This window comes from Delphinapterus leucas, chromosome 16 (genome assembly GCF_059928025.1).
Source record: "Delphinapterus leucas isolate spDelLeu-1000000601 "Yukka" chromosome 16, BTC_Dleu_Yukka2, whole genome shotgun sequence".
NCBI lineage: Eukaryota > Metazoa > Chordata > Mammalia > Artiodactyla > Monodontidae > Delphinapterus > Delphinapterus leucas.
Genome location: NC_143144.1, coordinates 24,947,209 through 25,007,442, shown reverse-complemented (window position 1 = coordinate 25,007,442; position 60,234 = coordinate 24,947,209). Strand labels below are relative to the sequence as shown.

The following is a 60,234-nucleotide window of genomic DNA, read 5'->3' as shown; positions in this document are numbered from 1 at the left end:
GAGAGAGGCCTTGGCACCCTTCTTTTGCCCCCGGTCTTTCTTACTGCAATTAGTGATACATATGTTTTATTGTTGTTTAGTATTTTTTCCTAGACTATTACCTGGAGGAAAACAGAAACCATGCCTGCATTGCATTTTACAACCCCTCACTCCTACCCCTCACGCCCAGCACAATGCCAGGCATGGAGTAGGTGCTCAACTGGGTTTGCATTTTTGTTTATATGTGTGAAGGCAGGAGGCTGGTGATCCGTCCGAGATCGCACAGCCAGTGCCGGGGCCCGCGCTCTAAAGGCTGGAAAGGCGTCCGGCAAGGGAGCCGGAACGAACTTTGAGCAGAGTCCGAGGGGCCGGGTTAGCGCGGGCGTCCTCGACAGTAGCGGTCGAGTGCTCACGGTTGGGGCGATTGGCTTCCCGGGCCGGCGGCGCGGGCGGGCCGGAGGCTGCAGTTCCCCGGGGCGCCGCTGGGGGCATAGCCGAGGCTGGAGGGCAGACGCGCCGAGGCTGGAGAGCAGACGCGCCGAGTCACGCCGGCAAGGGAGGGGCCTCGGGCCCGACGGCGACCACGGGAGCTGCTGACAGGAGCGGGGGCCGGAACGGGAGCCGGAACTGGAGCCGGAACGGCGGGAGGCCGCTGGCAGGTGAGGGGCGCGTCGGGCGAGCTCTGCGGGACCCCCGCGCCTGCAGGGCCCCAAGAAGCCGAAACAGCGTCCGGGGCCGGGGAGGAGAGGGCGGTCGTCTAGGACAGTGGTCCCGAACCTTTTTGGCACGAGGGACCGGTTTCGTGGAAAAAAACTTTTCCACGGACGCCGGGGGCGGGGTGTGGGTGGGAGGGGAACGGTTCAGGCGGTAATGCGAGCGATAGGGGGGATGCAGAGCGGCAGATGAAGCTTTGCTCGCTCGCTCGCCCGCCGCTCACCTCCTGCTGTGCGGCCCGGTTCCTAACAGGCCGAGGACTGGTATAGGTCCGCGCCCCCAACCCCTGGTCTAGGATGAGGGACTCAGGCCTGCACCAACCCAGGTCCCTCAAAACTCAACGGGGAGCTTTGCTCCCAGTGAGGACGGCGCAAACTCGCCTCCTCCGCGTCCGCTCCCCGCCCCCCAAATCCCTGCTAAGTCTTCCTAAGTAAGACAAACCCCCCCGTCACCCCCCCCCCCCAAATCCCGGGAGGGCTCCGAGGGTCGCCGCTGGGCGGTGGAAGCTGCTGCGGGGCGGACGGAAGCCCGTGTCACAGGCAGGAGGAAAGCCTCAGTGTCCAGGAGGAAAATGCCTGGGGTTACCCAGTGCCCATAGGCTCCAGGGTGCACTGGGAGGTCCTGCTTCTCCACGGAGCCCCAGCTTCCACGGGGGCACTAAGGCCAGAGGTGGCCCAACTAACTCTGGTGGGGCCGGAGGTTGGGGGGAAGCCCAGGACTCCTGATCCACCGGGAGCTGCTTTTAGTGCCTGATGTTGGGCGCTTTTCTTTCAACAGCACCCACTAAACACACCCTGCCTTTCCCCTTTGATTAAACTTCCTTTGACCCTTGGTTGTACCGTGAGGGTGGGGAGGGGAGAGGTGCTTAGGAGCTGATGGTCCCACCGGAGGACAGGCACAGGGCAGAAGGTCAGACATAGTTTGTGAAGGGGCTTCCAAGTTTGTGAAGGGGCTTCCAAGTTTGTGAAGGGGCTTTCAGGTGTCCCGGCTCTGCACCTTGTGTTCAAAGGCCAACATGTAAAATATGTAAATATATAAATTATCAAGGAGGCCTGCTTGGGTGTGTGTATGTGCCCCAAGCTTTCAGAGCCCTCCAAGGAAGACCGTCTGTAACCCTGCATCTGGAAGGTCCATTTCACAGGAGAAGACTGAGGCCCAGCTGGGCGGGGCCTTGCTCGGGACTACCCAGCAGTTAGGGAGGAGCTGGGTAGAGGGGGTGTGCTCCAGGGCCAGTCTGATCTTTGTGTCTGGTGGTGAAAAGAGGAAGCCAGGGTCCAGGCACAGATCATGGGGATGTTAAGGGAACCACCAAGTGACTGGCTCCCAGGAGACTCTACAAGTTGTGTGGCCTAGGCTTCAGCACCGGAGCCTGTATGACACCCGCATGAGCCCGTCTGCCCAGAAGTGCCCTCTCCTGAGGGCATGAAAGGACAGCCCTCTTCAGACTTTGAGCCTCTTTCAGAAATTGGTCTTTTTGGGTTTTGTTCACCATGTGTTCCCTGGGGGACTGGCCTTGGAGTGCCCACTCTCAGCCTGGTCCCTGGGGTCCAGTGAGGGAGGCTGCCCACCACTCTGCCTTCGCCGGGTTGGAGAGATATATTCATGGTGCTTCAAGTCACACTGTAGGCCCTCTCATCCAGGATGGCCACTCTGGACATGGCTGTGGAAATCTACCTTGGGAGCCACTGGTGAGCGCTCTAAAGCTCGGTGTTTTATTTGTAATCTCTATGAAACAATTCTGGGACGACATCTTTGCTTTGATCAGAGCCCACATGGTTCCGCTGTGTGTCTTCTGAGGCATGACCGCCCCACAGCTTTGGCCTAAATATAACTTCCTTGTTTTTCAGTAGATTCCTAAAAGCCCTTTGTCTGTATTATTAGAGAAGAATCCCCCTGGGATCAGGCTGGGTGTCCTTGGCAGAGAAAACAGGATTTACTGAGAAAATTTGAGTGTAGACCATACTGTGTGTGTGTTGGGGGAGGGGCAAAGGCAAAATTACTTGTGAGTTGCTGGACAGTTAGGAATTGTTTTCTTGGACCTGTTTTTTTTAATAAATTTTATTTATTTATTTTTGGCTGCATTGTGTCTTCGTTGCTGTGCACAGGCTTCCGCTAGTTGTGGCAAGTGGGGGCTACTCTTCGCAGCAGTGCGCGGGCTTCTCACTGCGGTGGCTTCTCTTGTTGTGGAGCACAGGCTCTAGGCGCGCGGGCTTCAGTAGTTGTGGCACGTGGGCTCAGTAGTTGTGGCTCATGGGCTGTAGAGCACAGGCTCAGTACTTGTGGCGCACGGGCTTAGTTGATCCGCGGCATGTGGGATCTTCCAGGACCAGGGCTCGAACCCGTGTCCCCTGCATTGGCAGGCGGATTCTTAACCACTACACCACCAGGAAAGTCCCCTTGGACCTGCTTTTATGCTAATATTCCTGCATCTGGGAAGATTCAGTTAAGATTCTCTGTGCTCATTCTCTTGCCTTGATGGTCAGTAAAATCAGATGGTAGGTTTGCAGTTCCTCAAAAAGTAAAATCTAGAGTTACCATAGGACCCAGCAATTTCACTCCCAGGTATAAACTTAAGAGAATTTTTTGTTCACACAAAAAGTTGTACACAGATATTCATAGCAGCCTTATTCATATCAGCCAAAAGGTGGAAACAAGCCAAATGTCCATCAACTGACAAATGGATAAACAAAATGTGGTATCTCCATACAATGGAATATTACTCAGCCATAAAAAGGAATGAAATACTGTTATAAGTTACAGCTTGAATGAATCTTGAAAATATTGCACTAAGTGAAAGAAGCCAGACACAAAAGGTATGGAATAGGCAAATCTATAGCGACAGAAAGATTAGTGGTTGTCAGGGCCTGGAGGGAGGAGGGAATGAGGAGTGAATGCTAATGGATGTGGGGTCTTTTAAGGGAGGGGGTGATGAAAATGTTCTGGTATTAGATTGTGGTGATGGTTGCACAACTTTATGAATGTACTAGAAACCACCGAGTTGTACACTCTGAGGTAGTGAATTTTATAATATATGAAAAAAGATCTCAATTTAAAACATTAGCTTGTAGGAAGCCAGCTCTGTCTTTAAAGCTTTATTATTTCATTTAAAAACATTCAAACGGTACAAAAAAGGGGGGGGAAAGCTCAAAGAAGAAAGTAAAAACATCGTCTGGCAACCGCTATTAGCATTTTGGTTTAGAGCGCAGATCTGGCCAGACTGTTGAGGATTGACCGGGGCAAGTTAGTGAAATTCTTTCCAAAATGAGGAGGAAACCCCACCTGTTCAACGCAAAGACATTGATAAAAGCGCAGTGGATGCTCACTGTTGTCATCATGACTTGTATGTGTGTATATGTAGCTAGGTGCCTGGGTCTGATGGCCCACAATGGAGATTAGGCCCTACGTGACTTTCTATTATCTGACTTTTTGATGGACAAGCTTTTTTTTTCCCTAAGACTTTATGTTTTTAGAGTAGTCTTAGGTTCACAGCAAAATTGGGTGGAAGGCACAGAAATTTCCTATATGCCTCCTGCCCTGACACGTGCATAGCCTCTTCCATTATCGACATCACTCACCAGAGTGGTGTTTGTTACTGAACCTACATTGGCATAATCACCCACAGACCATAGCTTACATTACGTTTCACTCTTGGTCTTGTGCAGTCTGTGGGTGCGGATGAATCGTGGACAAACTTTTCATGTAAAAAATCTTGCACTGTAAAATTGAATGTCTCCAGAATATTCCATTGTATGGGTGTGTAATAGTGTATCCTCTAATCTCCCGTTGGTGGAGGTTTCCACTGATTGATGGAGTTGCCCACTGACTGAGGCTGTTTGCCCAGCACTGCTGCTACATTAGGTCATATAATTCAACATCATGAGTTGCACGCTTGCTTTTTGAGCGCCTGCTGGGTGTGTGGCTAGGAGTGCTGGTCCATGGCTTAAGCCGATGACTTAGGTGTCTGGTGAAGTAGGTCATGGCCGAGCAGAGGGGAGTCTAGCTGTCCTCGGGTCCAGGTGAGAATTGGCATTGGAAGAGCCAAGGGAGAGGCGGGTGTCCAAGAGTGTTGGGCAAGGGAGGCTGCCGAGGAGAAAGGGTGGAATGGGCTGGAGTGCCACCAGGCCCCCATTCCCCAAGTGGGTGTGTCAGAGGTTAGTGGAGGAGAGAGAACAGATTTCAGGAGAGGCCTCAGTCGGCTTGTGGTGTAAAAGCGCCTGCCCTCCCTGGCCCAGCTATGGCAGCCCCTCCTGGGCCTGGGTGTGCCCTCAGGCCCCAGACTCTGCACTGGAACTCTAAAGAATCGATTCACCTTTACTGAGGGCTGTGCCTAGTTGGGTGAGGCCAGGGTTTGTCCTTTGGGAAGCCAGTTAATGATCCTGGGGGGCTGGGGGAGCAGGGGTTCAACTCCTTTGGCTAACCCACTGCCCATAAGGCCTGTGCTGGGCTCACTGGGCTTTCTTCCTTGCGAGGGCCCCAGGGCAGCATGTAGGCCCAGACACTGCCCTAGCATGACAGGCCCTCTGTATGTGCTGTCCCCTGTCCCCTGCCCTCCTAGCTTCCCCACCTTGTTCCCTGAACCCCTCCCACCCCCTCCCTTCCTGCCACTGGACTTCTTGGCCTAAGCTGTTCCCTCTGTGAAGAAGGCCCCTGGCCCCAGCTGCTTTTCAGGGCTCCACCTTGAGCTTCCCTGGGTGGTCCATGGTGGACCCCTCTCCCCAACAAGCTGGGTAGCCTCTCTCAGGCCTGTGCCCCGCCAGCTTGGAAGCAGAGCTCTCTGGGTGTTTCTCTGACCTCTTCGCTGGCTGCTGGCCCCAAGGGCAAGCTGGCACAGAGGGGGCCGTGTTGAAGGGGCAGGTGAAATGCACCCCTTCCATAGCTTGCCTGACTGCCTGCCACATTCCCAGGCCCTGCTCAGCTCCTGGTGTCCGCTCCTGTCCCTGGCTGGTCCCCGGGCCCCTCTTGGGTCCTGGCCTAGGTGGCAGATTCAGCCTGATGAACATTCACAGGGCCAGCTCTGGACCACCTACTGAGGGCCTGGAACAGTGAAGGTGACACTGCCTGCTGGGGGACTTGTTTTGGTCCCAGCCCTAGGATGCACAAGCCTCAATGCATTGGGGACCATTTAGCCAATGAGAAACAAAGTTAAATCCCCTCCAATCTCCTATGCCAGATCTACCCTCCCTCACCCAGGTTTTCACTTCCCCAGAGGAGACATTAGACTGTGTGCATTTGAATCCCAATGACAACAGTGTCTGGAGGTCCAGCCGTAAGCCGCCCCCATAAGTGTGGGAAGATCTGGGGACCATCTTGGGGGTCACCATGTCTTGGAAACCTATTGTGCAAGGACATTACAGGGGGTAAATGGAGGCCCAGAGAGGGGAGGGGTTGTGCCCTAGACTACACACCTGATGGAGGACAGAGTGGTGACCTTCCAGCTGCCTGCAGTGCTGTCCGAGATGTGGGCTGGAATGTTCTTCCCCATTGAGACAGCTTGCTGTCTGTCCGCTTCCTCCCTCCTTGCCGTGCTCACATGTGAGTGTGAGCTTGGTGCACACTTGGCCCTCCATCCTCTGCAGATACTCTCTTCGATTGCAGGTTCCCTTTCCTCGACATCAAGCAGGACCTTGCGCCCCCTGCCCCTCTCACTGGAGCCCACGTGATGAGCGCTTCTCCATCCTGTTTCTCACCAGCAGACTTCCCTTTTGGTCCTTAACCAGCACTGTTCCTTCTCCCAGCAGAGATTTCTCCCTGCCCGCTTCCTCCTGGGGGGTGTCACCCACCAGTCGCAGTGTACGTCCTCTGTTCCAGGAATGCTCAGGGGACCACCTGCCCACAGCAGGCCCCTCCTCCCCACCGCACTGTCATGGCCTTAGTCCCATCGCATCCTGTTTTGCAGGCTGATTGTCATAACTGGCTAAGTGATCTCCTCAGACCTGGGGCTGAAGCTGGTGACGTGTGAGCTGGGTGGAATCTGGTCTCAGTGTTTGCTTACTGGTGTGCTTAAATAATTTTGTTTAGTTCTTTTAATGTGGGCTGTACTTAGCAATTCCCCAGAGGTGTACCCACCATTTCTGGTTACTGTGCACCTGCCCAGCTTCCCACAGCTACATCATCCACCTGGCCCTTTGAGTTTGAAACCCTGCCTTTACAAGGGCTGAGACCATATCTGTCTGTCTGTCTCTCTGACCATGGCATCCATAGCACAGAACATGTCAAAGAGCAGGAGGTCCATTAATTTATACTGTTGAGTGAACAAATATATTTACGAGTGAAAAAGAGTGCAAAAACAGTTGTTTAACGTGTGCAAAAACAATAATCATGATTGTAGGTGCACAGAATATCTCTGGAAGGATTCATGTAAACTTGGTAACAGTAGATGCCTTGGAGAAGGGAACTGGGTGGTTGAGGGGATGAGGTGGAATTAGGATACTCCTTATTCCTTTGGAATTTAATTCAAATTTTACAAAAAATGGAATTTCATAAAAGATGATTACATACTTTTAAAAGATCAAGTCTTGGCATTTGAGGCCATTCTTGATATGGACCCACCTCTGCCCACCCAGCCCTCGAGCCCCCTGAATCTGATGTGGTCTCTCCTCCTACCCCAGCAGCACCTGGTCCGAGATGGGGTCCCAGGTCTCGATGGACGTGGGAGCCGTGCATGTGGTGATCGTGGGCGGGGGCTTTGGCGGCATCGCGGCCGCCAGCCAACTGCAGGTGCTGAACATCCCCTTCGTGCTGGTGGACATGAAGGACTCCTTCCACCACAACGTGGCAGCCCTCCGGGCCTCCGTGGAGAGTGGTAATGGTCTCTTCTCTGGGGCTTTCTTTGTGACCGTGGTCTTGTCACCACTGTGGATCACAGGGTGGTTTTCTCCCTTTAGGGCAAGGTGCCTAAATGCCACCATTAGACAAATTCCGGGGAATCTTAAGGTCCCTGGCCTTAAGCAGCTACCATACCAAGGCCCCAGAAGTCAGAGCGAGAGCTTCTCCGAGGACCTGGGGCCCAGACTGGCGCTTTAGGGGGTAGTGGGTACCCAGGGGCTGTTTAACCAAGGGGCCCCTGTTGGCATGCAGCTCTGGAAATGTTCTGAGTTATTCTGGCCTCCTGTGGGCAGCCCAGTTTTACACTGTGACCTCCTCTCTGTCCGTTCCCCAGGGTTTGCCAAAAAGACATTCATTTCCTACTCGGTGACCTTCAAGGAAAACTTCCGGCAGGGCCTGGTGGTTGAGATAGACCTGAAGAATCAGACGGTGCTGCTGGAGGACGGCGAGGTGAACCCAGCGGGGGCTGGCCATCCTCAGTTGGCTTCAGGGGGCCCCTGAGATGTGGCTGCTGGTGGGAGGACACCTGGGCCCGTCTCCTTAGGGGCAAGGGCCCCCCGTGCCCTCCTGGTGCCTGGCAGATAGCAGATGCCTCCTGAGCAAAGGCTGGGCCCCAGCAGCCACAGGAGAGCGGTGCAGAGCCTTCCCTGTATGCCGGGCACTGTTTTAAGCCTCACATGATCTCCTTTAACGCCCACTGTGACCCCGTGAGGGAGGTGGAGTAGCCTCGGTGCACCCAGAGGTTAAGAGGCTTGCCCAAGACCCCACAGCTGGAGAGACTCAGCCAGGATTTGGACCCAGGCAGCTTTGCCCCAGAGCCCTCACTCTGAAAGCCAGGGTCCGAGCCCAGGGGCCCCCTCACTGTCTGGAATCAAAGGGTAGGCACCACAATCCCACATCGCCCGGGGGGGCAGAGGTTTTCTTCCCGAAGTTTGTGTCCCTCAGCCCTGGGGTAAGCACAGTGCCTGTTGTATCCTTGTGGGACCAGAGCTCCGTCAGCAGGCTGCCAGCAGCCCACCCACCATGCTGAGGGTACCCTCCAGCCTGGCCCTCTACTCTAGTCAGAGCTAAGGGGGGACTGTACAAAGGGGCTTCAATTCCTGTCCTCAATGAGTGTGGTTTAGTGTGACTAAATCAGTCTTACTTGAATCAATTTTGAGGCTGTAGAATCTCCAGTTGGCAAGATTACTGAGAACGTCCTTATCCTGTGGCTTTGGGTCCATGAGGGCATCTCAGGCCTCCACGGGAGTAGTGGGGCCTGAATGGGATACAGACCCTCCAGTCCCCCTCCCATCAGAGCAGCTCTGGGTTTGTCAGTTTTATATATTTAGGCTCCAAACAGGATATCCGCTCCCCCCCGCCACTTTGTTTTTGCTGGCCAGGATAAGGGGAAATTTTTTCTAAAATAATGGTAATAATAGGGAGATTCTAAACTAACTCCACACTGGAAGCTGGAATCCTGCTTATTCCCCACGAGCCGTTTCCTGTTGCCTGCTCACCTTCCCCGCTGCTGTGGGGAGCTCTCCCCTCCCGTCCTGTTTCATGGTGGGCGGTCCAGCAGGCGGTAAGCTCTGCTTCCTTGGGTATTTCCTGGGTTCTAGCACCATCCCTTGGTCTAACCAGTGATGGTTTTGCTCCCCCGCAGGAGGCCTCTCCCCCTTGGTGCTGCTTGCCTGGTGGAGCCTGGGGTTGGATGCAGGAGCCCAGGTCTGCCCTCACCATTCTTTTCCCTTGCCCCTCCCAGGCCCTGTCCTTCACATATCTCATCCTGGCCACAGGCAGCACTGGGCTCTTCCCAGGCAAGTTTAACCAGGTGTCCAGCCAGCAGATGGCCATCCAGGCCTATGAGGACATGGTGACGCAGGTGAGCTGCCTGCTGCCTGGCGGCAGGACAGTGAGGGCAGAGCCGGGGGTGGGGGGCCCTGGGAGAGTGGGACAGCTGTGGGGATGCCCGGGGCTGCAGCAAGGAGCCCCCAGGGCTGCAGTGGCTCTGTAGAGATGGAGAGTTACCAGGAAGAGGCTCCTGGGAGGAGACCTTTGGACCTGCTCGTGTAGCGATTGGCTCCTGTTTGCACGGGGCTTGTGTTTATATTATAGAGCGGGCTTGGATCCATGCTGTCAGTCACTTCTCACGGGGATCTGGAGAGGTGGGTGGAATGGGTCTGTCCCCACTGAACAGATGAGGTGTGGGGACCCAGAGAAGGTCCTACAGCTGTGTGACCAAGGCCAGGTCTTTCCCTCTCTGCACAGCTGCTGAGAGGCCTGGGGAACCTCTGGCACAGTCATGAGCAGACGTAAGAGTGGAGGTTAGGAACCCGACCTGGAACTCAGGCAGATCCGGGTCACCTGCAAGCTGGGCAGGTAGTGAGAGTTGAGTGAGAAATGCAGGGAGACACCCAGCAAGAGCACATTTGGACCCTGAACTTGGAAAAGGTTCTCTACGCTCCTTTGGCCAAGGAACCCACTCCCCAGGCGGACCCCGAGGCAGGGCAGATTTGAGAGCGCACCTTAACATTTCCTCCTCCTCCAGGTCCAGTGTGCACAGTCCATCGTGGTGATCGGAGGAGGCTCTGCGGGAGTGGAGATGGCAGCAGAGATTAAAACAGAGTACCCTGAGAAAGAGGTGGGCCAGTGGCCTTGGCCGTGAACTCTCGGAGGCGGGCTTCTTTTTTGTCTGACGAACATCAGAATTTGCTCAGGGCCTGGGAGGGGAGCCCCGTTACCATAAAGTGGGAGCGTGCGTTTCCTGTCTCCTGCTCTCTGCACTGCGGGACCCCCTAAAGTCCCATTCTGCTGGGAATTTTACCTGGAGAGCCAGGGTGCATCCTAGTTCAGTGAAGGGTTCTGCCCTCTGGGCCAACCCGGAGGACCACGCCCTGGGGGGATACAGTATGAAAGGTTAACTCCCGCGTCCCCTGCAGTAATGTGGCCTTTGCAATAGAAACGTAGACTTTTGATGACCTCTTTTTGCTAACAACCAGCTTGATCAAAGGCACCCTCATCGGTGTCTTGTCTGGAGCAAGCACAGCCTTTTGGTCTTTAAGGGACAGTAGCCCTTGCCCTAGACAGCACATAGGGGGACCCCGAAGTGTACACCTCACAGCCCATGCTGGGGCAGGACTGGCCAGCACTGCCTCTTTTTAGTGATAAAGGGATGGAGACCCTGCCGGCATCCTGGAGAGAAAGGAAGCAGGCTGTGAAGGCTCAGCCTAGGGCTCAGGGATGATGGGCAGTTATGGGTCCGTGAGGCAAGAGCCTGCCTGCAGCTGATGCCAGATCAGCTTCTGGGAGCCACGTGGAGCCTGTGTCTGGTTCTTTTTCCCTAGGGAAAGGCAGGTTGGTTTTGAAAAGTAAGATAAATATGGGCTAATTTAATTCTATGGCTATTCTCTGACAAATTATTGGAAATTATTATGGGTGGTTCATGTAGAAGTTTATTAATTTTGATTTATGGGGTAAGGACTGGTCTGAAGTAGTAAATAACTCAGTATAATTCCCAAATGTTTATAACTAATAGACAAATAAGAGTAATAGTAGCCACCCTTTATTAAAGAGTCACTATGTGCTGAGTTACGTGCTTTACACTTACTTTCTCGTTTCATCATTACAATATTCCTGAGTAGGACTGTGATCCATCTTACTGGGTCTTCAGGAGGTGACTGAGTGGGTATCTGAGATGGGATTTCAACCCAGGCAGTCTGATTTCAAAGCTCAAGCTTGGAACATCACTGCGGGCTCCCTCGCACTTCACTGCTGACCCAGACAGCAAGTAGACGTGCCTGGAAGCACCAGTTTTAGAACCAGCCTTAATGTAAATGTCAGCCTGATTTACAGTTAGAATGTCGATGGCTTATATATAGACTGTATAAGTGCCCAAGGATGCTTGAAAATAATTTTCCACGTGGCCCTCGGTGAGGTGTGTGTTGTGAAGCATTGGCACGTCGGAAAAAATCCTACCCTGGGAGATGTGGGCTCCAGCCCACTCACCATTAACTGGTTCTAGCAGTGGGCAAAGTACTTCTCTGGGCCCTCCGTTTCCTCACCTGTGAACTGGGAGTTGGGGAGGAGGTGGGAGAGACAGGCTGATGTGTTTTCAAGCCTCTTTGTGTGAGCAGGAGACTCAGTGGCTCCTTCTCTGCCCTGTGGTTGTTTGTCCCCAGGTCACTCTCATTCACTCCCGAATGGCCCTCGCAGACAAGGAGCTCCTGCCCTGTGTCCGGCAGGAAGTGAAGGAGATCCTGCTCCGGAAAGGCGTGCAGCTGCTGCTGAGTACGTGTCAGGCCCCTCCTGCCCTGCCCCTCTCCCTGGCCTGCTGAGACTTGGCTGAGGCTTGGTCCCGGCTCACAGCCTGAGCGTGGCTGCGCTCAACCCCAGGCTCTCTGTGTCCTGAGGTGGGGCTGCAGAGCCTGTTTAGCCTTGTCGTCCAGCTGGAGGTGTGTCCGTCCCCAGGCAGGGCAGAGGCCCCGGTACTTACGGGATTTTCCTGTCATGAAGGCAGCACTGTCCTGGCTGTTGCTTTGGATACAGTACAGGTGGTACCCATTTGTTGAATGGTTTAAAAAGTCATGTAAAAGGGACTTCCCTGGCGGTCCAGTGGTTAAGACTCTGTGCTTCCAACGCAGGGGGTGCGAGTTCGATTCCTGGTCAGGGAACTAAGATTCTACATCTACATGCTGTGTGGTGAGGCCAAAAAAAAAAAAAAAAATCATATAAAAGATTTGACCTGAATTATGATATCTCTTTAGTGGAGAGAATAGGTGTTTTGGGTTTGTATTTTGAGGCTGGTGGAGAGCGTGGCTTCTGTCCAGAGCAGAAGGGAAGAGACCTACCCAGCATGTTAGAGTGGGGCTCTCTCCCGGGGGTGTGACCCCCGCCCCCCAGTTCACGGGCCCGACACTCTCACTTTTTGCAGGGCGGGCGAGGTGTCTGCTCTCTGAGAGCCCTCCCGGCTCCTGGGCTCCGCAGAAGTGGCTGTGCAGCCCTCTGCCCGCCTGCACTTCCAGGCAGTGAGGAGAGTGGGCCGGCCCTGGACTTCCCTTGCTTACCCCTGTCGGTGGTGAGCCCAGAGGGCTCATCTTTCCTGGTTAGGAGTGGACATTCAGGGAGGCGTGGTTGAGGTCTTCCTCAAACAGCTTTTCCCAGAACCTCTTGGGAAACTCGGCCTCACTTCCCCAAATTGCTTCTTGGAACTTGCTTTCCATCGGATCCCTTGGGGCCAAATGTCCAGATTGTGCTTCTTGGGGTGGCAGAGCGGACCGGTCTCCAGCCCCCAGGCCAGCCCTGGCTTGGGCCCCCGCCTCGGTGGCGTGCCTGCCCTCTGCCAGCCTCCTGGTCACGGGCCTCCCCTGACAGGTGAGCGGGTGAGCAACCTGGAGGCGCTGCCTCTCAACAAGCATCGCGAGCACATCACGGTGCAGACGGACAAAGGCACGGAGGTGGCCGCCAACCTGGTGATCGCCTGCAGCGGTATCAAGATTAACAGTTTGGCCTACCGCAGCGCGTTTGGTAAGTGGGAGGCCGGGCCGTGACCCCCTCCCCAGGCTGCCTCCTCCCCCTCCAGCCCCCGAGAAGGCCCTGCAGGCCTCTCCCCCGAGGAACTGGCACTCCACCCTCCCACCCCCAGCCCCAGTCTCAACAGCTCATTTGGTCTCTTCAAACTTTAAATTTAGGTTCAGGGCCACTCTTGCTGGGCTTTCCTCAGCTGTGTTGATGGTAATTGAGGCCAGGGTGGCCAAAGTGACCAGAATCTTCCAAAATCGGATCCCACCCCCTAGTGGTGAGAGATGGGGACAGGTTTCAGAAGGAAGAAAAAGATCTATTTTTCTGTTACTTTCCTTGGAACACCAATGCAGAGGAAATTCCAGGGTCAGGCCTTTCTCTGTTCACAGGTGTGCTGCTCTCCCCAAACCCTGACCCAGACGTTTGCCACTTGAGCTTGGAAACGATCATGGGGAGAGGGGGGTAATGAGGCCTCCGTTCGTAAAGCTGAATATAGACCTATTGAGCTAACTGGAGGTGGGGGGAGCTGGACCCATGGCTCCATCTGTGAGCTGGAGGCTCAGTGGCTCCTTCTCAGGCCCCGAGGTGGCCATGTCCCCAGGTCCCCATCATTTACTCCCAGATACCTTTCCTGGACAAGAAGCTCCTGCTGTGTGTCTGGCAGGAAAGAATTATCCAATCCCAGAAGGAAGCTAGTCCAGGCCATGTGTGGGGCTGGGATCGAGGGCTTATAATATACAGAGATCCCAGGACTTAACACCTAATGGTCCTAATGGTATGTTTTCAAAGGTAAATTATTTTAAGTCCCTTAAAAAGAAAAGTTTATCATCTATTAAAGCCCTGCATTTATTTAAAAAAATCTGATCCACATTCAAAAGGAAATCCAAGACTGGGCTAGGTTGTAACTTAATCATCATAAGTGAATCATTGTTAATCGTGGTAACTTACAAAGAGTCATGTGTGTTATATGAAATGACACTTGCTGGTCTTTCTGACCAGTTTCCACCCCAAAATAGTAACCTCGCCTTTGCAGGAAGAGTTCTGAGGGGGGGACTTCAGGCAGAAGTAAACCAGACAGGAGGTTTGCCTCTTGAGGATGTGCCTTTGGAGGGTAGCTGGACTGGCACCACAGCCCATCCTCACTGTGTTCCGGTGGCCACTTCTTGAGGCAGCTCAGGATCTTGGTTTCAGGCTGGTTTTCTCGCAGGTGATCAGCTGGCCAGCGACGGCGCTCTGAGAGTGAACGAGTACCTCCAGGTGGAGGGCTACAGCCACATCTACGCCATCGGTGACTGCGCCGATGTGAGGGAGCCCAAGATGGCCTATCACGCCAGCCTCCACGCCAGTGTCGCCGTGGCCAACATCGTCAACTCCATGAAACAGAGGCCCCTCAAAGCCTACAAGCCAGGTCAGGAAGCTCCCCACGCGGCACAGTTTTAAGAGAGTCGGGGTTAGAAACGGTGAAGCCTTTGTGGGCTTTACGATGCCTGACCGCTAGAACACACTCTCAAAGCTGGGGACAGAAACCTCGCCCAGAGCTCTAGGAAAGTATGTCAGGGACTTGCGCACGTTCCTGAAGGCCTTACGCATTTCCCTGCCCTGACACTGAAGGCCCCGGGAAGGGTCTGTGCCCTGGGAGCTGCAGGCCCATGGATGGTGAGCAGGATTCTAGTTTAGCGCACGGCTCTGCTTCACAGGTTCGCTGACGTTCCTCCTGGCCATGGGGAGAAATGACGGCGTGGGCCAGATCAGTGGCTTCTACGTGGGGCGGCTCATGGTTCGGCTGGCCAAGAGCCGGGACCTGTTGGTCTCCACGAGCTGGAAAACCATGCGGCAGTCTCCACCCTGATGGGGAGGCTGGGCGGGAGATAGGTACTGTCACCGCCCGGCGATCAGATTTCTTGACAAATGGTACCCGCTTGACAAATGCCAAAGGGCAAAAGCTCTTTTCCTGGAGTAAGATGTCGGTGATGTACTGACCAGAAACACAACTTAGACAAAACCAAAAACTGGGAGAGAGAGAGAGGGATATTGGTGTTAAAAGAAAAAGACACCCTTAAAGGAGTCTTTCTGTTTCAAAGGTCTGCTGGCTGAATGGTTCACTTGGTCCTGGGGAGGGCACAGCCCACCTTCTCTACCCCAGCCTCCTCTTGGGTGTGTGTGTGTGTGTGTGTGTGTGTGTGTGTGTGTGCGCGCGCGCGTGCACATGGTGTGTGGCATTCAGAGCTCTCAGAGTATGGGCGAGAGCTCAGTATCCTGGTGGCAGGAAGGGTCTCCCTGTCTGTAAGGGCAGGAAGGAGGGCCTGCACAAGGAGACCAGCTAAGGAAGGGGGACTGGGGTGGAGAGATGGCCTACATCCCAACCTCTCCCATCACATTAGGAGGTGGGGAAGCCTATAACATCCTGCAATACTCAGGTTGTTAATAGGAGCTTAATTTTAAACTGTTAGTCCCTACCATCTTTAATCTTCATGAATCTTTCTATATTTCTATTTTTAGATCCTGATTATATACCATAGGTTGTATTTTAAAAGCGTTAGATAAAATTTCCCTCCTGGTGAGTCCATCCTAATGGAGAGTGAGTTTTTTTATAAAGCTAACGGGTTAAGACAGAAACCTGGCCTGCCAGCTGCTGGGGGTGTTTAAAGAAAGACAGCCAAGCTAGCGTGACCGTCGGGTGGGTCGCCATCCTGCTAACATTCAGGGAGCAGAGGGGGTTTCAGTAGGTGAACCCCTGCATGCTTCCAGGCTACTGTCTTAGGCAAATTTGTAAGTGACAAAACTCCAGCCAATGCTGGGGCAGGGGTACCCTGTGGGAACCTTTGTAGTTCTGTGCTTCTTGTTTCTTGGTCAACCCCAATGTCACTTATCTGGAGGTGTAGCCATGTGGCAATAATGCCTGCCACCAATTATGTTAAGGTATAAAAATGACTCCTCTGTTTGGGAGAGGACTTCTAATCAGGATAAACCTATTTTGGACCACATAGGCAAGATCTCTAAGGCAGAAGTTGTTGATGAGTTCATCTGAATAAATTCAGGCCCTGCCCCAGCCCACCCTACCCCTCCCTGCCCACTTTTTTTTTTTTTTGCAGTATGCGGGCCTCTCACTGTTGTGGCCTCTCTTGTTGCGGAGCACAGGCTCCGGACGCGCAGGCTCAGCGGCCATCGCTCACGGGCCCAGCCGCTCCGCGGCATGTGGGATCTTCCCAGACCGGGGCACGAACCCATGTCCCCTGTATCAGCAGGCGGACTCTCAACCACTGCGCCACCAGGGAAGCCCCCTGCCCACTTTTAATGGTAACCTCTGGGTACTTGGCTGGAATTCTTAGGATACCACCCTCACGAGGGTTCTTGGTCTGTCCTGTGTGGGCTGTGGCCCAGGTGTGTTCCATTTTGTTGCCCAGGCCTAAGTGAGACTGTGCCTTTGTCCCAAAGGATGGCCACCCCAGGGAGGCTTCACCCAGTCCTCCATTCCCGTGGACCACAGCCAACCAGGCTCCCCTTCTGGAAGTGGGACCTGTTGCCTGAGAAACACAAGCCATTCCGTGCCGTCTGACCTGGGGCCTAGCATGGTGGGAGTCTCAGCTCCATAGTGATAGGCCTGGTTCTATTTATAACATTCTTAAGTTTCCACCCATAGGGACACAGTTCTCCAGACTGAGCAAGATGTTACAATAAAAGAGTATGTTGTAAGAAAGACACTGGATCTTTTATTTTTTTTCCTTTCATTTTCTTTTTCTTTAAAAAAAACAAAACAAAACAAAAGCCTGAAGCAAAATCTTTCTAGGAGTAGTTACAGATATTATAGGGGTAAGGGTAGGGGCACTAAAACAGAAAGAAAAGCACCAGTAAGATGCCTTTCTAATTTTCTTCTCTCCATCACTGAATACAGACAGCCAACAAAGCCCAAGTCACTTCTTTGCCCTCTTCCCTTGCAAAAAAGGAGAAACAGAAGATTTTAAGAATTTTGAAAGGATTTTGTGTATGTGAGTGTGTAAAAGTCAATGCTATAAATCTAAAACGAAGTCTGTTTTTTTAAAAAAGTTCTAAAACAAGAAGAAGAAAACACATGGAAAGAAACCCCTGGTGGAGACCTGGTTAATTACAGACTGAGGCTCTTTTTAACGAGAATATAAAATGCAGAGGGCTCTTCCCGTGGGCAGGACCTGCTCCCGCAGCCTCTGCCACCCACTTCCCTTTCAGCTGCCCTCCGCTCCCCTGCCGTCACCCTTCCTCTCTCCTTTTAAAAGATAAAACCCCGCTCCTGTGACTTTGATCCTCCTGATTCCGGATGGTGAACGTGGTGGCCACCAGTGGGCACGGGGCGGCTACTTGGCATCAAGCTTGGCCATCTCCTGCACATAGATGCCGATGCTCTCGCTGTCGAAGAGCAGGAAGTAGACGTTCTTCAGTGAGGATGCGCTCGAGTCGTCGAAGTGGGCCGAGATGGCTTTGAGGGTCACCTGGGCTGCCGTCTGTTTGGGGAAGCAGTTTCTGTGCCAAAGGAAGAAAAGAGCTGATGTCACTTTGGTCCTGGGGCCCATGGAGTAACTCTGCCCTCAGCCCGGGGTAGGGGCAATGTGGTTCCTTCTCATCTTGGCACCAGGTCCTTGTTCCTATCTCTCGGGGTCTCACCGTGTGCAGGCTGGTCCACGCATGATCCCCTTTCACCTCAGAAGAGGGACAGCCCAGGAGGGGGACAGACAGGGCACACTGTCCCCACTTCACATATGCCACACTGGCTCAGAGTGGCACAATGGTTTTAGGGCTGGCTGGTGAGCGGTGGCCTGTGTTTGAATCTATGTGGCCTGACTCAAGTCCAGCTGAGCTTTAAAAACTACCAACTCAGCTAACACAACATTGTTACTCAACTATACTCCAATATAAAATAAAAGTTAAAAACAAACAAAAAAAACCCTACCAACTCAGCATTTTAAAAAGCCAATATAGGGCTTCCCTGGTGGCGCAGTGGTTGAGAGTCCGCCTGCCTATGCAGGGGACACGGGTTCGTGCCCCGGTCTGGGAAGATCCCACATGCCGCGGAGCGGCTGGGCCCGTGAGCCATGGCCGCTGAGCCTGCGCGTCCGGAGCCTGTGCTCCGCAACGGGAGAGGCCACAGCAGTGAGAGGCCCACGTACCGCAAAAAGGAAGGAAAAAGAAAAAAAAGAAGAAAAAGCCAATATAGGGAATTCCTGGCGTTCCAGTGGTTAGGACTGCATACTTTCACTGCCGAGGGCGTGGGTTCAATCCCTGGTCAGGGAACTAAGATCCCATAAGCCTCGCAGCACGGCAAAAAAAAAAAAAAAAAAGGCAATATAGGTTTTATTAGTTGCCTCAAAACTGGTTTACATGCTGAACAGATTGTTTATTAAAGGGCAATAATGTATGCTCAAAAGTACGTCTTCATTAATTCCTGTTTCATGCATTTCGTGTTCCTCTCGCTAACCTGTGTGGACGTGCCAATGTCATTTGAGCAGTGACGATTCTGGGCAGGGCCCCAAAAGCCCCAGGATGCCATGGTGGAGCTGTGCGCCAGGGACGCAGCCATTGTGACACCCCTGGTCATTTGGGGTCAGCCACCAAGCCCCTTGGGCGGGTCCAGGATTGGCCTGCCTAATAAGAATTCTTCTCACTCAGCTGCCCCGTCCCAAGCCCGGAACATCTCGGCAGGTGGGCCCAGCTATGCAAAGAATTCAACTCGCAGTGCCTCCGGGCCAGGCTGTGGAGACCCAGCGCTGCCTGCTCAGGTTGAGATAGGATTACGGCAGGAAGCTAGGCCTCATTCCTTCCTTCTTCGCCTTCCTGTGACTCGGCTGTAACAGAATGTCTTCAGAGTGTAAATCATATCTGCGCTACAGAGGGGCTTCTCAGGAGAAAGGGTGTTCAAAATTAAAGCAATAACTCACATTGGCTGTGAGCGTGAGGGGAGAGGCCCTGCTACACGTGAGGGCAGACAGCCTCATTATTTACCTGAAATACTGCTCCCATGCCCAGTCGGGGTCTGTGGCAATTAGAGCAATCATTTCTCCAACCCCTAAAAGCAGGCCCTTGCTGAGAGCCTTTCACTTCTCCAGCCTCAGCCTCGAGGCTCTCCCAGCCCCAGAGCAGCACCGGAATCCCCTGGGGATTCTGCGATTGGCATCCTAACCCCGTGGGCTCTCCGCTGCTGGTCTGTGGACCACACTTGGAGGAGCAAGTGCCTTTGAGCCTGGTGTTTCGGATCCAGTGCTCTAGACTGGGATAGCTGGCAGGAACGTGGCTCTCGGAAGGCTCTCAGAAGAGAACTCTGCATCCTGTTCCTCCCAGAATGGGATTTCTCCCTGCATTTTTTTTTTTTTTTTTTGCGGTACGCGGGCCTCTCACTACTGTGGCCTCTCCCGCTGCGGAGCACAGGCTCCGGACGCGCAGGCTCAGCGGCTATGGCTCACGGGCCCAGCCGCTCCGCGGCATGTGGGATCTTCCCGGACCGGGGCACGAACCCGTGTCTCCTGCATCGGCAGGCGGACTCTCAACCACTGCACCACCAGGGAAGCCCTCTCCCTGCATTTTGAAGGATGGAAACTGCGTCTCTTGCTCTATCGCCTGGTCAACGTGCTTGGCTGTGCTGGCAGCCCTTGGTCACGTCCTCTGGGATGGCCAGACTGGATGTGACCAAGTCGGGGAGCAGCTGGTCCCCAGTGAGAAGGCTGGACAAGCGGACCCAGCAACCTTGCCACCCCCCTGGAGGAGAACATCTTACCTGCCGCTGGGGAAGGGCGGGAATGCCACCGACTTCAGCTTCTTGTCCTCTGCTGCCGACAGGCAGTTTTTGATGGTCTCTTCAAGCTGTTCTTCACATTTGTCGGAGCCCCACTGAGGGATGTGACAGTGGATGACGAATTTGGCTGCAAGTCCGCTGGACTGGCTGACGGCGGCTGGGACACGACAGAGAAATGCCGCAGGTTATTTCCTACGTCTTCACCTTAAGCCAGGGGGTTAGGCTCAATCGCCTGTGTCCCTCTTAGGAGAGTAGGAGCCGATCAGAATTGCTTTTGACAGTTGGCACAAGCTTTGGGTAAACACACTGAAAGCTGATGTGACAGCATGTCACACACTCTCACATGGTCTGCCTCCTGGCCACAGGTTAGGTGACTCCTAATCAAAGGTACACAGTGGAATCGTCTCCGATCCCTGGAAATTGTGAATGTTTCCTTACATGGCAAAAGGGTCTTTGCTGGTGTGATTAAGTGAAGGATTGTGAGATGAGAAGTTTACCCTGGACTCTCCAGTTGAGCCCTAAGTGTAATCACACAGGTCCTAATAAGAGGGAGGCAGGGAAGTCAAAGGTAGGAGAAGGCGCTGTGATGAAGGAACAGGGGTTGGAGTGATGCATCCAGGAGCCAAGGAATGCAGGAGCCTAGAAGCCAGAACAGGCAAGGGACAGCTGCTCTGAGAAGGAACCAGCCCTGCCAGCACCTCGATTTTGGCTTCTTAAGACTCATTGTGGGGAATTCCCTGGCGGTCCAGTGGTTAGGACTGCTCCGAGGGCGTGGGTTCAATCCCTGGTCGGGGAACTAAGGTCCTGCAAGCTGCACAGCGTGGCCAAAACAAACAGACAAGAAAACTGCCTAAAAAAATAAAGGTTATAAAAAAAAAAGACTCATTGTGGACTTCTGACTCCAGAACGCTAAGACAGGACACTTGTGTTGTTTGTTGCTACCAAGTTTGTGCTAATTTGTTAGAGCAGCGATTGGAAACCAATGCAACGGCTTTTTAAAAATGGACAAGCCCTCCCCTCTTGCCCCGTCTGAGATCCTGACTTGGTAGGTCTGATGCAGGCCTTGCGCTTGGTGATTTGAGGACCCTCCATAAATTTAGAACCGATCTACTGGATTGTATGCATCCTCAGACAGGGACTGCCCTTTTGATCATCTCTATATACCTGAGGAGCCTACAGGGAGCAAGTGTTCACAGCGGGTTGTGAAATTGGATTATACCTGCCTTGTCTCATAATTTCAGTTCATACTCCCTACTTTTATTTTTCACCACCCTCTCAAACCTATTTCCCATCAGTGACAGAGCTGATAACGAGGAACACCCGGGAAGTCCCTGTGGCCGTTGATCCCTGGAGAAGGGGCTGGGCCTGATCCACTGGCCACTCTGACCCCACATGCTGCTTGCCCCTAAGCTGCCCACCTTGTGGAGCTGGGGCTCTGTGCCGCTCAAGGAGCCGGGTGTAGCAAAGGTCCCCAACCCTCCCGCAGTGGCCAGGGTCTGGGAGCCTGGGGGAGTTCGGGCAGGCTGTGGCCGCTACGGGCTGTGTTTGTAACAAATGTGTGTGTGTCTGTTTTAGGGCAGTGTGTGGGGTTGGTTTGAAAGACTTATTTGAAATATATGATGCCCACCCAGCATGTGAGCCGTGTTTCCTAGCGACGCCCACAGTGCTGGAGAGGCTGTGACTGCACATGCCAGGGCTGGTGGAGACAGATGCAAGGGGCGTCCCCCGCCTGTCAGCTACGGCTGTGAATGCCTCGCCTTCCCAGTGCCCAGCTGGCGCCAACCATCTGATTAGTGAATGAGTGAGTGAAGGAATCAGTCAATATAAATACTGAGGAGGCAGTGGGCATGACTGGTTGACTCTATGACCTTGTACATTTGCACACCAGAAACGGAACGTCCCTGTCGGCCTTGTAGTCCAAGGGAACCCAGTACCCTGGGGATGGGCCCTTCCTGCTTGGGGCAAATTCCCTGAGGCCCTTACTCTTCTCATGTGCTGGAGAGATTCCAGCTCTTTACACACCGGGTAATGATCATGTTACCAGCTGAATGGTATTCTTTTTTTTTTTTTTTAATATTTATTTGTTTATTTGGCTGTGCCGGGTCTTAGTTGTGGCACGTGGGATCTAGTTCCCTGACCAGGGATCGAACCCGGACCCCATGCATTGGGAGTGTGGAGTCCTACCTACTGGACCACCAGGGAAGCCCTTGAATGGTATTCTTTTTAATGTTAAAGTCAGTTTATTTTTTTTAATAAACTTATTTATTTTATTTTTGGCTGCATTGGGTCTTCGTTGCTGCGCGTGGGCTTTCTCTAGTTGCGGTGAGCAGGGGCTACTCTTCCTTGCCGTGCGCAGGCTTCTCATTGAAGTGGCTTCTTTTGTTGCAGAGCACGGGCTCTAGGCGCATGGGCTTCAGGAGTTGTGGCACGTGGGCTCAGTAGCTGTGGCTCACGGGCTCTAGAGGGCAGGCTCAGTAGTTGTGGCGCATGGGCTTAGTTGCTTCGTGGCACGTGGGATCTTCCTGGACCAGGGCTTGAACCCGTGTCCCCTGTATTGGCAGGCAGATTCTTAACCACTGCGCCACCAGGGAAGCCCTAAAGTCATTTTAAATAAGAGGAATATACCACTAACGGCAATGTTAAGTCAAACATTTAATCAGGAAAAAAATGGCACGCCTTCTCATCCTTCTGACGCCCGCTATGTACACTAGATTTTGAAGGTAGTCCATGATAGCACGTCAGCCTAAAACAAAGTATTTCCATGGCAACTGGAAATGGAAACATTGGCTTGTAGTTGTAAGAATTTATAGTGTTCTTTACAGGTGCCAAGGTCAAGGTCAAGTGATCTCGGGGCTTGGGACACTGATATTTGGTAGAAGCATCTGCCAATACTCTTTATGTGGTGTGATGTCACCTGGTGAGGACCATGCTCTGAGGATGGCAGTGCAGCTGCAAAGGGCCTCCAGAGCCTTTCCTCAGGCGAGCCCACCTTCTCAGGGTCACCACAGCGAAGGGGACTGCAGGGTGGCCCCTTGTCTGGCTGGGAAGCTGCTGCTGCTAATCCTTGGTCTCCGCGACACTGTGCTTTTCCTCCTGTCTCAGGTTCCTGCAACAGCCCCTCTTCCCCCTGCCCGCCGAGGCCCGGTGCTCTTCTCTCTGCTGCCCGACGTGCTTGGCCCTGGCTTTTAAACAGCCATCTGCAAACCATTTTTGTCCTCAGTTTTCACCAGCTGCTTACCAGTGACATTGCTGGTGCCCCAGGTCCAACCTGTGCCCAAGAAAATCATCATTCACTCCCGAAGCCTGATTCCCCTTTCTCCACCTCTGTCGCCGGCACCACCTGTCGGTTTCCTCTGACTTGTCTCATTCCAGGCCCATCTGCTTCATTTCTACCGCCACCTCCCACCCCTGTCCCATCCACCTTCCTGGCTGGAATCAGGATGCATTTTACAATGGCTGTGGGCTTGGACTGAGATGAGTTCTTCCAGAGGGAAGTTGCATTTACTTCTATGTCACCTGGGGACCCTACCATACCCAGGTCATGTCCCACTAACTTTCCTGATTGAAGTTTTTGGGCCGCAGTGGATTCGGCTGCAAATCCACAGGAGTACCAGCTTGTGGTTCAAGTTCCCTAGTGAGGTTTTTTGTCCCCCTCTGTCCACCCAATGCCAAGGTCAAGACAGGTACTTGGGGCTTCCCTGGTGGCACAGTGGTTAAGAATCCACCTGCCAATGCAGGGGACATGGGTTCAAGCCCTGGTCCAGGAAGATCCCACATGCCACGGAGCAACTAAGCCCGTGCGCCACAGCTACTGAGCCTGCGCTCTAGAGCATGCGAGCCACAACTACTGAAGCCCGCGTGCCTAGAGCCCATGCTCTGCAACAAGAGAAGCCACCGCAATGAGAAGCCTGCGCACAGCAAGGAAGAGTAGCCCCTGCTCGCCGCAACTAGAGAAAGCGTGCGCCCAGCAATGAAGACCTAACACAGCCAAAAATAAGTAAGTAAATTTATTAAGAAAAAAAAAGGTACTTGCTGCCCTTTCTGCGTGGTAGTTCATGTCTTGCTAGCTCTTAAACTGAATGTGTCCTGGCTTTGTGTGGGGTCTCCTACTGGACACTCCATCTTGGAAATTTATTCTTTCTTACAATAAGGGCATATCTTACAACGGATGGTGTTTTGAAATTAAATGAAATATGGTGTTAGACCCTGATGAACTGTCTCCCCTTTTACAGATTCACCCTCACCAATCCCTTCTTCCCAGGGAGCTACCACTGTTTGGCCCCAGGGCCATGGATACTTAGAGCTGACAGATATGCCCCGATTTCTTAGCTCCTGCTTGTTTCCTACAGCCCTCTCCTTCCTTCTGGATTCACTTCTGTTTCTCCCAGTGAGGCCTCTGTGGTCCTTTCAGCAAGAGTCTGAGGGCTTCTGACTCTCAATTTTTGCATGTCTGTAATTCTGCATCTTTCACCCTCCCTGTTGAATAATAACAAAGTAATACATGGACTTCTTAGTTGACAGTTTTTCCCCTCAGTGCTTTGAAGATACTTCTTTTCTGTCTCCAAGCATCCTGTGTTGCTGATGAGAAGTCGGCTGTCAGGAGAACCGTTTTTACAAACACTCTGCCTTTCGTTGGGTTGCTTTTCAGGTTTCTCTTGATTTTTCAACTTTAGAGATGTCACCAAGATGGGCCAGGTTTTGTTTGGTTTTTTTGGGTTTGTTTTTGGTTTAGCCACACCACGTGGCTTTCAGGATCTTTCTCAGGATTGAGCTCGGGCCCTCGGCAGTGACAGCGTGGAGTCCTAACCACTGGACGGCCAGGGAATTCCTGATGGGCCAGGATTTGGATTTATTTTGATTTCATATACTCAGTGTTTTCAACCTGAGGACTCGTGGGTTTAATTCTGGAAAATTCTCAGCCATGATCTTTTTTGTTTGTTTTTAAATTGAGGGATGGTTGATTTACAACATGTTAGTTTCTGGTGTGCAACGTAGTGCTTCAAAATTTTTATAGGTTACACTTCATTTAAAGTTATTATAAAATATTGGCTACATTGGTGTATTCCCTGTGTTGTACAATATATCCTTGTAGCTTATTTATTTCACACATAGTAGTTTGTATCTCTTCATCTTTTCACATGTTGCCTCTCTACCTCCTATTTTCTGCCTCTGGAACTGTTTAGAAGTGTGTTGGAGGCTCTCACTCTATGTAGAGAAGCTATTTTTCTCTCCTTCCCACCCCATCAGGCAGTTTGCGAGACCCCCGCAGTTAGGATCCTGTCCTACAAGGATGATTCAGGGCTCTGTCTCATGGTCATATAGGGGAGGCGGTAGATCCAGACACTGAGCTAGTGGGCCACGTGGCCCTGGGCCTGGGCGAGGGGCTCTCTGCTCCCTTCTGCTACTCTAGAAAACAGAGTTCACACGAGCCATAGCCCTGGGTGGCGGTCAGAGCCTTGGCTTCCTGTAAGAGCTTGGGAGTTGCATCCAGCCCTTGCTTTGAGCAGCGAGCCTGGCTCTGGTCCCCTCCAAGCATGAGGTGACTCCGTTCCCATCAGCAGGTAAGAGTTGACCTCCTGATGGCTCTGCATGTTACCAGACCTGGAGCCCAGCCCGCAGCTTCCACGTCCCCCTGCTGCTGCTGCCTGCAGCTCTTCTCTGTCCACATGGATGTTTATTTATTTATTTACTTTGCCACGCCGTGCGGCACATGGGATTTTAGTTCCTTGACCCAGGACCGAACCCGTGCTCCCTGCATTGGGAGTGTGGAATCTTAACCACTGGACCGCCAGGGAAGTCCTGGATATTTATTTTATATTTCAGTGTGGCTCTGTCTTAAAATTTTAAAAAGGAAATTCTATCTATCATCGTATGGGGAGTGGTATGTGCAGACTGTAAAGTGCAGACTCATGTTCTGTCTTGACCGGAAGCCCCATTACTTTTCTAACTATCAAATCTGATCATCACATTCCCCAGCTCCTACTCTCATCTGTATAGGGTCAAATCCAGACCCTTAGCACAGCCCAAGGGCAAGGCTCATCTCTGGCCGCTATTCCTCTCTTTCTCCCTGCTGCTCCTGACTGAGCCTTCTCACACACAGGTCTTATATCCTCCCTGGCGCCTCCCCAAGTCCCCCAAGCAGAGAGCATGGCTCCCTCTCTGTGCCCCACTTGTGTGTCTGTTTCTCCTCCTCGACTGTCCAGTGCTTGAGGGCAGGAGTGGGTTTTATTTGTCTTTGGAGCCCCAGCACCAGGGCAGCACTTGGCACTGACTAGATGGTCCCTGGAGGTGGGCGGGGACACGGATCTGAAGTTGGGCCCGCCTGTCAAAAAATTACCCAATATTCTTGAAAATAAGCGTTCAAACAAAAACCTGTGCACAAATGTTCAGAGCAGCTCTATTCACAAGAGCCAAAGGTGGAAACAACCCAAATGATGAATGGATAAACAAATGGAATAGTATTCAGTCATAGAAAGGAATGAAGTGCTGATACACGGTACAACATGGATGAACCTTGAAAACATTTTAAGTGAAAGAAGCCAGACACAGAAGATCACATATTTATACGATTCCACTTACATGAAACATCCAGAAGAGGCAAATCCATCAAAACAGAAGGCGGACTGGTGGTTGCCAGGGGTTGGGGGAGGGACGATGTGACTACTTGATGGGTGTGGGGTTTCCACAGAAGGTGATAAAAAGTTCTGGGACTAGATAGTGGTGATGGAGAACAGCACTGAGTGTACCCAATGCCACCACATTGTACAATGTTTGAAGGTTACAGTGGTAAATTTTGTCATGTGTATTTTCCACACACACACAAAGTTGCCCAATTGCTCTAGACCATTTTGGGGTGAGCTGGGATGCAAATTGGCTTGAACTATCCAGACACTTTATAGTCCCCAAAGTGTACGAAATGATCTACGCAGGCCTGCTCAAATTATCTGAGAGATGCTAAAATAGCTTCTTGATTGGTTATGGCCTCTTTTGCTCTGCAAACTGAATGTCCGTGAAGCATGTCATGCTGGAGGGGAAGGTGGTGAGGCTGTGCAGGGAACATGGCCTGATTCCACACTTACCTTCAGCTACTTCCAAAGGGCCCTGGGACTTGCGAAGCTCCTTTACTGTTTCCAAGAACTCTTTCCCCCCAGCCTTTTCCAAGGCCTTACCTGTGAAGGAAACAATGGAAATCCATTGTGCTTGCTCTTTTCAGTCATTAATTACACTGACAGAGTTTTACTAGGTCTTAAAAAAATTGCTGAGAAAGTAGGAATCAAACTTTGCAATTGAAATCCTGTTTACCAGTGGTCACTGGTGACAGGGGTCCCTGGGCTTCTGTCCAGTGGGACTTAGATTTTAGCAAACTCTTTTGTTTTAAAGAATTATTTAATATTTTATTTTATTTTATATTGCTTCTAATGTATCATAGGAGTTACTTCCCCAAAATGTTAATCACAGCTGGATTGATATTGCTAGTATCTGATACTAGCAATACTAGTATCAGATAAAATAGACTTTAAAATAAAGACTGTCACAAGAGATACGGAGGGACACAACATAATGATCAAAGGATCAATCCAAGAAGAAGATATAACAATTATAAATGTTTATGCACCCAACATAGGAGCACCTCAATACATAAGGCAAATGCTAACAACCATGAAAGGAGAAATCAACAGTAACACAGTAATAGTAGGGGACTTTAACACCCCACTTATACCAATGTACAGAGCATCCAAACAGAAAATAAATAAACACAAGCTTTAAATGACACAACAGACCAGATAGATTTAATTGATATTTATAGGACATTCCAACCAAAAGTGGCAGAATACACTGTCTTCTCAAGTGCACATGGAACATTCTCCAGGATAGATCACATCTTGGGTCACAAATCAAGCCTTGGAAAATTTAAGAAAATTGAAATCGTATCAAGCATCTTTTCTGAACACAATGCTATGAGACTGGAAATCAATTACAGGAAAAAAAATGTAAAAAACACAAATACATGGAGGCTAAATAGTGTACTGCTAAATAACCAAGAGATCACTGAAGAAATCAAAGAAAAAATAACAAAATACATAGAAACAAATGACAATGAAAGCATGACAACACAAAACCTATGGGACACAGCAAAAGCAGTTCTAAGAGGGAAGTTTATAGCCATTCAATCTCACCTCAAGAAACAAGAAAAATCTCAAATAAATAGTCTAACCTTACACCTAAAGCAACTAGAGAAAGAAGAACAAAGAAAACCCAAAGTCAGTAGAAGGAAAGAAATCATAAAGGTCAGAGCAGAAATAAATGAGATAGAAACAAAGAAAACAATAGCAAAGGTCAATAAAACTAAAAGCTGGTTCTTTGAGAAGATAAACAAAATTGATAAACACTTAGCCAGACTCATCAAGAATAAAAGGGAGAGGACGCAAATCAATAAATTTAGAAATGAAAAAGGAGAAATCACAACTGACACTGCAGAAATACAAAGGATTATAAGAGACTACTACAAACAACTAGATGCCAATAAAATGGACAACCATGAAGAAATGGACAAATTCTTGGAAAGGTACAATTTTCCAAAACTGAACCAGGAAGAATTAGAAAATATAAACAGACCTATCACAAGTAACGAAATTGAAACCATAATTAAAAATCTTCCAACAAACAAAAGTCCAGGACCAGATGGCTTCACAAGCAAATTCTATCAAACATTTAGAGAAGAGCTAACACTGATCCTTCTCACACTACCAAAAAATTGCAGAGGGAGAAACACTCCCAAATTCATACTACGAAGCCACCATCACCCTGATACCAAAACCAGAAAAAGATATCACAAAAAAAAGAAAATTATAGACCAATATCACTGATGAACATAGATGCAAAAATCCTGAACAAAATACTAGCAAACAGAATCCAACAGCACATTAAAGGGATCATACACCATGATCAAATGGGATTTATCCCAGGGATGCAAGGATTCTTCAATATACGCAAATCAATCAATGTGATACACCACAATAACAGATTAAGGAATAAAAACCATATGATCATCTCAATAGATGCAGAAAAAGCTTTTGACAAAATTCAACACCCACTTATGATAAAACCTTTCCAGAAAATGGGCATAGAGGGAACCTAACTCAACATATAAATGTATATGACAAACCCAACAGCAAGCATCATACTCAAGGGTGAAAAACTGAAAGCTTTTCCACTAAGATCAGGAACAAGACAAGGATGTCCACTCTCGCCACTCTTATTCAACATAGTCTGGAAGTCCTAGCCACAGCAATCAGAGAAGAAAAAGAAATAAAAGGAATACAAATTGGAAAAGAAGAAGTAAAACTGTCACTGTTTGCCGATGACATGACACTATACATAGAAAATCCTAAAGATGACACCAGAAAACTACTAGAACTAATCAAGGAATTTGGTAAGGTTGCAGGATACAAAATTAATGCACAGAAATCTCTGGCATTCCTATACACCACCAATGAAAAATCAGAAAGAGAAATTAAGGAAACACTCACATTTACCACTGCAACAAAAAGAATAAAATACCTAGGAATAAACCTGCATAAGGAGGCGAAAGACTTGTACTCAGAAAACTATAAAACACTGATGAAAGAAATCAAAGATGACATAAACAGATGGAGAAATATACCATGTTCTTGGATTGGAAGAATCCACATTGTGAAAATGACTATACTACCCAAAGCAATCTACAGGTTCAATGCAATCCCTATCAAACTACCAATGCATTCTTCACAGAATCAGAACAAAAAATTTTACAATTCTTTTTTTTTTTTTCGGTATGCGGGCCTCTCACTGTTGTGGCCTCTCCCATTGCGGAGCACAGGCTCTGGACGCGCAGGCTCAGCGGCCATGGCTCACAGGCCCAGCCGCTCCGCGGCATGTGGGATCTTCCCGGACCGGGGAACGAACCTGTGTCCCCTGCATTGGCAGGCGGACTCTCAACCACTGTGCCACCAGGGGAGCCCTACAATTCTTATGGAAACACAAAAGACCCCGAATAGCCAAAGCAATCTTGAGAAAGAAAAACAGAGCTGGAGGAATCAGGCTCCCCAACTTCAAACTATACCACAAAGCTACAGCAATCAAGACAATATGGTACTGGCACAAAAACAGACATAGAGATCAATGGTACAGGATAGAATGCCCAGAGATAAACTCGTGCGCGTGTGGGCACCTAATTTATGACAAAGGAGGCAAGGACATACAATGAAGAAAAGACAGCCTCTTCAATAAATGGTGTTGGGAAAACTGGACAGCTACATGTAAAAGAATGAAATTAGAACACTACCTAACACCACAAAAATAAACTCCAAATGGATTAAAGATTTAAATGTAAGACCAGACACTATAAAACTCTTAGAGAAAAACATAGGAAAAACACTCTTTGACATAAACCACAGCAAGATCTTTTTTGACCCACCCCCTAGAGTAATGGAAATGAAAACAAAAATAAACAAATGGGAGTTAATTAAACTTAAAAGCTTTTGCACAGCAAAGGAAACCATAAGCAAGACAAAAAGACAACCCTCAGAATGGGAGAAAATATTTGCAAATGAAACAACAGACAAAGGATTAATCTCCAAAATATATAAACAGCTCATGGAGCTCAATATCAAAAAAAACAAATAATCCAGTTAAAAAATGGGTGGAAGACCTAAATAGACATTTCACCAAGGAGGACATACAAATGGCCAAGAGGCACATGAAAAGATGCTCAACATCACTAATTATTAGAGAAATGCAAATCAAAACCACAATGAGGTATCACCTCACGCCGGTCAGAATGGCCATTATCAAAAAATCTAGAAACAGTAAATGCTGGAAAGGGTGTGGTGAAAAGGCAACCCTCCTGCACTGTTGGTGGGAATGTAAATTGATATAGCCACTATGGAAAACAGTATGGAGTTTCCTTAAAAAACTAAAAATAGAACTACCATATGACCCAGAAATCCCACTACCGGGCATATACCCTGAGAAGACCATAATTCAAAGAGAGTCATGTACCACAGGTTCATTGCAGCACTATTTACAATAGCAAGGACATGGAAGCAACCTAAATGTCCATCGACAGAAGAATGGATAAAGAAGATGTGGCACATATATACAATGGAATATTACTGAGCCACAAAAGGAAATGAAATTGAGTTATTTGTAGTGAGGTGGATAGACCTAGAGTTTGTCATACAGAGTGAAGTAAGTCAGAAAGAGAAAAACAAATACCGTATGCTAATGCATATATATGGAATCTAAAAAAAAAAAAAAGGTACTGATGAACCTAGTTGCAGGGCAGGAATAAAGAGGTAGACATAGAGAATGGACTTGATGACATGGGGTGGGAGGGCAAAGCTGAGGCGAAGTGAGAGTAGCATCGACATATATACACTACCGAATGTAGAATAGTTGGCTGGTGGGAAGCAGCAGCATAGCACAGGGAGATCGGCTTTGTGCTTTGTGATGACCTAGAGGGGTGGGATAGGGAGGATGGGAGGGAGGGTTAAGAGGGAGGGGATATGGGGACGTATGTATGCATATGGCTGATTCTCTTTGTTGTGCAACAGAAACTAACACAGTATTGTGAAGCAATTATACTCTAATAAAGATCTATTTAGAAAAAAATGACCCAAAAAGACAACAATAGAAAAGAAGCTTCAGAAGTTTGCAAAGAGGGAATTCCCTGGCAGTCCGGTTGTTAGGACTTGGCGCTTTCACTGCCAGGGCCTGGGTTCAATCCCAGGTCGGGGAACTAAGATCCTATAAGCTGCACAGCATGGCCAAAAAAAAAAAAAAAGTTTGCAAAGAAAGCAAAGGTATTTATAACTTTAAGGTTAGGGTTAGATAAATAAGATTTTCATTTTCCTTAACTTATGTCTTTATTTCTTAACTTGATATTTAATTTAGAATTAGAAGTCTCTACTGAAGAGGAAATTGATACTGGAGATATAAAAGATGGATCCCTCTTGAAAGCAAAAAGGAAGCATAAGAAAAAACATAAGGAGAGGCATAAAATGGGAGAAGAGGTTATACCATTGTGAGTACTATCAAAGGCCATCAGCAGTGCTAGTTATATTGTTGGCAATTGACATATTCCATGGAAACTCGTTAAAGGACCCTTTTAGGGGGTGATCTGGCCATAAGGCAGTCTCATGACATGAACCCTAAAGTGATCTTTTCAAAAAATTGAGGCTCTGGTGTTCTGATCTCTGGGTTCGGTACCCATGTAGTACTGATTAAATTCAGTGTCTTGATTTGATGGCAGCACTCCACACTGAGGGGGGATCTCACAGACGCTGCAGTCTGCCTCTTGTCACCAGCTCCTAAGCCGGGTCCCAGAGCCACCCTTGGGGATGCAGCCACCACCCTGTTGCTGCGGGGTGGGGAGCAGGCCCCAGGTGACAGATGGCTTAGCAGGAACCTCTGAGTGGAGAGCTCTGGGGTTCTGTTCCCATCTCACCACCACCTATGCGTTATAAGTCCCTGGGGCCGAAGGACAGACACAGACCCGGGGCAGCCTGGAATGTTGTTCCCCCAACTTGGGCCTTGGTTTCCAGTGGAAAATGCAGAGCTTTGCAAGGCTAATCTCTAAGGACATTTCTGCTGGGAAATCCCTCGAGTTTTTGATGGTAGGACAATTCTCTACGCCATATTTCAGGGTTGTGCTTCTAGAGAGGCCAAGTGGAACCCCCAGGAGATGGCAGGACTCCACCTCCAGCGCAACAGGAGCCCCACTTATGCGCACCAGGGGATCCTCATGCCCCTGAGACGACATGTGGGTGTTTTGTCCAGACCAGGATGACTGCTGCTCTTGGGTGGGAGAGGAGGTATTTCCCCTCATGCATTTTCATCTTCAAATGACTTCGGTGAACTGGGTGTCTGGGGCAAGTGTCAGCTCTCTCTCTCTTTGTGGTTATTATTATTAGTTGCTGCAATTATTCAGGTGATGATTATTACTGTTATTATTATTCAGTTCAGAGGCTTCCCTAGAGGCTGAGTGAGGGGGCTTCCCCACTCCACACTCAGACACTGAAGTATATTTGGAGGGGCACAGTACGATGTGCAGATCACTTAGGAAAAATACTGATTCCAGCAATCACTCTCCACTGAGGCCGGGGTGGAGGGGTTTCTCCATTCACGTGCTTGGGTTTCAATGACACAATTTGGTTATGGTGATCGCAGGCTATGGCAAGTGCCTCTAAGTCTCCTTTCTGTCCCTCAGACCCCTGGCCAGTTTCCATCTGCTGGGTCACAGAAGCCTGGAGAAGGCCAAGTAGCTGAAGCTGGTAGCCAAGTTCACTGTGAGAAGCAGGGCAAACAGGTCTAGGCTGCTGTGCTCTGCTTTCAGAGGTCAAATGGGACCATGTAAAAACCAAGGTGAGCCCACCCTCTTCCCTGAAGACATTTAGGAATAAAGTAGCCTGTAGAGTTGATGAGGGGACTTCCCCTGTGTGGAAGCCTCCAGTGAAGAAGTGAAGAAGGAATTAGAATATCTAGGATTAGAATATCTCCCCTTTGCAACCCCTAACGAATGGACAGAACTAGAGAAGGAGCATCGTGAGAGAGTGGGGCTCCTCCTGATGGGAGAACGTTCCATCACTGCCCAAGTAGTCTTGCTAAAAGTATTTGAACCTGAATCTAATTAAGCCTCTGGATCCAACTACCAACTTATAAGAAAAGCAGAGAAGAAACATGTTTAATGATACTAGGAGGATGGAATCAACAAAATTCAGACTGTGGGAAACCCTACAGGACAAATGGTCCAGCTTCTTCAACAAATAAATTGCTAAGAAAAAAAGAGAGAGACAAAGGGGGATCCAATGGGTTATAAGCGACTTATCAACCAATTGTAACGTGTGAACTTATTGGAGCCTGAATCAAATAAACAAATTTAAAATAATTGACATTTATGATGCAGTTGGAATTTGAACACTGGATATTTGAAGATATTAATTTAATTTTTTTTAGTTGTGATAGTGGTCTTGTGATAATGGTATGTTGTAAAAAAAAATAGCCCTTGTCATTCTGAACTATTCACAGGTAAAGTAATATGTGTGGGGGATGTGGGCGGGGGTAGAGCTGAACCGAACTTGGTCATGGGTAGATGATGATTGCAATGGGGTGTGTAGGGTTTCATTACACTCTTCTGCTATTTTTGTGTAGGCTTGAACTTTTCTGTAATAACTTATAATGTCTTAAAAAAATAAATCAGGGCCTTATCTGCATGGGGAGATTGGTTTGGGCGACAGTAGTGGAGAACGGAATCATGATGGGAGGGACCCCTTCTAACGACTCTGCAACCATGAAGGAGACTATCATTTATCAAATGCTTATGAGCCTGACACTGTGCTAAGCTCCCTCTTTGTATTATGTTATTTAATCTTCATAGCACTTCTATGAGACACGTACTATTGTTATCCTCACACGTGAGGAAACTGAGGTTCAGAGAGGTTAAGAAAACTGCCTATAGTCACACAACCAAATCCAGGGCATAGACCCACACTGGCTCCAGAACCTCCACTGAGGCTGGGATCTGACCTCGAGTTTTTACTTCAATGCCAGTGTTTTTCCTATCCTACCATCGCCCACCCTTTAAAAAATAGAAATATATTTATAGTTTTCCTGATATAAAAATGCATATACTATAGAAATGATAAAGAAGGTAAAGCTTTAAAAGATAAACTTGTTTTGTTTGAGAGAAGCTAGAACACACTTCAAAACAGAGCTCAAGATTAAGGGCACGAGGGGGAGTCTTTCCACACAGAGGGAGTTGAGGGCAGTTGGTAGGGCCTGGGCTGGGTTTGAAGAGTAGAAGAATTTTCACCATCTGTTTGTGTGCCAGAGAAATCCTCTTTCTCTGTAATATTGTTTTTTGTTTGTTTGTTTGTTTGTTGTTTTTGTTTTCCCCCACCCGGTGCTATCTTATTTCCTTTTCAGCAAAGCAAGTGGCCTCTGATGCCAAGGGGGAAACACAGGTGAGCCTGGCAGCCACCATCCAGGGCTGAGCTGCTAGCATTGGCCCCAAATCACCTACCTCAGAAGCAAGCCCTGTATCCCAGGGACAAAACCCTTTCTTTGCCCATTTCTGTTTTGTAAAAATCGGTGAGATGGTGACTAAATGGTCTTATTATTATTTCTAGTGCCTGGAAGCTTAGCCTCCAGGTTCCTCCACCTAGCCTAGTAACAGATCCCTCCACCACTCGCGGGACAGGTGGCAATCCACTGGTGAAAGAACTCAGAGTATAGCCTTACAGACCACCTAACTTTTTCCAGATGTCCATTTCCTTTTTACCAATGGTGTTCCCAGTATTTCAGCTTAAAATATATGTAGAGGTTTACCCAAAACATGTACAACAATATTTAGAGTAGCACCACTCATTACAGCCCAAGTTGGAAACTGCCCCAGTGCCATCAATGGTACAATGGATCAACAAACTGTGTTATATTCCTACAGTGGAATACTGTACAGTAAAGAAAATGAACTGCAACCACACTCAACAACATGGGTTGATTTCACAAAGTTAAGCAAAAGGAGACAGACACAAAAGGAGACATACTGCATGATTTCATTTATATAAAATCAGAAACAGATGACACCCCTCTATGCTGTTAGAAGACAGGATAGTGGTGGGGACTTCCCTGGTGGTCCAGTGGTTAAGACTTGGTGCTTCCACTGCAGGGGCACGGGTTCGATCCGTGGTCAGGGAACTAAGATCCCACACGCCTCGAGGCGCAGCCAAAAATTAAAAAAACGGAAGACAGGATAGTGGTTACCCTTGGAGAGAATGGTGACCGGGACAAGGGATGAGAGGCCTTGTGGGGTGCTGGTAAGGTTCTGCTGTTTCATGATCAAGGTGCTGGTCCCAGTTTTGTTCGCTTGGAGAAAAATTCATCAAGCTGTGCATTAATGATCTGTTTGTGTATAATACTTCAATAAAAATGTCAAAAATATCTGCAAACCTCAAACAAAATTAGTTTTTCTCTAGTAATGCTGTTCAATTACACACGAAGGCGGAGCTTGATTGACACGGTCCGCCAAGCAGGGGCCATCCAGCTGACAATGACCGACTTCACGAGAACTTGCCAGAACCGTAGCTATTCTATGGCACCTCTCCCGAAATCTCAGAACCTTACCTATATCTTCCTTGAGGTCAATTTCAGCTGTGGTTGGGTGGACGATGCCCTCCACTCTCATGGAGCCAATATGGCTGATGTCACTCTGGGTCAAGGACAGCTGCATTGGGAAGAGAAGATGCAGAGGGTGGGCGAGATCAAGGCCTATGGAAAATCTTCATGTTTTACTCACATCTGTTCATTCTCTCAATTGCTTGTGTCAACAGGAAGGGCTGTGCGTGGAGCAACCATCTGACGTTTCCAAGGTGTGTGGTTTTCAACAGGCTCTTTGGAGCTCAGTGGATTTGATGTTCACCCTGAGGCTAGCAGTAAATCTGCCTCCCCTTTTGGGGGCAGGACCGGGACCTCCCCTCCTTTTCTTTTCCCTATAGCTTATGCCTTCGTTTCCCATCCGGGTGGCCTTGGTGTTCGATATCGTAATTCTCTGAGTAGCTCCTGCAAGAAGCTACTCGGTTCCCTGCATTCTCTCCAGAGCAGCACAGACCTGTGGAGGCAGGGATGTAAAGCCAACCACTTTGCTGGAGAGAAGTGAGGGGCTCTGGGATTCTGACCTCTATGTCTGGCACCCTTGACTTTTGGGACCACCCTCTTGGGGCTATGCTTGTGAAATGCTGCCCCATGTGCCCAGAGCTGAGCAGAATGGGAGCCATTTTCCATTGTCTCCCCATGTGAGCTAGAACTTCTTGCTCCCCTAGATAAGGGAGAGAAAGCGAATCATCACGTAACCACAGATAGCCCCTGGAGTGGACATAAATTCCACCTCTTTGCTTCCCTGCTTTCATCAGTGATGAATTAGGAACCCGCCACGTTTATGCTCTTCTCAAAACATGCTCTTCCCAATTGCTTCAACAGAGGTTCGTACTACTGTCAGGCTGCAAACATTCGCTACCCGATATGATTAACTGACTGTTTCCGCGGGTATCACATTGCAGCCCCAGTTGACTTGGTAGATAAATTGTCTGTTATGCTTATGGGAATGAATTATTTGCATGTCTGCCTGGGCTGCTGTTGTGCTGCTGAAGACTTTTCAAATGTATAACCTTGTTTGTTTTCTTTCTGCAGCCTAGAAAGGCAAGCAGACTGAATTATTAGCAAATAATTCATTTCTAACACCAGCGATATTCAGGGAACATATCTTTGTATTTTCCTTCTTTGATAAATTACATCACACCATGTAAAGCAGGCCTCCCAAAGCCTGGTTGAGAAAGTTAGCTATGGATTTTTTTTTGGTGAGCAAGAGATATCTGGGGCATGGAGACCAGAAAGATCCACTCTGGGTACCTCTGGCTGACCAGTGTCAGCATGAACAATTGTCAGCACTAAAGAGCTTGTTTGTCCTCACGATGCAGACATTGCCGTAGCTCTTTAGTTTAAAAATGAATAATTCAAGACCATAGAGTGAAAGTCATATTAGGGAAGGAAGGGATGAAGGAGGCTTCACTGCTTGTAAACAGTAGGTTATAAAAATGCAATAGTGTTTTATGACGGCACATTACAATTCTCTTTATTACCTTCTGCCCTAGAACAAGGCTTTTAGAAGACAGGATGGTGAATCCATCCCCGGGCCCATCTTCAGAGGTGGAATTTGAAGTTCCTTCTTTATCGCTGTCCTTTGGTTTGGACTGTTGGTAGAAATCAGAAGGACACATCAGAAATAATCCAGAAAAAGCCCAAAGTGGCTTTGAAGTCTTTCCCATGGTTACCACCAAGTTGGATATGAACGGAAGTGGTCAGATGTTAGGTTCTGTTGTTTTCAACAGAGGGAAGCAAGGGACCGCAATATGGGGAAAACAAAAGGATACTGCAAAAATCAGGTGTATTAAGGGGTTCGCATGTACCCATAGTCTTTGCTCAAACCTGGACACAGGTATGTTATTCTTGTTCTTTTTAACGCCTACAGCTTCTGATAATAAGCCAAGTGGGGTCATTCATAGCGCACTGCTCAACTTCCCTTCTCTCCAGGATTCCCCTGGGGCACAGCGGCCGAGAAATGAACTCTTATACCATCTTTTTTGCCAACATGGAGGTCTGGGGAATGAAAAGTTGACAACCCCCAAAGCAGCGCTGTCCAACAGAACTTCATTCCCTATTGGACATGTTCTATCTTTGTGCTGCTCCGCGTTGTTGAGCACGTGAAATGTGGCTGGTGCAACCAAGGAACTGAATTTGATTTCATTTTCAGTAATTTAAATTCAAATTTAAATAGCCACACGTGGCTAGCAGTTGCCGTACTGGGCAGCATATGAAAGTATTACTCCACAAATGGCACCTCTGAGCTATAGCTACTTATCCAAAACACCTGAAATGCCATTGGCTGAACTCAGGCGACCCTCTGTGGGAAGCTAAAGGTGTGTCAGTATGCCACATGGGGAGAGGTGGAAAGTAGAGTTCCAGATCAGCTCTCTCACTTGAGATTTTGGTGAGGTCAGTGGAGGGGATCTGGAAACATGAAAACCACCTATATGTGGGGTTTGGAAAACTCTAGTGGACCCTGCATGATGATCTGAGCTCCTCTCAAAGGCCTTTTTTTTTTTGCGGTACGCGGGCCTCTTACTGTTGTGGCCTCTCCCGTCGCGGAGCACAGGCTCCGGACACGCAGGCCCAGTGGCCATGGCTCACGGGCCCAGCCACGAATCTTCCCGGACCGGGGCACGAACCCGTGTCCCCTGCATCGGCAGGCGGACTCTCAACCACTGCGCCACCAGGGAAGCCCAGCCCTTTATTCTTTTTCACACACATTCCTATCATTTTCTCCCAGCACCAAGCTGAGGCGGGTCCCCAGTCCGTCGGGGATGCTGGCCACGCCCTTCTCTTTGGATGGTTCAACTTTCCTCCCGTTCTGTGAGTCCTGAGTTCACAGACGCCACTGGGCTCACCTTTTTGGACGTCCGTGGTTTGGCAGCCTTCGATTTCTTGCCCCCCTTCTTGCCCGACGTGGCCTTCCTTCCTCTTTTCTCTGGGGGAGGGGAGAGGATAGTTTCTGACTTGCCTTTGGTCCCTCGTTTTTTGGCCAGCAGTTCAGGGTGAATTCTGGGCAGGACGCCTCCGCTGGCGATGGTCACTCCTTTTAGCAGCTGAAGAGAGAGAGAAGGCGTGAGCTCAGACAGCAAAGAGCTCGTTGGTTCTGGATTTAATACGGTTCTAACTGTTGGCAAAACAAGCGTTAAATCTGGTCTCTGCTTTCCAAAGAAACTGCATAATACACGATTTAACTGGTTGTCCCTGCCTCACGGGTAGGGCTTTTCTCTGTAGGTAACAAGGCATCCCGAGATCTTGTACAGAAAGCAAAACAAGCAAAGCAAAATGAAAGCGTATAGAGGCTGAAATCAGGGATGTTGCCCAGAGCTTGGAGATTCCAGACATAACCGAGGATAAAGAGCTTCAGACGTGGGAGCACAGCTTGACAAAGTGAGGTTCAAAGGTTAATGCAAGGGCTAGACTCAGTTAACAACAGGCCCCACTCCTTTGATCATGCATTCCATCAGTAAAATATGTTTGACCACACACCTCCCAACTGATATGTGTTTACTTTAACTAATCAACATGAACTACCACACTAATACATTCTGCACATTCTATAGCAGCGCTACTCCAAATGTGGTCTGCAACCAAGGCTGGTCCACAAGCTATTAGTTACCTGTCTGTGACAAAGAGAGTACAGAAATCATGAGGAAGGGTCTAGTAAGTTGACAGAGTTTTTGCATACCTGTTGGATCTAGTAACAAAAAATTGTAGCTGGTAGTTTGTTTTTTTAATTTTTCTAGTAATTATTTTTTATTGTATTTTTGGAAATTATCAGCCCATGTTGGATTGGAAATAAGAACTGATTCTTAACCACAGACAGTTAACATTATAAAATACACATAAATTAAAATTCTCATACTATTTACCTGCTACCTTGCACATCTTTGGCGGGGGGCATGGGGGTGGGAATTCACTCGATTTTGGAGTCAGCTCTAAAATATAAAGCGTTAGTTTTGATATATGAAGAAGGACGCTTCTGCCCTCATCAGAATAAATCGTCAACAAAGTTTGGGGGGAGAAACTGTACAGAGAATAACATATGTGCACTGCACTTCCCTCGGCAACACACAGAGCTTGCTTTCAAAGAGGAAAAGAAATTCTGGCAAGTCTCAGAATATATAATGGGATCTATTCCAGAGACAATTTTATTTTGAATCTAAATAATATGGCTAGCAGAATTTGTTCTTCTCCCATATGATCTGACTCTTCTAGTGTAAATGTGACTGAGTACTGTAGCAGGAAGGATTTCTAGCCAGCCAGGTCCACATGCAGTAGCGCGTTTGGCAAACCCATTCCGTGGCTGGTGTCAGTGCTTCAGACGTACCTGATTGAGTTCCTCGTCATTGGCCACTGCCAGCAGGATGTGTCTTGGGGCTATCCGGGCCTTCTTGTTGTCCCTCGCTGCATTCCCAGCCAATTCTAGAATTTCCGCTGAAATTTCAAGGGAGGGTTAATAGGCAATCATAGAATGGGGTCTGAGCTTTCCAAAGCGTTCCTTTGGAAATGGCCTTGGAGTTAGATCACTTTTATTTATTTGTGATTTTTATGTCTGGGCCTGGAAAGAAATCCAGAACACTGAAAAGAACTCAGGTCACAGACAAGTAAGATATTTTAGCAAGACCTGATATACGATCCTGTGGGCAAAGCCTTCTAGTTGTCCCTTGACATTAATTCTCCCCCATCTTCCTTAGTAGATGGACCTCTGATTTTCTGCAGAGCCCCAAATCACAGGAATGAAGACACTATTTCCCAGCCACCCTTTTTGTTAGGTGTGATAGTGTGACTAAGTTCTGGCCGATGAAAAGCAAGCAGTTGTGTTGTATGGTACTTCTGGGAAGTATCCATTAATGAAGCAACAGTGCCTTTCTTCCCTTTTTACTGGCAGACTGAGGACATGATGGCTGGAATTTGAGCAGCCATCTTTGACCAAGGGTAAGAAGTTGTGGATGATAGAGCAATAAGATAGGAACCAGAATCTCTTATGGCTGTGGAGCCTCCTTATCAACCTGGACTGTCTTCTATAGACGTCTTTTGTATGAGAGAAAAAGAAACTCTCTTGTTGAAGCCATTGTCGGCAGAAGTTAATCCTGACCAAAACAGAACCCTAACATTGAAGCCGAGTTTCTTTCAGTGTGCAGCCATCTCTGAGGAGAGCTGAGACCCCTTTCAGAATCTCCTTTTCCACTTCACTTGATGCCCCTTGTCCCTCTTGTCCTAAAGGAAAATGGATAGGAAGAACTGATTTATACTAAGGGGTGAGGTACCACTTAACCTGAAAAGTGAATTCTATTTCACATACTATCAGTTTTTGAGTCAAAAAAAAACAAAACAAAACTATGGAATTGGTTTATACCCCTGAATGGTCTCCCTTTCGTCCTTTATTTTTTCTTTCTTTCTCAATTTTGGAAGGATGCTCTGCTAAATCAAATTTGTCTGCTTTCAAGAGCATGAATGAGCCTTTAAAGAAAAATCCTTCCCCTAGAGAGAGTTCTTTCCCTAAAGAAAGAGGCAACGTGCCAGTGTGTTATACGTGGGTGGAAAATTGTATGGGCATGTGTGCATGAATGTGTTGTATGTATGTGTGCAGGTATGTGTGTATGTGTGTGTGTTGGGGGGATTTGCTGGTACAATGGCATAGATACTAAACCCTAAAATTAATAGGCGATTCTGCATGAATTTTTGCAATCAACCTAATTTCAAATAAAACACCGCATGCAATTGCCATCATTCGTAAAATCTATGGCAATAAAATAAAAACTTGGCATAAGTATGCCGTATTAACTAAGCAAATGTGATTAACAAAAAATTGGAATAAAATAAGCATTAGAGTTAAGTATTTATATGGCATTTCCATAATGAAAAGCGCTAAATCACTGCAAATTCATTCTCACAACATCTTTTTTGGGTTATTAAGCAAGGAATATTGTGTTTACCAACAATTCATTTACACAGCACCGCATTTTCTGAGTCAAAGATTGGGGCACTGTAGTTTGAGAAATATGAGCAGGCTTGTTGGGATTGGAGGACAGAGTATTTGAAATTAACGCCATATTAGATATCTGGTTTGCTGCCTTCAGATTTCTGCCCAGCTTTTCTTTCGTTTAAAAGGGGTACCCATCAAAAAGAGGTGTAGTGGGCTTCCCTGGTGGCGCAGTGGTTGAGAATCTGCCTGCTAATGCAGGGGACACGGGTTCGAGCCCTGGTCTGGGAAGATCCCACATGCCGTGGAGCAACTAGGCCCGTGAGCCACAACTACTGAGCCTGCGCGTCTGGAGCCTGTGCTCCACAACAAGAGAGGCCGCGATAGTGAGAGGCCTGCGCACAGCGATGACGAGTGGCCCCCGCTTGCCACAACTAGAGAAAGCCCTCGCACAGAAACGAAGACCCAACACAGCCAAAAATAAATTAATTAATTAATAAACTCCTACCCCCAACATCTTAAAAAAAAAAAAAGAAGAGGTAAATAGAGCAGAAGCTTTAGTCAAGAAAGGATTTAAAAAAAAAAAAAGAGGTGTAGTTATAAAGTCTTCACAAACAGGCTTGCTTTGTGGCTCTAGGTTAAAATGTACAGCACCCCATTGAGCACAATAAAAGGACTTTCCTGCACCTGCTAGGGGCTGCTGCTAGGGGCCCACACCTGGGAGGAAGGAGAACTCCGCTTAACCCTTTTTCCAGATGGGCAGAAAGGGGGTCAAGGAGCCTCCGAGTTTTAAGCTTCTGAGAAGTTGAATTTCATTTAGCATCTTGGACCATCACTGTCCCCCCTCTGTCTCCTGCATTTAGAGGAAGCAGTTAAGCATCCTCTTGGTGGTCATCAAATTAACCGTCAGCATGAGAGGCATGGCTAATGGGAAGCCCTACACGTTCCCAGCCTTCAGGAAGCCCCTGAAGGTCAGGTTATTTTCAGCTTGGCAGCCAGATGCACAGACACTGGATTCCCAGACGGAAAATCTGTCATCGAATGCCGCCACGGGAAGAGGCTAAAGGCAGCGATTCGTCAGGCAGCACAATGCAGGCACACAGGTGAGGCTCTGCCCGAGTGCGGCTGGGCTCTCGGACTAACTCTTCCGAAATAATTTACAAGAAAGAAAACCTTGATCGTGTGCTCAAGTGCAAAAGCAGAGGCAGAACTTTTTTTATTTAAAGAGAAAAAAACTTAAGAATACATAGCAGAAAATCTAGACCAAGGAGTTCTTTTCTATGTTGGATGTTTAGTCTGAACATTCCTTGGGCCAGACTCCACCATTTAAATGTTTGAAATAACATTAATGTTTGAAATAACATGAATCATTATTAATATTTTCAAATGTTATGACAAATATATTCACATGAACTATAAAAGTTTGCTACATTCTTGAGTGATTTTATTGATTTTGGGAACACAGGTATCCTTGTGTGTCAACTGGCAATCAATAGGAAAACTGAATTTAATGTCACACATTTGTTTCACTGCAAATTTTGTTGGAAGATCATAATTTGTTAAGTGGTGGAGATTTCCACGGAGGTCTGGAGACTTCTACAGCAAACCTCTCACTTCTCGCAAGTCACACTTCCAGCAATAGTAACCATCTGGGATACAGCTGAGTATCTGATAGTAAAAGGAATGATTTCTGGAGCCAAAAAGGAGGCTGGAAAGCTCATCATGCACATTATTTTGGAAGAGCTCGTGTCCGCTCATTTTGGATACAATCTAAACCAACACTGGATAGCCCAGCCCACAGGAGATGGGAAATACCACAGCAAGTGTAGGCTTGGGACAGAACACATGACTGTCTCCTTCCCTGGACTCCGCTCGCTTGTCCACCTGCCCGCTAGGTGGCGGTGTCTCTGGGCTCCGACTGGGCGCTCTGCTCTGCTCAGGCGTTGCAGTCTTCCGGGGAAACCCCATCTACTCACAGCGCCTGCTTCCACCTTCCTTCCCATGTCACCAGATCTGCATTTCCAGGCCTGCCATGGTGCCACCTCGGCGTGCCACAGGTAAATCAAGCTCACCACATCCCCAAATCCAAATCATTCCTCGAAACAGGCTCCTCCCATCACCCTTGGGACTGGCAGCTCCATCCACAAACAGACCTGGGAGTCATTCCCTCTCCTTCCCTCTCCTCCCTCTCTTTTCCCAGCCTCATGAATCTTTCTTTTTCTTTTTTTTTGCGGTACGCGGGCCTCTTAGTGTTGTGGCCTCGCCAGTTGTGGAGCACAGGCTCCGGAAGTGCAGGCTCAGCGGCCATGGCTTACGGGCCCAGGTGCTCCGCGGCATGTGGGATCTTCCCGGACCGGGGCACGAACCGGTGTCCCCTGCATCGGCAGGCGGACTCTCAACCACTGCGCCACCAGGGAAGCCCCTATGGTTTATTTATTTACTTATTTATTTATTTATTTATTTTCGGTACGTGGGCCTCTCACTGCTGTGGCCTCTCCCGTTGCGGAGCACAGGCTCCGGAAGTGCAGGCTCAGCGGCCATGGCTCACGGGCCCAGGTGCCCCGCGGCATGTGGGATCTTCCCGGACCGACTCTCAACCACTGCGCCACCAGGGAAGCCCCTATAGTTTATTTATTTATTTATTTATTTATTTTTGCGGTACGCGGGCCTCTCACTGTTGTGGCCTCGCCCGTTGCGGAGCACAGGCTCCGGAAGCGCAGGCTCAGCGGCCATGGCTCACGGGCCCAGGCGCTCCTCGGCATGTGGGATCCTCCTGGACGGGGGCGCGAACCCGTGTCCCCTGCATCGGCAGGCGGACTCTCAACCACTGCGCCACCAGGGAAGCCCCCAGCCTCATGAATCTTAAATAACTTTGCCCCTCTTCTTCAAGCTTATCGCCATTACCCGAGCTAAGGCTGTCTTCTTTTCCAGCCCAGATAATCGTAGTGGTTTTCCTGCCCCCAGTTCTGTCTTCCTCCAGATCCATGCCAACAAGGCCACCACTGGCCCAGGGCACCTTTGTGCAAATTAGAAAAAGATGCCCCTTCCTCAAGACACCTGACTTCCCTAATTTTGTTAGAACGAGAACCTTTACTGCCATCTGCTGGAAATGCTCATAATTAGTCACAGTTCTTTGAGGTCTATGATGTGAATGATACTCCCTTCAATGTGTGTCCTTGTGCAGTGTACAACCTGCACAACCACACACGTGGTCCTGGCTGCCAAAGTGATCTTTTCAAAACACAAATGTAAAAACTGAAAAATCATTATATTAAAAAAATGCTTGGTGTTAAATGGATAGACCCAATTGTCTGGAAATGATAGGTTTCTTTGTTACATAATGATTTCATGAAGTGCCCTGAAATTCAATGCTGTTTTAAGGCCTATTTGTCCTATCAATTAAAAATATATTACAGAACATTTTCTCACCATAAAACGATTATAAATTACTCATTCTCAATATCTTACATTTATATTATATCCATTGTTGATGAATACAAAATTATTTTCCAGAGTCTGGGGCTTGCTTTTTCAGTTCATTTTTTCCTCACTTACATTGGAGATGTAAACTGGGCCAGCATTTACAGATTGATAAACTGAAGTATGAGTGTGATGTCCATTCTGGGAGGCTGGTGGATGTCTCAGGTGGAAGGGACCTTCTAGATGAGCAGTCCAGCATGCATTCGTTGCCGGAGTGTGCAACCTCCTCCAACAGGTTGGGACCAGAAATGCCATATAGCTGTAACATCATGATGATGTGTGAACCTGGGGTTGGTCAGGCAGCCAGTCCAGAGAAATCAGGCAAGGCTAACTGCTATTTCTCCCCAAGTTCCTGAAAATTCGTGCAACTTTCTTTTTGGCTAAGTAGCACCCAGCCTTTTCTTTCTTCCTTCCTTCCTTCTTCCCTCCCTCCCTTCCTTCCTTTCTTTCTGCATTTGGTGTAGATTTTATTTTTGTATTTATAAAATCTTTAAATTTTTAATAGATTTTATTAAATTTGGGGATCTGCTCTAGGAAGAATTAAAATGGGCTTTAAAATATGGATAATTTCTTGGTATAGTTTTACTTAATAGAAAGTAAGAATGGTTCATGAATTTCAAACATTTGTGAAATATGACTTTGCATTTTTACATGCTATTTTTAAAACTTTTTTCTTTTTTATTAGAAATTTTATATTGAAGTATAGTTGATTTACAATGTTGTGTTAATTACTGCTGTACAGCAAAGTGACTCAGTTATATATGTGTGTGTGTGTGTGTATATATATATATATATATATATATACACATTCTTTTCATATTCTTTTCCATTATGGCTTTTCACAGGATATTGAATATAATTCCCTGTGCTGTACAGTAGGACCTTGTTGTTTATGCATTCTATATATACCAGTTTGCATCTGCTAATCCCAGCCTCCCACTCCATCCCTCTCCCACCCCCATCCTCCATGGCAACCACCAGTCTATTCTATATGTCCCTGATTGTGTTTCTGTTTCATAGATAGGTTCATTTGTGTCATATTTTAGATTCCACATATTAGCAATGTCATATGATATTTGTCTTTCTCTGTCTGACTTACTTCACTTAGTATGATAATCTCTAGTTTCATCCATGTTGCTGCAAATGGCATTATCTTGTTCTTTTTTATGGCTGAGTAACATTCCATTGTATATATGTACCACATCTTCTTTATCCATTCATCTGTCAATGGATATTTAGGTTGTTTCTATGTCTTGGCACCCAGCTTCTTCTTACTTGGCTATTCCTGTGGCCCCAGGTCCCCTCTCGGAGGCAGTGAGTGGGAGAGGGGAACTTCAGAGACCATAGACATGAATCTGAGAGGAGAAGTAAATTGGCCTCCCCCCTTATCCCACCCATTATTGAGCAGAGCTGATTCTCCCCTCCAGACAGCTCCCACATGTGCCCATTTCTTCTCATCGTCTCCACTGAGAACCCTAGTCCTGGCCTCTGTCAATTCTCAAAAGTGACTTTAAAACAGCCCCCACTGGTTTCCTGGACTCTGATCTTGCTTCCCACCAACTGTTCTCCACCTAAAGCCCATGTGAGGCCCCCAGAATGCCACCTCCTCCCTTCGATGCCTCCCCTGGCATGTGTGTGCAAAATGTGCACACTCTCATGTGGCCCTCAAGGACCTGACCCCTGCTCCCCCATCTCATCTCTCACCCTTCCCATTTCCCAGCTCTGCTCCAGGTACACAGAAATGCCTCCAGTTTCTGGAAGGGGCCACATACTTCCTCTAAACTTTAGATCTTCACCCTTGTTTCTCCCCAAACTGATAATCAACCCATCTGAATCTAGCCAACTCCTACCAATTCCCCACCCTGGCTGCCCATCAGAATCTTTTGGGGAAGCTTTAAAAACTCCTGATGCCCAGAAGTATCTCAGAATCTCTGGGGTTAAGACCCAGGTATCAGGATTTTAAATCAATCAATTTGTTAAAAAGCAGGATTGAGAACCTGGTTAGGTCTTTTTTTAAAAAATTTATTTTATTTTTATTTACTATTTTTGGCTGTGTTGGGTCTTTGTTGCTGCGTGCGGGCTTTCTCTAGTTGTGGCGAGTGGGGGCTACTCATTGTGGTGTGTGGGCTTCTCATTGCAGTGGCTTATCTTGTTGTGGAGCATGGGCTCTAGAGCACAGGCTTCAGTAGATGCGGTGCATGGGCTCAGTAGTTGTGGCTCATGGGCTGTACAGGGCAGACTCAGTAGTTGTGGCTCGCGGGCTCTAGAACGCAGGCTCAGTAGTTGTGGCACACAGGCTTAGTTGCTCCACGGCATGTGGGATCTTCCTGGACCAGGGCTTGAACCCGTGTCCCCTGCGTTGGCAGGCGGACTCTCAACCACTGCGCCACCAGGGAAGCCCCGGTTTCCAATTTTTAAAAATATTTATTTCTGGCCGTGTCGGGTCTTAGTTGTGGCACCCGGGATGTTTCGATACGGTGCATGGGCTTCAGAGCACGTGGGTTCTGTAGTTGCGGCACGCAGGCTCTCTAGTTGTGGCCCACGGGCTTAGTTGCCTCATGGCATGTGGGATCTTAGTTCCCTGACCAGGGATTGAACCTGAGTCCCCTGCATTGGAAGGCAGATTCTTAGCCACTGGACCACCAGGGAAGTCCCCCTGGTTAGGCCTTTTTAATTTTTATTTATTTATTTATTTTTAACATCTTTATTGGAGTATAATTGTTTTACACCCCTGGTTAGGTCTTAACAACCCTTGCTTTATATTAGGCAGCCTCCCCCTGCTTCCCAAAGCCCCTCTGGCTTCCCTGTCCACATGAATGTCATCTTATTGTGTTGTTTTTAATGCTAGTCAACTCTGCTAGAATGTAAACCCAGGGAAGGCAGGACCACATCTGTCTGTTTTCCGTTGTATGTTTAAGGCCTGATGCAAAGGAGAAACTCAGTCAATATTGTTGTCGTGAATGTTAAAGGTCATTTCAAGGGTGACAGGAGGCTTTCACACTTTGAACTCTCTTCCCTAAACAAAATCAATTCATGCCCCCTTCCAAAACAAAACAACTAACAAAAATCCTCTTTTTACTTACTCAGCAATGGCCTGCAATAATGATTCATTCCTTTGGCTTAAACACCTTGTCTCATTAAAATGCAATACAGCCCCCAAATATACTACCTTAACAGAATTACTCATTACACTTTGCCCTGAATGATTTCATCAGCTCTTAATAGAAGAGAGAGGAGAAGAATTACCATTTATTGGGTGCATCCTATGCACCAGACATTTTGCATACATTGGCTCATTAATGGAGTTAAATGAGATTAGCTCTGGAAACACCCAAAGCTCAGAGAGGTTAAGGAAATTAGCCCAAGGTAACAGAGCTGGTAAATTGATAAATCAGATTTAAGCTGACATCTAAGCCCCTACTGTCAACTCCAGCCTGAGTTTGGAGGGGAGAAAAAAGCACAAAAGGAAGGGAGGGAAAGGACACCGTCAAGACAGTTCTGGGCCTCAGAAGACCCGCTTCATCTTCTCCATTTGACCCAGGATGGTGCTGGAAGCTGGGACTGGCCCTGGGGAAGGAGTGTTATTGGCAACAGCATCCTTCCAGCTGCTCCTCCTCTCTTCTCTCACACTTCATGTCCAAACCGTCGGATCCTGCTGACATAGCCTTCAAGATATCTCAGTACTCTGACCTCTCCTCGGAGGCTCCACTGCCTACTCCCCAACCTCACGTCTCTCACCTGGATCTCTGCAACTGCCTTCCTGCTGCTTTCCCTGATCCCGCCTTGTACCCCCCTCCCCACAGGCAGTGTCTTGCACATCTGCTCAAAACCCTGCAGAGCTCCCGTGACAAGCTCTTCTGACCCCACCAGCCACTCTCCCTCAGGCCTCATTTACAGTCCAAGTTCCCTCCCTCAGCCCCAGCCCTCTGTCCCCATTGCTGCTCCTTGGACACCCCCAGCACCTGTTTCCCTCTGTCCCGAGGGCCCCCCCCAGACACCCACATGCCTACCCACTGGCCTCCTTCAGATGCCAGCCCCTCAGTGGGGCCTCCCCTCAGCCCCCCACTTCCTGGAATTAGCCCAAGCCTAACTCCTTTCCTGCTTTATTCATCCCCGAGCACTTAACACCATCTGCTGGACCACATACACTTCACTCATTTGTTTGCTGTTTCTCCCTTCAGAATGCATTCTGCTTGAAGGCAGAGGCTCCTGTCTGTCTTGGTCTCTGCTGTATCCTCAGCACCTAGAATAACACCTGGCACATAGTAGGTGTTCAGTAAATGTTTGTTGAGTGAATGAAAGACTATGAGAAAATGGGTGACATTCTACTTTGAGAGACACTATCGATCTTTATGGATGTACTGGCTCGAAGTCCAGAGTGTGACATTCAGGCTATAGTATGCATAGCTATGAGGTCTGGTGGCTCTAATTGAAGATAGATGAAAAATCATATAAATGGCCCAATGCTATTAGCAGGGAAGAGTCTAAGGACTTACTGTGTGCACTGACAGGTAGATGCTCGACAAATATTTGTTGAATGAATGAAAAGGAAAACATAAGCTTTTTCATCAAACACTTCTGAACCAAAGAACAGAGTCACCAGTCAACAAAATCTGAAAAGGCCAAATTTTGTTCTATTGTATTATGCACAGTTTAGACTTTTGCCAAGTGGAGGCACAGGAACTACTATTATTTTGATTATACAAACATTATAATGGGGCAGTGTAGTGAAGCAGAAAGTGCACAGCTTAGGGTTGAAGGATGTCAGGGTATCCTGGCTCCCCGCTTGGAGGCTGTGGAATCTCTGGGTTACTCAGGGTCTTCCAGCATCAGTGGGTGGTATAGATCTAAAGGTTGTTTTAAAGCTTCAGTCACCGTTTTCAAAGTCCTTCCTCTCCCTCCAAGCCAGGAGATTTTTTTCCCATCAGATTCCTGGGTTTAAAATGCAGCCAGGAACCTGCATTTTAAAAAAGCATTCCCCAGGCCTTTAGACCTGCTGCTGAAAGACTGGCCAAAATCCTGCTCCTCTGAGTGGGCTCTGGGCCAGCAGCATAAGCATCACATCACAGCAGTGTGTTAGAAATGCAGAGTCTCAGGTGCTACCCTGAGACTGGTCAACAGGATCCTACCCTTGACCTTGTCAACAAGATCCCTGGAGTGATCCCCACTTTGAAAAGCAATGCTCTATCACACTTGATTGGTTTCACTTTCAGAGCCCTCCAGTCCTTCTCTCCAACCTCCAGAGCAACAACAAAAAAAGCTAAATGTAAAGTTACTCAAATAGGTAAAGAACACACACAACAAAAATGCTATCTTTCAGTAAAAAAAATAATTTTAACAACCAACATGGGAAACTCTTTCCTATGTATTTGTAGACAGAGAACCACCTCTGTAAAGGAGAGTAAAATTAAAACGTTGCCGGCTTCATGGAACCAACTGAAGAGGCTTTCAGTGCTGGGCTCAACATTATTTATGGACATTGAGCCCTAGGTTCAATACAGCAGGAGAGCTGAGGTTTAGTGAGGACCGTGAAGTAAAAGTGAAGACTCCTGTTACAAAATGAATAGCAAGCCCCTATCTTCCCCATAGTTTGTCTTTTGTGGGAACCTAGAAATTTACGTATTACATTTGTCTACAGCAAGACACACCTTTCTTGGGGCTGGTCTACAAAAGACACTTTATTGTGGATTCTCTTCCTTCCATGTTGATCCTCTGCCCTTACGTGCTCTTCCCTCCCCTAAAGCCTACAGGAGTTGGTTTTAGCCAAGCAGGCAAACTGAAACCCCATTACCGCGCACAGCGACCTTGAGACAGCCACGGGCGAATCAAGGCTTCCCTGCCCAGCCTGTGTGCAGGGGCCGAGGGGAAGGTGAGATCTGGGAGCGGGTTACCTGCCCTGCGTGTTCACGTTACCTGCCAGGTATTCGATGACCGCGGCCATGTAGACGGGAGCACCCACGCTGATCCGGTACTTGAACGTCCCTTTCTTCAGGTACCGCATCAGCCTCCCCACGGGGAAGATGACCCCGGCCCTGGCTGAACGCGACAGCTTGGACATTTTCTTCTTCCCGCTCCGGCCCGACATCTTGCCTTAGTTTTGCTCTCAGCTTGCTTGACACGGTGGCCTCCCGGCACTAACTCAATGCTGGAAAGGAAAGGTGGCAGGGTAAGGAAGGGCGACTGGCCTACAGCTTGGGAACCGTGGTGTGGCCACAGAGCTCGTGTGACATGCCTGATAGCCCCGGGGAGGCAGCCCAGACCTGGCTGCCACCGCAGGGTGCTGCAGATGGGGAGCTGGGGTTCGGCAGGCCCACCCATGAACAACTCCCCACCCCACCCATCCAGCCCAGCCTCCGTAGGAGAGGCCATGATCCTGTGGTCAGCCTCCAAAGAGGTCCACTTCAACATCCCCAGAACCTGTGAATATGCTACTTACATGGCGGAAGAGACTTTGGAGATGTGATTAAGCTAAGGATGCTCCGGCGGGGAAGATTATCCTGGATTATCTGGGTGGGCCTAATGTAATTGCAAGGGTCCTTATAAGATGGAGGGAGGAGACGAGAGTAGTGACAGGATGACAGCAGGAAATGGATTCTCCCCTCTTAGCCTCCGGAAGGAACCAGCCCTGCTGACACCTTCACTTTAGCCCATTGAAAATGATTTTGGACTTCTAACGTCCAGAACTGTAAGAGAATAAATTTGTATTGTTTTCAGCCACTAAATTTGGGGGATAACTTGTTACAGCAGCAAGAAGAAAACTAATATGGTTCCCCTTTGCCCTGATTTGCTCCTGCCTCTTTTAATAAATAGTACAAAGTTAATATGGCCATGGCTATCATAATGGTTAGCTTTGACCCACAACTCAGAGCTGATGTACACTTCTCAGATGGAAGCACTTTTCTAAATTCCCTAATAACGTAGTATTTTTTTTAAAATTTTTATTGGAGTATAGTTGATTTACAATGTTATGTTACTTTCAGGTGTACAGCAAAGTGAATCAGTTATACATATACATATATCCACTCGTTTTTTGATTTTTTTTCCCATATAGGCCATTGCAGAGTATTGAGTTCCCTGTGCTATATAGGTCCTTATTAGTTATCTATTATATAGATAGTAGTGCATATATGTCAATCCCAATCTTCCAATTTATCCCTTCCCCCTGTAGCATTCTTAAAAACAGAAACATGCCAGAAGAGGCAGTTTTATTGACTATGCTAAGGTAGAGTAACACAGCAAATTAAAAGCCAGAATGCAACCCAAGCTTTTGCTCCTTAGAATGGGGAATCCAGGTTGATTTTGGGGGAGAAACTTCAGAATCAGCATGAAGAGGTGACTTCAGTACAGTGCACCGAGACACGTATATGATTCTGTGTTATTTTAGGAAGCTATCTTTTGTGCGAAGATAAAATAATTATATACTTCTGAAAAAGCCTTTGTAAGGCTAAAACTAATTCAGAGAATTGTAATGGAGCTAAACCTGTTGGTGGAGGGAGTACTGTAACCAAAAAAGGAACATAAGCCAGAATAAGTAAAAGCAAATTACAAACAAGCAGAACCAAAGAAAAGGAAACAAAAATTTTCCAGGAAAAAATGTTAATGAATTAAAGCTCTCTGGCCCGAGGGCAGCATCATTCTCAGTTGCCGTTTTCTCTGGGGATGGAGAATGAGAAGGTCAAAAATAAATCGACATTGCTTCTATCTGTTGAGGCAGCCATCTCAAATTTTGGCTTGGTTAGTTTACTAACAGCAAAGATGGCAATGAAAAGGCCTAAGAAAGTGGGTAAGAATATGATGGAAGAAAGTGCTAAATAAATGCATGGCTAATATGAAAGATACAAACCTGGGATTTCTTTAATCTGGATGGAAGATTGAACATAGAGTTCAGTTTTCTAAAGTATCCGATAACTCTGTATGACTGAGGAGTTTTATATAAGAACTATGGAATTTAGCAACAAATCCCATTCTCAACACCCTCTTATCTCTGAGGTAAATGACCTGAGTTTGAGGCATATTACTATATACTTGACATACGTTCTTTTTGTATGCTCATATGTACTTACTACCCTCCTATTTTATGTGTCGTTTTGCCACCAAGAGATGTAGGTACTCATCAAAGATAAGTACAAGCAAAGATGAGCAAATAGCCTGAGAACGTTACCTCTTTCCCAGTAAGGCACACGGATAAGACAGCATCACTTTTTTTTTAGAACTTGCACATTTCTCTGCTTCGGCTGCAAACTCTCGTAAACCCACTTACAGCTGTGTCCTCTCTGTGATGACGCAGGGAGCTGCATATGAGGATTATAACCATCAACTCATGGTGAAGAAACGCAGGTCAGGCATCGATGAGTGTACAGAGTACCTGCTGGTAGTCAGTGCTATCCCAGGGGACAGGGAACACGAGAGCAATGTTCAACAGTCCCTGCTCTTAGGGACAATTACATGGCACATGCTGGATACCCGCTGGTGGCGTTCAGAATGGGGATGGCCCTTGGTGTAGTGGAAAGAGCCTGGGACCAGGCAGGAATCCCTGGGTGTGGTCCCACTTCTACATGACTAGCTATGGGAGCTGTGTGTGTCATTCGAGTGGCCCCATCTGTAAATCAGGGAGGTGACTGATTGATCCTGAAGGTCCCTCTGGTCTTAAACATTCCAGTCTTCGGAACTGCACTTTCAAATCGTTCTGGAAAAGAAGCTCAGTCTCTTTAAGAAATGATATCTGAAGAGTTAAGAGCCTGTGCAGGTGCATAAAGATGTGTTAGTATTGGTGACTCCACTAAACCGATTATTAGTTACTGATAAGTGGGGGGAGGGGGAGGATTAGTAGGTCTGGTTGCCGAGGAAACCACCTGAAAAGCCCATCACGGGACGGACATGCTCTGTGGATACCGTACGATGTGCTGGATGGTCATAATCTCTCCTACAGAGAGAAAAATGCACGGAGCACAAACACCACAAAGCAGGACCCCTTCATCCCCCCCACCCCCCAGTACATTTTTCTCAAATGAAAACAGACAGGGAATGACTAGGTGTGCAGGATGAAGCCACCCAGGGACTTTCCCAGTATCAGTCAAGTGGAGTCACGAATTGCCCTAAAACTTGGAAATAAGGACTGGCAGTAGAAGGAAAACGGGACTGTAGGGCATTGATGCCTAACACATTCATGAAGATAAAATAGGAAAGGAAAGGAAAGTCAGGGTTAGATCAAATAGAAACATACGAGCTGACTATTATAAAATGTAGGGATCACCCCAAACACAGCACTTTGTAACGAGACTTTCCTTCTTTGGCTTCCAGACTTTCCTCTAGGTTAGGGCCTCAGAGCTGGGGATGCAGCGCCATTTGAATCTAAGTGTGAGATTGACCGTTGCATGTGCTTTAATAGGACTAGAGAGCTCTTTGTGTCTGGGGACCCATCTTTTTGATAGGGAACCAGGAACCAAAACCACTCACCCTGGCCAGGCACGGTAATAACCGCTTGCATAAGTTGTCTCATAACAGAAGCTCCTGATAAGGAGCACGATATGTCCTGCCAACCTCCCAGGAACCCTCACGCTGGAATCCATCTTTGCTGGGAGATGCAAGTGCCACCAGGGAGGACTCTGAGTCAGATCAAATATGGGCACAAGCAAGATGATTGGCCAGAGACAACCCAGAAAACTAACTCCACCACCATCATAAACCCTGAGACTATGGGCCGCGTGGCAGAGCAGGTCTCCTGGGTTCCCTTACCCTGCTGCTCTCTGCCCAGGCGCCCCTTTCCAATAAAGCCTTTTGTTCTGTCAGTAGGTGTGTCTCCTCGGACAATTCATTTCTGAGGGTTAGACACGAACCCACTTTTAGGGCCCTGGAAGGGGTCCCCCTCTGGTAACATTTTCAGACATCACGCTGACTTTAAGCAGCCAGGTGCCTAATTCCTGACCCCGAGGGCTGGGAGGCCCCTGCACATTGTAAGAATCAGACTACCTCCAGGAATCCTTAGGGGAAGTAGAGAGGAGCTGACAGGTCATACCTGCCGGAACCCACAGATGGAAGGAAGTGTTGAGCCTCCTTGGCCCACTAGAGAGAAGACCCTACTTTCTAAATCCCCCAGCCCCCCAGTCTGCGCTGGACTCTGCCTGCAGTGGTGAGAAGTGATAACCTCTAACTTCCTTTTTTTCTAGGCCTCCCCTGACTCTATGCAGTCTTGGGAAGTCAGGAGTTTAAAAACTTGAATGCGTTTTTATCTACTTCCTGTGAATCTGAATCTCAGTGGAGGGCCACTCCTCGAAAGAGAACTATTGCGATGTGAAATCTGTTTCCATCAGACTAATACTTAAATGTTTACATTTATTTACCTTCTGCTCGAAAACAAGTTTTGTTCTAATTAGGCAGAGCTTAAGGACTATAGTACATGATGTTTGTTTATAGGTTTGAAGAAAGAATATGGCTGGACGCAGCTCTTCCAGTGGTTATACACACTACGTGGAGGATGTGAGAGGAACTGGGAAGCAGACCAGATACCACCTAGATCCGCATCATACCTGTCCTTCCACATCTGAAAGACCAAGGTATGACCACAGTATAAAGTCTCATAATTACTCTCAAAGTGAACAGAAGAGTTTTAAGCATGTTAAGTTGGGGGGCGGGGCAGGAAAATAAAACTCAGGGAAGAAGCAAGGAGAATGCAGTGTTGCCTGCTTACTCCTTTCACCTCCAGGAGCACGGCAGTTGGTAGAACACCACTGGTTTTGTGTGTGCTGGGGAAGTGTGGGACTCTGTTGTTTTAGGATTTGTTTTTATGTTTGGGTTTTAAGCCCATAAGAACACCAATGAGTTAGATTTTACAGGTATCACAAGGGTAAATACTAAATTGCGGCACTGACTCAGACATGGACGATAAACTCACACTAGCCTATTTAAATAACTATTGTTATTTCATTGATTTTATGATGTGCCTTTTTAAAAAAACATTTTACTATCTCTAGAAATCAGTATGCATCTTGCAATCTGTGACATCAGAGATTCGATGAAAGACAGTATTTATGGAGCATTTATTATTGAACAAGAAATGACATTAGATGTTGTGGAATATACATGGCCTCTGTCCTCAAATGTTTTCCAATGAACTTGCATGACAGCTTATAATAAAGTTTTAAACAGATGCTAGAGCCATGGTTTCCAAACTGTGTGCCAAGGGACCCCAGGACACAATAGCTAATGGTTTTTTTTGTTTGTTTTTTAAATTAATTAATTAATAAATTTTTGGCTGCGTTGGGTCTTGGTTGCTGTGCGCGGGCTTTCTCTAGTTGCGGCGAGCGGGGGCTACTCTTGGTTGCCTTGTGCGGGCTTCTTGTTGCGGTGGCTTCTCTTGTTGTAGAGCACAGGCTTCTCATTGAGGTGGCTTCTCTTGTTGTAGAGCATGGGCTCTAGGCATGCAGGCTCAGTAGTTGTGGCACGTGGGCTTCAGTAGTTGTGGCCCACGGGCTCTAGAGCGCAGGCTCAGTAGTTGTGGTGCATGGGCTTAGTTGCTCCGCGGCATGTGGGATCTTCCCAGACCAGGGCTCGAACCTGTGTCCCCTGCATTGGCAGGCGGATTCTTAACCACTTGCCACCAGGGAAGTCCCACAACAGCTAATGTTTAAGCTTTCAAGTGAAATACAGTGATAGTCAACCTCTGTTGGCCTCCACAACTACTAGTTCATTGTGGTTCCACCAGAGGTTCAGGGTAGATTGTACTATCTTTTGTGTGTGTGTGTGTGCTATTTTCTTTTTGGTGATGCCATATCTTTTGCAAAGCTGAAATTTTGGCTGTTGTGATTAAAAGCAAGTGCTGGGTGAAAATCAGTGTGGAACAGAAAATGAAAGTGGCCGTGTCCAATCTGATTCCAAGGTGTGAGAAGTCGTGTAATGTCCCAACAGGTGTACACACCCTCTTTGTAATTCATCATGGTTATTTAAGAACAGGATGCAAATGTTCTTTGTTTTTCTAATTCATGTGTTATTATTTTTTCAAAGAGCTACTAAATTGTCGGGACAGAAATACTTATTAGGTTGTTGAGACCAAACCACTTAATAAATGAAATGGAAGGCATTTCTTCTGGCTTAAGGGCTCTGTGAAAAAATGGCTGAGACCCTAAGTTCTCTGTGAATCTGTACAAGCTGAAACATAATTATGACTTGCTCAGGGCCACCCTAAAGCAAGGAAAACAAGAAAGTTAAACAAGTTATTTAAAATTCTGAATTTATCTTTAAATCTAATACTTGCACACAGTAAAACAAAGCAAAAAGGGTAAAGAACTTTATTATTTTATTTCCTCCATTGATTTGCCTTGAAAACTGTATTTTTATTCATTTATTTATCTATACATTTTTGGCCGTGCCGCACGGCTTGCGGGATCTTAGTTCCCTGACCAGGGATTGAACCCGGACCCCGGCAGTGAAAGCACGGAGTCCTAACCACTGGACCGCCAGGGAATTCCCGAAAACTTTAAATAATACACTTCAATCTCCATTTCCAATTCCACCAACTTTAGGGACTGTGTCCTAAGCCACTGTCATGTAAAATGAGGATGTATGGGCCCCAATCTTTCCCTGGTCCTCTCCTCCCGTCTTTACCTCCGTACTTCCACCTCTGTCTTCTATACTTCCCACTATCCCGATTTATCACATTTCTATTTTGCTCTGTAATCACATAACGAAATCTCCTGCGTTATGTCCCTAGGTATAATTTTGAAAGTTAAATGCCAATGAACAGCATTTATATGATGAAGACTCTGTAACTCTTGTTCCCTTCAGAATCAAGTGGGATGTTAGCTTCACATTTCTGTGGTCCAGCACTAGGACCCTTGTGTCTTAGTATCAAGAAGTGGAGTCTCTTGGTTCTGAAAACATGTTGTTCAACGTCATTCCACATTTTACTTGGCTTCACATTTGGATCATGTCTTCTCGCAAAGCCTCCCCCACGCGCCCAAGTTACTACGGGCGTACCTTGGAGATACTGTGGGTGCAGCTCTAGGACACCCCAATAAAGTGAGTCACATCAATTTTTGGTTTCCCGGCACATATAAAAGTTACGTTTTCATTATACTGTGGTCTATAAAGCATGCAATAGCAGTGTGTCTAAAAAAACAGTGTACATACCTTAATTAAAAAATACTTGATTGCTAAAAAAAAAGCCAAAACAACTAAAATAGTAACATCAAAGACCAACTGATAACAGATCACTATAACAAATATAATAACGAAAAAGTCTGAAATATTGTGAGAATTACCAAAATGTGACACAGAGACATGAAGTGCACAAATGCTGTTGGGAAAATGGCACCGGTAGACTTGCTCAAGGCAGGGGTGCCACAAATCTTCAATTTGTTAAAAAAAGCAATACCTGTGAAGTGCAGTAAAATGAGGTATGCATGTAACTACAATCGATCCTTGTTATGTGCAGTAGTTCTATTCTATAAAGCAGGCAGGACACTAAATTAGTGAGTAGTGAACAATTGTTCCTGGGGAAACAGGGTTAGGTTGCTGTCAGCCTCTGATCACAACTTTTTCATCAATGGATCAGTACAAAACCTTGTTTGATGTATGTTTCTTTTAACGACACCTTATTTAATATGAATTGTTGATTCATTAACATTGAACTCTCGGCCAGCAGCACAATAACTCTTGCTTGAATACAGCTTATCTAACACACATATTTTCTACATAAGGCACAGCTCAGCCTCCTTGCGCTTAGGAACACTAGACAGCACTTCAAGACTACACTTGGAGGCCATTTTATACAGTGAAATCACTAACAGAAAGCACAAAAATGTGAAAAACGTGGCACTAATAGACCATGAAAAAGACCCTCGTATGCAGGGTGGGAGATGAAACAGGAAGGTAGAGTGTGGCCTTGTTTGACCTCAGCGGGTAAGGTGTGCAGTGGATGGGTCGGTTTTTTCTGCTCTGTGCCTGTCTTTGAAAGACCACAAAAGTGCCACGAGTATTGATTTTGGGTTACAAATAAATTTCAGTGAGTAGGCAAGTTCGCAAATATGGAATCTGTGAATAATGAGGGTTGACTGTACTTTTTCTCTGTTCTTGTTGACGAAAGAGAAATGTGCCTTTACCATATTCTAAAAATCACCCAGCTTCTCAGTCACACTGCTCTTTGCAGGGGGCACTTTTTTCCCAGAGACTTTGTTCCTGAAGCCCTCGGAGCTGGGCTCCAGTTTAGAGTGGTTCTTTTACCCAGTGGTCATCTTTCCCAGCTCATCCCTGATGCCTTGGCTTCTTCGTTCTTGGCTTTCTCCCTTGTTTTCCTTTTATCTGCCGCAGGTATCTCTTCAGAGACAGTACTGAGAAGTAAATTTTGTTTTCTTACACAAATGGAATTGTCTTTATTGAATGATCTTTGGATTATTATTTGGTAGAGTTTCTAGCATCAAAATTGCTAGCATCAAAATCATTTTGCTTCAACGTTTTGAAGCCATTGATCCATCATTTTTGGCATCCGGTGTTACAGAGAAGTTTGGTAGCCCCCATCCCCCAAGCTGTAAAATTTTCTCTGTATGTTATAAAATTTCACAAGGATGTATCTAGGTGTCAGCACTTGATGATAAGCCTGTTCAATTTGAAGACTATTCATAACTCCTGGAATTTTTTTCCTGTCATGTATTTGATTATTTCTTCCCATCTCTTTATTTCTCCCACTTCTCCCTTTACTTGTCTCTTAGTGGGATGCCTGTAAACCAGGTCTTGGACCTCCTAGATTGCTCCCCCCAGTCTCTTAACCCTTTTTTTTAAGGATTTTTTTGATATGGACCATTTTTAAAGTCTTTATTGCATCTGTTACAATATTGCTTCTGGGTTTGTTTGTTTGTTTAATGTTTTGATTTTTTTGGTGCAA

The 60,234-nt window shown here is 47.6% G+C and overlaps 2 protein-coding genes across 11 annotated transcripts; one reads left to right on the top strand and one right to left on the bottom strand.

Annotated features, from left to right (window-relative positions):
- Positions 1-477: 477 nt before the first annotated feature.
- Positions 478-55,921, top strand: AIFM2 (AIF family member 2, ferroptosis suppressor). Of its 10 annotated transcripts, none has more exons than XM_089897597.1 (10): positions 478-638; positions 7,305-7,495; positions 7,853-7,968; positions 9,263-9,382; positions 10,049-10,141; positions 11,679-11,787; positions 12,871-13,023; positions 14,225-14,425; positions 31,709-31,838; positions 33,024-36,126. In XM_089897597.1, the coding sequence occupies exons 2-10, from the start codon at positions 7,318-7,320 to the stop codon at positions 33,076-33,078; spliced, it is 1,155 nt and encodes a 384-aa protein (XP_089753723.1). In that variant the 5' UTR covers positions 478-638; positions 7,305-7,317; the 3' UTR covers positions 33,079-36,126. The 10 variants fall into 10 exon arrangements, 9 of the variants coding, with proteins under 9 accessions (XP_089753723.1, XP_089753722.1, XP_089753724.1 ...); XM_089897596.1 differs by having other exon boundaries at positions 7,302-7,495; XR_016388062.1 differs by lacking the exons at positions 31,709-31,838; positions 33,024-36,126 and adding exons at positions 36,142-43,936; positions 55,773-55,853 and having other exon boundaries at positions 483-638; positions 7,302-7,495.
- On the bottom strand, positions 15,245-51,721 carry MACROH2A2 (macroH2A.2 histone). Its single transcript, XM_022590776.3, has 8 exons — positions 51,273-51,721; positions 40,284-40,390; positions 38,812-39,009; positions 37,447-37,557; positions 35,936-36,035; positions 26,854-26,943; positions 19,757-19,931; positions 15,245-17,511 (listed from the first exon to the last, which is right to left on the bottom strand). Exons 1-8 carry the CDS (start codon positions 51,442-51,444, stop codon positions 17,346-17,348), a joined length of 1,119 nt encoding a protein of 372 aa, XP_022446484.1. The 5' UTR covers positions 51,445-51,721; the 3' UTR covers positions 15,245-17,345.
- Positions 55,922-60,234: the final 4,313 nt, after the last annotated feature.

Excerpts from the sequence above, each read along its gene's own strand:
- AIFM2 (XM_089897602.1), top strand. The coding sequence starts at position 990 with ATGAGGGACTCAGGCCTGCACCAACCCAGGTCCCTCAAAACTCAACGG. Across the intron at positions 11,788-12,870 it reads AGGCGTGCAGCTGCTGCTGA|GTGAGCGGGTGAGCAACCTG; the intron begins GTACGTGTCAGG and ends CTCCCCTGACAG. Across the intron at positions 14,426-14,714 it reads CCTCAAAGCCTACAAGCCAG|GTTCGCTGACGTTCCTCCTG; the intron begins GTCAGGAAGCTC and ends TCTGCTTCACAG.
- MACROH2A2 (XM_022590776.3), bottom strand. The coding sequence starts at position 51,444 with ATGTCGGGCCGGAGCGGGAAGAAGAAAATGTCCAAGCTGTCGCGTTCA. Across the intron at positions 37,558-38,811 it reads AACCACGGACGTCCAAAAAG|TCCAAACCAAAGGACAGCGA; the intron begins GTGAGCCCAGTG and ends TTCTACCAACAG. Across the intron at positions 36,036-37,446 it reads GCCTTGTTCTAGGGCAGAAG|CTGTCCTTGACCCAGAGTGA; the intron begins GTAATAAAGAGA and ends TTCCCAATGCAG.